This window comes from Nelumbo lutea, chromosome 4 (genome assembly GCF_056320005.1).
Source record: "Nelumbo lutea isolate HS-2025 chromosome 4, American lotus-T2T, whole genome shotgun sequence".
Classification (NCBI taxonomy): domain Eukaryota; kingdom Viridiplantae; phylum Streptophyta; class Magnoliopsida; order Proteales; family Nelumbonaceae; genus Nelumbo; species Nelumbo lutea.
This window is the reverse complement of record NC_142687.1, coordinates 89,720,915-89,773,021: the sequence shown is the minus strand read 5'-3', so window position 1 is coordinate 89,773,021 and position 52,107 is coordinate 89,720,915. Positions and strand designations below refer to the sequence as shown.

Genomic DNA, 52,107 nt, shown 5'->3' with positions numbered 1-52,107 from the left:
GATGAGGTCGCTCGGTGGGGGAATATGGAGCCCGGGGACCTCGCCACGTTCGCCTCTGCCCACTGCGTGGTGGTAAGTGACCTCTTTCCCTTTTCCTCTCTTGTTTTGCTCCTCTCTGTTGTCCTCTGATCTTCTCTTCTATCAGTAGGTGAATTCTACCATCCATGCCATGGCTCTCCGGATGCGCGTCCATCGTGTCGACACCCTCAACCTGCGGGCTGCTAACAAGAAGCTCCAGGGCGAGCTCAACCAGATCCGAGGTGAGCTCCATCACACCCGCAAGGGGAGCGAGTCTCAGGAGCTGCTCATCCACAACCAGGAAGCTCAAATCGTCGGCTTTCTGAAGAGAGTGCTCGTTACAGGGAGGAATCGTCGAGGATGGCGGCAGAGAGGGAGCTCCTTAGGCAGAAGGTGCAGGACTTAGAGTCCACTCTTCTAAATCGGACTCAAAACTTTGATCAGATGGTGGAGGCTGAACGAGAGAAAGCGGTCTGGGATTTTAAAGACTCCCAGGAATTCCACGACCTCCAGGCGGAGTACGGTTCGGGTTCATACCGCTCTGGGTTTAAGCTTTGCCGGTGGCTGGTTCAGAAGAAGTTCTCCGGACTCAACCTTGACAGCATTACCATGAAGGGTCTGTCTCCTGAGACGGTGGACCAAGCGGAGGAAGAGGAGCCTGACTCCCTAGAGGATGAGGAGGCAGATCCCTGAGGCGGTGTTTCTCTGGACTTCTGGTGGCTTCCGGGTGTCATAAACCTGATCTTTCACAAGTCTTTGGTTGGGTGGTTGTGCCCTATGATAGTTAGACTTTCCCGAGTTGTTTAGCTCAGTTGCCGCATTGTTATTTTACTTCTTTTTTTTTGAAGTGATAATGAAAGTTCTCCCTTTTTTATTTCAAGTATGATGTGCTCTCAGCTATTAGAGCTACATACCCGAAGTAGAACTCCTCGATAATTGTTGCCTTGAGCTGTTCCTTAAACCATTTAAGGCATCTTTATGGTGCACGACAAAGCGATTACCACGTGTGCCCGAACTATATGCTCGTTGGTTATTCTCTAATTCGATCATTGTATTAGAACAAGCTATTCTTGGTGGGGTTTGAGCCTGAGCTGCTTACACTTCTCACTTGAAGTCCGCCCATGTCATGAAGGCAACTGGGTCTGATTGCGCCAAGTTCATGTTAGCCCGACATCTTGGCCCTTAGGCTCTGGGAGTGATTTATAGTTCACTTTTAAAATCCGTCCGTGCCTCAAAGGCGATCGAGTTTTATTGTGCCGATATCGTGTTAGCTCAGTATTTTGGCCCTTAGGCTTTGGGAGTGGCTCGTGGCCTGCTCGGTTGTTACAGATAGTATTGTCTTAAGTTGACAATATTCCATGCCCGAGGTACTTGTTTTCTTTCGAGGGTCTCGAGCTCATACGTTCCTTCCTCGAGTACTCGTTTCACTTAGTAAGTTCCTTCCCAGTTAGACCCAAGCTTGCCAGTGTCGGGCTCAGGTACCATAGCCTGACATCTTTAGCCCGGTCCAGCCGTGCTTTCAATCCACGGAGGATGGCTCTGTTCGTGACTTCTGCCTGACCGTTTGCTTGAGGGTGTGCGACTGAAGTAAAATTCTGTTGGATTTCCATGTCTTGGCACTAGTCTTGGAATTTGATGTCCTCGAACTGCTTGTCGTTGTCAGAAATCAATACCCGAGGTAATCCGAAGCGGCACACGATGTTCTTCAAAAGAAGTTTTTGACATTCCGGGCTATGATTGTTACAAGGGGTTCAACTTCCACCCACTTGGTGAAGTAGTCCACTGCTACTACTAAGAACTTCCTCCCGCCCGTTGCTGGCGGGAATGGCCCGAGTAGATCGATCCCCCACTATGCAAAGGGCCACGGGTTGGTGAGGTACTTGAGATCGGCGGCAGGTTGGTGGTGAATATTGGCGTGCTTCTGGAATTTGTTGCATTTTTTAACAAGCTCAATAGCGTCAGCTTTCATTGTTGGCCAGTAATACCCCTGTCAAAGTGCCTTTAAGGCGAGGGCCCTGCCCCCCAAGTGTCCGCCGCACAATCTCTCATGAGTGTCACGGAGTACGAGCTCGGCTTTGGTAGGTCACAAACAACGCAGATAGGGGAGTGTGTAAGATCTCCGGTATAGCCGTTTGTCTATCATGACATATTTGGCTACTTGGCGTTGCACCCTTCTGGCTGCATTACGATTTACAGGGAGGGTCCCGTGTAGCAAGAAGCTCACGAGCGGGTCAATCCAGCTCGGCTCTGTTGAACAACGGGAGCAACCTCCTCTACCCCCCTGAGAATGCTAGGCCGAGGCAAGTCCTCTATGTACACGGTTCTCATGGTGATGTTGCTGGCACTAGCTAATCTGGATAGGGCATCGGCCTCAGTGTTCTCCAACCTTGGGATTTGCCTGACAAAGTGTGACTAGAAGTTGAGCAAGGCCTCTCTGACTTTGGCTAAGTAAGCTATCATGGTTGGCTCGTGAGCTTCATACTCGTCGGTGACCTGGTTGACCACGAGTTGGGAGTCGCTGCAGACAACGATGTGCTTTGCTTTTACTTCTTTGGCTAGGGCTAGTCCAACTATCAACGCCTCGTACTCCGCTTCATTGTTAGATGCCGCGAACTCGAAGTGTAGCGCGTACTCCAGTTTCGTGCCACTTGGGTCGTGCAAAACTATTCCGACTCCGCTACCCTGTTGGTTCGAGGAGCCATCTACGTGAAGGATCCAAGGCTCCTCATCCTAGCTCGCGGTTGGCCGAACTAGGAGAGATGCCACACTGGCTACTACCTCACAGGGTTCAGACTCGACTGGCTTGGGAGCTTCGGGCTCCCTCGAGCTGGGAACCTTGTGCTCAACCGGCCTGGGGGCTTCAGAGTTGAATGTGCATTCGGCTATGAAATCTGCTAAGGCTTGGGCCTTGATGGCAGTCCGCGGCTTGTACTGGAGGTCATACTCGCTGAGCTCAATGGCCCACTTTCTCAACCGACCAGAGACCTCGGTCTTAAGTAAGACTTGCCTCAAAGGTTTGTTAGTGAGGACGATAACAGTGTGAGCTTGAAAGTATGATCGGAGCTTCCGACCTGCAATTACTAGTGCGTGTACTAGCTTCTCTATCTCTGGATATCTCGTCTCTTCTCCCTGCAATACTTTACTAACATAATAGATGGGTCGCTAGACCTGATCTACTTCCTTTATTAGTACCGAACTGACCACTTCATCGCTCGCCGAGAGGTATAGTTCTAAAACATCACCCTCCTTGGGCCGGGTTAAGATTGGCATACTAGCGAGGTATTTCTTGAGCTCGTCAAATGCGAGCTAGCAGTCTTGGGTCCACTTGAACCCTTTGCTCTTAATTTCCTTAAAGAATGGCAGACAACGGTCCGTCGATTTGGACATGAAGCGGCTCAGGGCGGATATGCGGCTATTCAACCTTTGAACCTCCTTCAATTTTTGGGGTGGTCTCATATCTAAGATGACCTTAATTTTGTCCGGGTTGGCCTCAATGCCACGCCAGTTAACGATGTATCCTAGGAACTTGCCCGAGGTCACACCGAATACACACTTATTTGGGTTCAGCCTCATACTAAACTTACGCAAAATTTCAAAAACAGAATGCAAGTCTTGTATTAATTCATGTGAGAATTGAGTTTTGATGACCATGTCGTCTACATAGCACTCTACTTTTCTGCCAATTAGTGGCGCAAACAACTTATTTACAAGCCTTTGAAAGGTTGCCCCTACGTTTTTCAACCCGAAGGGCATAACCTTGTAACAGTATAGACTGAACTCCGTGATGAAGGCAGTCTTTTCTTCGTCTGCCATGTCCATCTTGATTTGGTTATAGCCCGAATAGGCGTCCAAGAAACTTAGCAACTTGTACCCTGAGGTCGCGTCCACCATGTGGTCAATTATGGGGAGTGGGAAGCAGTCTCTTGGGCAAAACCGGTTTAGGTCGGTGTAGTCAACGCACATGCACCACTTGCCGTTGGCCTTCTTTACCAGGACGGGGTTGGCTACCCAACTCGGGTAATTGACTTCTCTTATGAAGTCAGCTGCAAGGAGCTTTTCGACTTCCTTGTTGACTGCTTTCCACTGCTCCGGGGCTAGGTTGCGTTTCTTCTGTCTAACAGGCCTAACTATAGGATCATTATTCAGCTTGTGAGTTATAAGGTTAGGATCTATACCGGGCATCTCTACCGCGGACCATGCAAAAATATCCAAATTTTGAAGTAGGAAACTTACCAGTTCGGTTCGTAGAGGTTTCTAGACGGAAGTACCGATCTGAAGCATCCGAGCTGGGTCTGCCACTGAGGTCGAGACTGCGACTGTCTCTTCTATGGGCGCGGCTCATTCCTCACTTTGCTCCTTAGGCCGCTCTAGTTCGAGGTCGTTGGCCACCTTGGTCTTTCCCTTCAGGGCGGCGATAAAGCACTTACGGGACTCGAGCTGGTCGCCCCGCGCTACCCCCACGCCAAAGTCTGTTGGAAACTTCATTGCCAAATGGTAGGTGGAGACCACCGCCCGTAGGACATGGGTGATCGGTCGACCGATTATGGCATTGTAGGGGGAGGGGGTCGCGATTACCAGGAAGTTATGTTTGAATCTGACCATGCAAGGCCACATGCTGACTTCCACGGGTACTGTTATTTTCCCAAGGGGCCGGACTTCTTCTCCGCTGAAGCCCACCAAAGGAGTGTCCGCAGACTTCAGGTCACTTCTCTGCAGCTAAAGTTGGTCGAATGCAGCTTTAAAGAGGATGTCGGCCGAACTACCTAAGTCGACAAGTACGCGTCTGACCTCGAAGTTGTTGATCCTTAGATTTATCACAAGTGCGTCATTGTGGGGGTAGTGAACCCTCGTGCGTCATCTTCTGTGAAGAAAATTGGTTCTTCTGTCCTCGGCCGCTTTGAAGAGTTCTGCTCTTCTCAGGTGGCCTCACGAATTGATGTCCGAGCCGCTGCCGAAGTACAACTCGCAATGATTGAGCCTCCCACTATCATATGGATGGTCCCCCGAACCGGCCTCTCTTCCGTAGGCTGCCTCTGTGGCTGTTCGGCCGACCTACTGCTGGACTTGGGAGCATCCTTACCGTGCTCCCCTTGTCGACTTGCTTTATTATTACTATTACTATTATTATGTACAAAATTTCTTAAATACCTGCAACGGATGAGCTCCTCAATCTCGTCGCGGAGGTTTTTACAATTTTCGATACTATGACCGTGATCTCTATGAAAACTGCAGTACAAATTCTTGTTTCTTTCATTGGGATTCCCCTTCAAACGAGGTGGCCACTTCACGTATGGGGCATCCTTGATCGCCATCAGGATTTTGGCCCGCTTCGCGCTTAGTGGGGTGTAATCAGTTCGGTCCACCGCGGGAGCTCGGAACGACTGACCCAGCTTGGCCCCTCGACTTGCATCCTTTTTCTTTTGGCTGTCCCCTTGACTGGAAGGCTCCCCTTCCCTCTTCCTCTTTTCGAGCACGCTCTCGCCCTTCTGGTTGATCTCTTCCTCGGTGGCTATAAACTTGTTCGCGAGCTTAAAAAATTCGGTTATGGTCGTTGGTTGGTTGACGACCATGTGCCACTTGAACTCCTTATGCGTCACGCCTTTCTTGGCTGCTACAAGGCACACAACGAGGTCCAGGCACGGTATCTGCATACAAGCGTCGTTGAACCACTTGATGTAGCCCCGGATGGACTCTCCCTCTCTTTGCACCATGCTGAGGAGACTCTCTTCAGTTCGCGGACACTGCTTGTTAGTAACGAAGTGGGACGTGAAGGCTTAAGCGAACTGCGCCCAACTTCTTATTGACCCAGATGCCAGGTTCGGTACCACGTACGAGCTGCTCCTCTAAAAGTGGTGGAGAAGGCCACGCACATGCATGACTCGCTGGCTCTTGCCAGGTGCATCTGCGATTGGAAGGCATCTACGTGATCATTTGGGTCGAACGACCCGTTGTACTTGTCAAGAGGGGGGAGCTTAAAGTCTTTAGGCATTGGGACTTCCAGGAGCTCAAGAGATAGGGGGATTGAACTGAAAGGATGGGGGCCTTGGCTTCACCTGAGCTTACTTCTTCTTTGCCTCCGAGCTCGAACAGGTTGTGGGTGACAGACCGGCGAGCTCAGCGACATCGTCTTTGCTTCTTGGCGGGCTCAGCATTCGTGCTGCTCACTTCTGTATTGTCAGGAACGGTGTGTGCAGGAAGCAGCTCAGGCCGTTGGTGATGGCTACTGACAGAGGGCTCCTGCTTGGAGCTTGTGACCAAGATCTCTAACCGGTTCTCTAAGAATAGGGTATCAGGCTTGGAGGGCTGAGACGATGTGGGCTTGGCGAGCTGGGGTCCTTCTGACCTGACTTCCCGTGGTGAAGCCGGAGTGGCCGGCCTTTCCTGCCTGCAACGGGAGGAGGCCTGGCTCCTTGGGGGGTTCCAGGGGGCCTTTCCTTGGCGGGAAAGGTGCTCCTCTTGATGATGGGACCTAGCCTGCTATGAGGTTGGGTGCCGAGGAGGGAGTTGCGATTGCTGAAGCTGAGGTTGCGGTAGCAGGGGAAACTGCTGCTGATACTGGTACTGAGAGACCTGGTGTAGCACGTGCTGTTGATAGGTCTGAAACTGCTGAAACTACTGCATTTGAGTGCATGGCTCGCATGCACTGCACCAAATCTTCTAGCTGGTTCGGGCTGGCCGCTTGGGGCACAACCGAGGGTTCAGTGAAGGTTGTTTCGACTGTGGTAGGGAGCGGAGCAACGATGGGTGCCCCTGCAAGAGGCACGTTTAAACTAGGGATCCCGTCCACTGAGAGGGGGCGATGAACTGTCCGATACAGACAGTAGGGAGTTGGGGCTGTTCCGTGGAGTTATTCATCCCCGAGCTTCGTCCGATGTTGCTAGAGGAAGCCATGAGCGTTGAGTTTTTGGAGAGTAAGAAGATGTGAAAGTTTAGAGAAAGGCTTTTCGAAGCATTTCCCATAGACACGCTAAATGATGTAGCATGATCCGGTCACTCCTAGATGGAACTCACATGGCTCTTGGAAGGTACCTGAGATGAGGAAGAAGAAGAATCCCCGGGGAGTTTACTCAGTGGGGATACTCTGATGCTTAAGTTAGTACTATGAAGGAGACGAAGGCTAAGAGTGGAGATAGCGCGTTCTCACTATACTTGAAAGACTAGAGGTCTCTAGAAGAAACTTCTCTTCTGCCTTGAGGGCTTTTATAGGGACATTCACATCAGGTCGGGCATAAATGCCACTGAGCTCCTGCCACAGCCATTACCTACCAGGGCTGCACAGGTGGCCGTTGCGGCCTACATCTCGCCCGGGTGAGTGACACGTTTCCAAAGTGGCAGGCACGACTTTGCCTACTGAGAGTCGTGGACGTAGACTGCTGAAAGGACTGGGACTGCGCCATCAGTAAGGGATATGGCATAATCTGACCAGTATAGTCTGTCAGTCAGAAGCTTCCTGGAGAGCACTTGTGCGGCTCATTCGCGAGTTGTTTTGTAGTGAGCTTGGAACACTCCAGGATTACCCTTAGTGGAACTGGTCCTCGGAATGACTTGTCTGCTTGGGAGCTCGGACGAGCTAATAACCTTAGCTCACGAGCTAAGGTTGCCTCGGAGTATCTCTTCAAAGGTAGCTCGAGGAGCTTGGGGTTCGCATCGCTGCAAAATCCTTTCGCTGAGCCTGTCACTTGGTCGTACCACGTTGCAACGCTGAGCCATCGCTCGTGCTGATTCAATGTCCATGTGCCACTGTTTCATAGGTGGGGTCAAATCACCCTCCATCAACCTAAAAATACCTCCATGTTCTCATAATGAAGTAAGAAACCAACTAACACAACAAAAATCATTCGAATGATATACAAAAACAAGTTTCTTTAAGTTCTTGTTTCATTTCAATGTTATGAATGTCTCTTCATCTTAAAGTGTAAACTCATTTATCTAATAAATCAAGAAAAAAAAACAAATAAAATCTTAAATTTATATTACGAATGTCTCTTCATCTTAAAATATAAAAATTATCTATTCATTTCTCTAATAAATTAAGAAAAAAATCAAATAAAACCTTAAATTTATATCTATGCAAATAAACCTCTACCATTTCATTTGAATATTGAATCTAGTGCCATTAGAGCAACGAAGAACAAGAGGACTTCCAATATTATATTTAGAAAATTAATTGAATCATAAATCGTTCAAAGTAAGAAAAAGGATAATTTGGGGATATAAAAAAATTTAAATAATTTGGATGAGAATCTTGTTGACGGAAATCTAAGGAGGGGTATTTGTGCAAAGTGAAAGTTGAGGGGTATTTTTCGAAAATAAAAGTTAAGCGTAATAGTCACTGACCCCACAAATCCATAACGAAGGGGTCTCTGTAATTTACACTTTTTTTTTCTTATTCTCTCTCTATCGAAGCGAAAAGGAGAAGAAAGAAAAACTGAAGGAAATTCAGTAAATCAAAGCTTCTTCAGTATCAGCAGCAACCTAGAGGTAAAACAACTAATAAACTTCTATGTTCTTAATGGACGATTACATGTTGTCATGTAGGGCTGAGCTGCTGAAAATTTGGGGTGTGACTGCGTTCTTAAAATCTCAATTTATCTTTATAAAGTTAATCTAACCCAGTAAATGGGTTTCAAGTAGATTTTTGTTTTTTTACCTTATTTTTCTTTTAGCATGTTATCTGAACTCGGTTTTCCTGTAGCTTGGTTTCGTTAATAGAAGAAGCAAACACCTACTTACTCTCCTAGTTTGCTTGCCATTTTGATGAAAAAATTGCACTTTCGCCTGTTGCATTTCGAGGAACCGTAGTTCTCTTGGAACCCCTAGCTGCTAGCAGGTCAGCAGAAGGCGCATCCTCCTATTTTATCAATGTTCACCCACTTTTGGAAACCATTAACCATAATGGCAGGATTGCTTCCTCATCTTTCACTGAAGACTGCCAACGTCTCAACAGCTCTGGTTTAAAGACAACCTTGGATTCCATCTACTCATGAGCATCTCTCATTAACTTCTCATCCCAACTTACTCTCTTAACATAATTCTCACTAGTACCATGAAACCTGCCACTTTTAGTTGCCTATGCGGCCATGCTCCTTTCTTTTGTCCAGGACGCCCATTCTATTAAGGTCCCCAAAATGAGATTTAGGAAAGAAGCACTGTGCGTTTGGTTGGTCTGCTCATCCTTCTGGGGGAGGGCCTGGTTCTACCATGCTGATATCACCCAGACATGGATCAATATTAAGGGTATGGTGAAATATTTTTAAAACAAAATTCTCAATGGAATTGCTCTGGAGGATGGTCTTCTCTTAGGTACTTTCTACTTTGTGGAGTGTGGACAAAGACTTCTTATGATTCATTACTCCATCTTTGAAAATGAAGCTTTATGCAACTGATGACACATTGACAAATAATCAGTTTGGGTCGATGTAAGCTCATTATTCTTTTTCTATCCGTTATTTAGAAGGCCACATACATGTTTTCTATGGAACTACTAACACTTTCTCTCCAATTATATACAGATTACATTCTTATGTCACCGCTTTAGAAGGCAGTTAGTTGTACACCTCAAGGATGGATGAAGAAATAGTTTCTAGGGATCTACTGGGGTTTCTACCTGAACCATTTTTGGGGTCCTGGAGATGATCTAATTTACAACACTTATGAAAGAGCCCTTGCATTCTTTTCAACTATTTAGGTAAAAAATGCCAGGAATCACTAATATTTTTTTACAATTCTACAACAAAATAATATTGGTTGGTTATACACCAGATGGCCTAGCAGTCCTCTAAACTTTTATCCTTTAGAGGCTTGTAGAATACAGGTTCAAGGAACAGTTCTAAGTCTGCCAAACTCTACTTACCAATTACCAGTCTCATCTAGCCAATGATATTGAACCGTTCAAGGGGCAAATATACCTCTCTTTAGTCTATTGTTCTGTTTCTCTTCTTCTCCCACTCTGCTTCACTGCATGTGATCATTATCATGTTTTCGCTTTTTCCCCTTTAGGCTCAGTTTGGAAAGAGTACAAATACAAATATGCACAGTGCAAATACATACAAAATAATATAAAATACAGGTTTTTGCACTCTACATATTTGTATTTGTACATCCAAACTGAGCCTTAAGATTGCAGACTCATAGGTTCAATTAGGCCTTAATCAATAAATACCGAACCTATGATTCCTTTTTTAGGTGACTTTTCCCATGATGTTATAACTACCAAAATCATGATACATCTTTTTTTTTTAAAGTTTTCTTGATGTTCTGTTGGGTTTTATAATCTCGGTTCAGATTGTTGAAAGTTGAGTATTAGAGTTTAGAGATGCTGGAGTAGAAACTATGTAGTGGACTCAAATTCATATTCATTCTTTTCTGTATCATTCTCAATGTCTGAAATTTAGATTTCTTTTTCTGCAGCAGTTCATTTGAGCCTTTTGAGGTCTTTTCTTGATAATGACTTACACAGCAATTGATACTTTTTACTTGACGGATGAGCAATTGAAGAACTCACCTTCTAGGAAAGATGGCATAGATGAAGCAACTGAAACAACCCTTTGAATATATGGCTGTGATCTAATCCAGGAAAGCGGCATTTTACTCAAATTGTATCCTTTATTTATTTTTCTGCTGATTTCTTGAGTCTATGTTTTCTTTGTTTTTGTATCCCTTTTCCTATCTGCTTGTTTTTATTTCCTCAAAACTCATTCACAGGCCTCCAGCAGTAATGGCTACAGGGCAGGTTCTATTTCATTGTTTCTACTGTAAGAAGTCATTTGCCCGTTTCAAAGTGAAGGTCTAATCATCCGACTCTTATCCTAATATATAGTTTTGTCATTGTTGATGTTTTTTTTGTCCTTCCTTTTCGAAAAAAACCTTTTGTCTACAGAATATTTATCCAGTCTTTCCTCTTTGAGATTTCACCTTCTAGGATCTGATTTTACTTCCATGCAGAGGGTTGCTGCTAGCTGTGTTTGGCTTGCTTTAAAGCTGGAAGAAAGCCCTAGAAAAGCAAAGCAGGTTCTCATTGTATTCCATAGAATGGAGTGCAGGAGGGAGAATTTACCCATAGAACATTTGGAGATCTTTTCTAAGGTTAGGCTGAATAAACCTTGTAAGTTTTTGTTTATCTATTACTGATTAAAAAAAAATCTTCTGAACTACAGATACCTTTTTTGTATCTTTTGTTTTCTATATTCATAATTCTGTAACATATCTTTCCCTCCCCCTCTATCAGTATTGGTAACAATTCTGATTTCTGGCTATTAGTTTTTGTGCAGAATTTGGTTGATATTAATACTGCCATTGGCACTTATACTTGTGGGGTTCCTCTGATATGACTTCTTTGTAGAGTAAGTTATTTTTATCTGAATAATTTTTCTCCTTACAGAAATATTCAGAGTTGAAGATGGATTTGAACAGAACAGATGGGTTTCATGTGCCATGTTGAACACCCTCATAAGTTTATATCAAACTACCTTGCTACTCTTGAAACACCTCCAGAGTTGAGGCAAGAAGCTTGGAATCTAGCAAATGACAGGTGCTTATCTGGATGGGGCCCCCTCTTTTCTTTTTTATTAATCTAACTAGCAACCTTTAGTTGTTTACTCTGTGGTTATTAACTTAGTTCTAATACTTAGTTTAAGTTTTTAATTTGACATTTCTATATAGCATAATGATTTGTTTCTTGAAGTTCTTTGTGACTCGTGGAAGATAAGTGTGTTTGTCTTCCACTTGTAAATTTTCTACTGATGAATTAATGAAAGTGTTATTGATAAAAAAAAAAAATTATAATGATTTGAGAGCATGAAGTTTAGATACCATTTGCTATATTTTTTCTTGATGGTGCATAAATTGCATACCTTCTGAAATGCTTCTTGGTAATGAGAAACCTCTATGTTTACATGTACAACAACTTAAAAGGTCTTAGGAATGTGTAATAAATTTCTAATAATTGGGGAAGGGAAAAAAAAACTAAAAGGATGTGGCATTTTAGAACTTTTGTTTAGTATTATAGTGCATGGTTTTCACCTTTAGTATGATCTACTAAGGCTTTATGCTACTAGATGTTAAAGGACCATTTGCAAGATCTCTGTAGTCTGTACATGCAAATAGATAAGAGAGAAGCCATGTACCTGGATGCCTGGATGGCATGGTTTAAAACTCTGATATTCTCTTTCATGGAATTTTGGGATTTTATTATGGTTTTGAGGGTTACACAGTAAAATTTGAGTAGAATAATGGAGTTCTAATGAAATAGAGAACAAGAAAGAAGTTCGGAGTAGAATCAGGAATATGGGAATGAAATAATAGAGGTGAGCAGAAGAGAAGAAATAGGAAGACAGACAGAAAAGACTAGATAATAAACAAGAATAGAAAGTTCAAAAGAGGATTTAATTTAGCTCTATTTTGTTACAAAATTTGAAAGTTCTCGAAACTTTAGTGTAATTTTGGTTTATATTTTCAAACCAGGTAAAAACCTTAGCTTGAAACCAAAATTAAAACTTTTCTGGATAGGAATTCCTAGAGCCATCTGTTTGCACTTGTGTATGAATTGACACACAGAATATCTGAAGTTTTTGATGTCCCTTTACTTTCCAGTGACCCTGGGCTTTCCCATATAACGTGATCTATGAAAGAAGCATCTGTAAAATTGCATATCATACCATCATCCTTAAATCTTTGGGGTTCATACTACAAAGACATGTCTATGCCTTCTTAACATGCTGAATTTGATACATAAGGTACCTGACTATCCCCATCCTCTTCTCTTTCTCTTCTTTGGGTGTTTATGCAAGATGAACTTTACAGAAATGATCAAACAGATAGCCACAATCTCTTATTATATGATTTATCAAAAAAAAAAAAGAATCTCTTATTATATGGAGAACCCATTGGTTTTCTATGTGATACCATGATGGTGTTCTATGTTATACAATGAACCTGCATGGCTTGTTATCTCTGCTTATGTGAGGTAGGCCGTAGGCCTCTGTTACAGATGACAACATGGTGACAATATGGTTCTGTTTTGGAAGACTGAATTCCTGCCTCTGGTCTGTGAACTTTCTTGATTAGAGTTCATATGTTGGCATGGGAAAATTAAGCACTTCTTCATTTGATTTTGTCTTTTATTATTTTTCCCTCAGAAAAGTTGAGAAGGGATCAAGGATCCAAGCCTGCTATACTAAAAAGTTTAGAAATGAATATAGGTTTCTCAATGGAAACATGAATGCATGATACCATCTCTGTCAACTCCCATGTGCTTGCCTCAACTCAACTCAACAAAGTCATGTATCAGATATATGGAGTTGTTAGCTACATGGATCTTGTTCCACCATTCTGCTCTGTTCAGTTTCATATTGGTGTTAAAAGAGACCTGTTTTGTCTCTGCAATTATTCCTGTTCCTGCGAGATTGGCTGGTATCCATTATTCTTGTTGAGGATTTAGACAGCAAAATGTTTCCAGATTCTTAAAGTACAATGGCATGAGAGAAACAGATGGTATTTTTTTTTTGTTTTCTATTTTTGTTTTCTTGTTTTTTGTAGAAAGCACACTTACATGGTCTTGTTGTCCCCTTACTGATTAGCCTGTCTTGGTTTTCAATGTGTCTTTATCCTTGCTAATGGCTTCTCTGTACTTGCATTTTGAGAATCTGATTATTTCCATTCTTGTTATATCTTCTTTCATCTATTATCTTCGTCAATTGTTTTTGATATGTTTGATTAGTTTGCTACTTCTATTTTTGATTGATAACTGTTAAATTTTATTAGATACTGGAAAAATGGTATATGCAAAAACATGCCAAGCATCTCTTTTTAGGATGGCATTTGCCACAAAACCCATACTTTCTAACTACATCTCTTGTCTCACCAGTCCCCAGAATGGCTGATCACTATTTACCTCTTGTTTAGATAGTTGATCTGCCAAATTGTTTGCTGATCTGTGTTATTCCTGTTATCTTAATTATTTTATTGGTATATAGTAGCTTGTTTGCATTGTCAGTTCTTTGGTTAGTTATTTGTCATGGTGAAGTCGAGAGGTTTATGATCGGTTACTTGTCTAGAGTCTTTTGGAAGACACATTAATGTGGGTGCTGCTACATCTTTTTAGTTCTTATATATGTCTCATTTATTGTGCAGTTTGCGTATAACGTTGTGTGTTCGATTCAAAAGTGAGGTTGTGGCCTGTGGGGTTGTGTATGCAGCTGCTCGCAGGTTCCAGGTATCACTTCCTGAGAACCCACCATGGTGGAAAGCTTTTGATGCTGAGAAATCTGGGATTGATGAAGTCTGCAGAGTCTTGGCACACCTTTACAGCCTACCCAAGGCACAGTACATACCCGTATGCAAAGATGGAGACTCCTTCACAACCTCAAGTAAAACATGGGATCCACAAGCTCAACAAATTCCAAAGGTAAAATTTCTTTTATTACTGACTACCATAAAGGCACATTATATGCTATTTCCTTCTGAAATTATGTTTTTTTTTAAAAAGCTAATGGCACATCATCCAATTAACTAGTTTGTTAATGCTGCTTTGCTTAGGAAGGTACTCCAAATGGTGCAGCAGCTAATAATGACACTGCTATCCCCAAAGTGTCTGCAGCACCAAATGCAGACTCCAGTGGGTCCAAGGATGCTTTGATAAAAGTGGTCCTTGACAAACTAAAGGAGTCCAAGAAGAGTGATGATGATGGTAAGAGCATCCTAATTGAGGGAGAGGTTAGAGAAGAACCCCCTTCAAAGCCCAAGGCCGAATACAGACAAGAGGTGGGTGGAGAAAGGAACAGGGAGAGAGAGAGGGAAAGACAAAAGACCCGAGACCGTGATCGTGATAGGGGGAGGGACTCTGACAGGGAACGTGAACGAGAGAAGGATGTAGAGAGGGATAGGGATAAACTTAAGGAGAGAAGCCATCATTCCAAGGACAAAGGAAAAGACTCAGGTTTCTCTGCGGATGTCCTTTGTTTTTTTCTATATATTTATTATGAAAAAGATCTTATCATTTTCTGGAATTTTTTAGTTTTATTTCCTCCTGCATATCCTTGACTTGTTTCCTGTCATACATGGATGCAGGAGGGCATTGTGATAAATCAAGGAATTATTCATCTTGAGGTATGCATTCAAGTTCTTTCATTGTCTCTAAAGTGCATCATATATTCTTCCGGATGGTAAAAGAATGTCTAGCTTCTGAGATTGCTCCTTTTTCAGATCGTAGCCAGGAGAAGGATCGCCACAGACATCATCCATATGCATGAACCAGAAGTCTTGTGTGCATACTTTTGGTTAGGGACCATACCATATCTGTAATGTGGCATATTTATTACAGTATCAACAGACTGACAAGCTGGTTTTTCCTCTGTTTTGCTTATCTTAAATAAAAAATGCGATTTTGGTAATAAAGCCACAAACTGACTTGCCTTGGAAGGGGTTTTTGTCGGACTGTTTTGGTGAGATAGTTCTATATATGCCGTTTACATGCATTACTTATGGTCATATATAGTATGAACCGTAATTAGCTACTGAATCAAATTCCAACTCAATTCTCAGAACTTGGATTCAGTCCTCACAAATTGCCACTCACACCACCCTCACAGCCACTTGCAACCGTGTATTGGGAATATCTCTTACTTGTATGTTTTTATTCATGGGGAGATATTCCCAATCCACAGCTGCAAATGGCTATGGTGTGAGCACCATTTTGTGAGGACTGAATCCGATCTCAAGGCCGTGTTAATGCTACCAAAATGCGTCCAGAGATTGTGACCCTCTTTCCTGTATGTTCTTTGAACTAGTTACAATAGAAGCTAGTGTCTGTTGTCTGTATCAATGCATGTGAACCATGCGCTTGAATCTCATTATCATCTCTAGGATGTATCTTCAATCTGAGGGCAATTGCCTGATTATAAACTTCCTGGAAGATATTGTTCACCGATAAGGGGAGGCAGACAGAAGACACTTTCTTGGCCATGCCTCAACGAAGATGTGTTGGACATGTGCTACTCTGCTGATTCTGATCATCAAGTTAGGTTGGTCCTTGAGTTTGAGTATGGCTGTCTCCAGACATAGGCCTTTATAATGGTGGGTTGTGGCTCTATAAGAGAAACAGAACTTTGAGTGAAAGTTCTTATGGAATTTTAGGGTCTGTTTGGTTCCCAAGAAAATTAGGCTGGGAAAGGATGGGATGAGAAAGGATATGATGGTGTGTCATGGCGTTTGATTCATTTCCCAAATATGTGTGAAAATTAACTTTTCCCTTGTTTGTTTTTAAGAAAAATTTCAGAAAGTCATGAAAAAGCCTATTGTTGGCTTATTCTATTCCAAATTAATGTAACCTGTAAACATGGTGATGTACGTTTCAGCAATGGTGTCCAGACCACCATTATCTATATGAAGAAAACGAAGATGAGAAACACCACCACTCCCATTACCCTCCTTCAGACCCTCTTTCAAAGCTTTCTACTGTGCTATCTAAACATTCTTCTGCACCAAAAGTTTCAGAATAACCCGGACCCACCTCCTCTTCAGTGTTCACAGTAATTGCCAAACCAGAACCATAGGGGTCGGACCACTTAACTTGCTTCTGAATATTCCAACACGGCGTAAAAAATCTCTGCCTGGTCAAGGATTACCTTCCTCAAGTATTGTACTTCCCTGTCTTCAAAGGAAACAACTACATCAGTTTGTCCAATGTTAGCTTCGGTAACATGACCCTCAATTTTTATTACCCCCATTCAAGGATTGAAGTATCGGTATAGGGTATTATATCAGATAATTTGTTTGCGGATATGCTTAGGAAACGAATGGATACGAATGTAAAAATATGGAAGCGCTTGGATATCTTAAGAAAATGCACACAAATTCTCTAAATATATTAATAGCATTAAGTTTAATATCAAAACAACTATAAATAATATATAAATACATAGGATTTGTTTATTTAAATGATATATATATATATATATATATATATATATATATATACACACATATGAAGATATATATTATAATTAATATAGTAGGACATGTAAATATTATACAATTTTATTAATAATGCATCAATCAAGAATTCAAGACAAATATTATATAGATTTTTATAAATTGATATATGCAAAAAAACTAATATTATTTTATTATCTATTAAAGTGTAAGGCATAAAGCATATGCAACTATTATATTTGAATTATTATATCACTTTTCTGTTTTTCTATTTTTATTTTTTAACATTAACAAAAAATTCAATTAAAAAATAATTCTTAAATGTTTGATAAATAATATTTATATTTTTGTAAACAATAAATATGTTATTATAAAATGTAAATTAAAATATCAATTAATAATTTATAAAAATATACAATCTTAACTTAAAATATATCAAATTTATTAAAATTTTAAAAATGCATATCATATGAAAATTTATAAATTTTAATTACCAAAATAATTATTCCATTATTAATATTTTGTTTTTATAAAATTTCAAAGTTTAAAATTAAATTTTAAATATATAAAATGTAGATTAATGGATTTGATAGATTCAATTTATATTAGATTTTTAAATACTTTGTAAACAATACTTTTATTTTTGTAAATAACAAATACATTGTTATTTAATGTAAACTAAAATATTAATTAACAATTTATAAAAATTTAAGATATATACCATATGCAGATTTATAAAATTTAAGTATTAAAATAATTATTCTATTGCGAATATTTTATTTGTATAAATTTTTAAAATTAAAATTAATTTTTGATATATATATATATGTGTGTGTGTGTAGATTTTATAAATTATTTATTCCATTTATTTATAACATATTATTTATGAATATTGTTCTTTTTAATTTATAGTTGAAGTTTTTGAAAATAAGCATATGTTGTTTTTTTATTTGCATGTAAACATTAAGTTTAATAAAAATTATTTTATTACACTTAGTAACATGAAATAACAAATGGCTCTGATTGATGTGCGCTTGGGCATTGGGTGTGTATTGACCAATGTGGGTTTGAGTCATGATACTCTCTTATCAGCTGATACTATGTGATACACGTTGATATGGTGGCATATCAGACTAATATGCATGACTAGCAGGATACATCTACAGTCGTAGTGTATCCCACATTGGGCATATCGTATCGATATTTTAATCCTTACCCCCATTATTATTAATTAGGTTTCAACACAGGATATGGGTGGGCTTGTATTTATTCACACTTCAAGCCCAATGGGCTTTCATGTGAGGGGGCATGTTAGAAAATAAAACTTATTCAAAGACCTTACTTAATAGTTTAAGCTTTTAGGTTGAATGGTTCTTTGAGAGAGATGCATCTTTCAAGCTGACAACCACGCAAGCAGCATTAGGAGCCACATTAGGAGCCACATTAGGAGCCGCCTATGCTCCACTACAAAATACTGTTAACCCTTCCTCCTTGAGCTACAACAGCCTAAAGAATTGCAATGTTGAGCTTGAGTTTTGTTTTGTTTTGTTTTGTTTTTTTTTTGCTTTGTTTGTTTGTTTGTTTTTTTTTTTTTTTTTTTTTTTTTTTTTTTTTTTTTTTTTTTTTTTACTTGCAAGCTGAGAAAAGTCGCCTTAAAAGCCTCAGATTGTGCAAGGAAGAGATGATTTACAGTGACTTTGGAAAGGACCTCGATATCTTTCTCCATTACCACAATAATCGGTTCATTGATTAATCTTTGGATGTTTGCAATTGATATCGATGATCAGAGGATTCAAAACCATGTTGGAAACCAGCCATTTGTTGCCGGAATCCATGCCAACCAAGGTGGCCGTTCTTAACCCTCCTTGGCGGAAAATAGAGGGCAAATGATCGGAGGTTGCGAATTTTACCTTTGTTTGGCCTAAAACAGCGAAAATTGACATTCAAGATTCAATTGTTGGAGAAGGAAGTTGATGGTCTAATGCAGGAAGAAAGTAGAGCTTTGACAGGGCTTGATAAGCTGTCTCACCAGCAGTGGTAGAGTTAGGAATTTTTTTTTTGGGTGGGACCAAGTTAAACAAGAAAATGAGATAAGGAATAAAAGATGTAAGGTTTTGAAAAAAATGGCTTGAAAAGGTTTGAATCTATTACAGATTTTTTTTTTTCTTATAATTTTGGGAGTGGGAGGAAAATTAGAGAGTGATCTTTTGGATATTAGGACCCACTTTATTGCGTTTTTTATTCTGCCTCCACTTACTAAATATATAAATAATAGTTTTAACAAAATCTTTTTTTATTAGAGGGGAGGGCCCCACACCAATATACTTGGCTCCACCCCTGCTCACCAGTATCCCTCAATTTTCTTTCTTCTACTAAGTCATACTCATACCATGTTGGTGTGGTGCCACATCTTCCATTTTGGGATTCAAAATCCCCCTCTTTCTCGTATATTACTGCAAAACAAACAGAACAAAAATGAATATTGAGAAATATTCTCCTTTTCTCGTCTCATTCTTAGTAACCAAATGGACCCTAATCAAATTTATTAAGAATTTTTCTTCAACTTTCTGTTCTGTTTTTCTTTTATTTATTATACTACATACATAAAAGAGATCTACAAAGTACTTCATATAATCTTGTCTGTATCATTCATCTTAAAGTTTAAATATACTATGAGATTTCTCAATAAATTAGACTCTAATCTACAACCAATCGAACAATGGTATTAGTTAGGGATGGCAATCGAACAATGGTATTGAGGTCCCCACACCGCCCTGACCTTGATTATATTTATATATCAAAGCGTATTTAAAATTTAAAATTTAAAATTTTTATTTATTTTAAATAAATTTATTTTTAAAAAAACTGTTATTTAAAAAAATTTCGGGGATTTGGGCCCCCCCGCATGGAACCCATCCCTATTGGGGATTGGGGATCGAGGACAAAGTTTATCCCCAATGGGGATCGAGGATGGGGGTTAATTTCAGAATCGGGGTCGGGGATGGGGAATATGACCCCCACCCCATTGCCATTCCTAGTATTGGCCTGGACCACCCAGTTTAGGGGTGTAAGTCGGATGGGTTGGGCTGGGTTTATGGTCAACCTGGGCTCGACCATAAAATGTTTGCTTAAGGCCCAAGCTCAAGCTCGATCTTCCCAATCCAATCCAAGCCTGGCCTGCATTGTAATTTGATGCACTTGGTTTGGGCTCGGGCTTAGGTTGGTCAATGAACCCACTCTATACATGTATATATGCACTTATGCAAATATGTATATAAATATTTATGTATATATGTAAATATGTATGAAAAATTTACATATATACATATTTATGTATGAATGCGAATAGTTGGGCCGGGTTTGGATTGCCTAAGAACTAGGCCCGAGCCTGACCCAAAAAATAAAAAAGCCTGAATTCTTGGGCCCAAACCCAGCCCAAGGACCGAAAATCCAAGCCCAACCAGTGTAAAATTTCGGGCTAAGCTGGTTCAAGCTTGGGCTGGGCCCGTACAAGTTTCACCCCTATGCCTGGTTCCTAATACTTTTGTGGAGTCTAACCGTAAAATTTGGGCTCATTTGGCTTGTAGGAATAGGGGTCTGGAATAATTGGACGGAATCGAAATCCCATTCCTGTTACTGGTGGAATGGCATTCTTCCATTTGAGGGTATAGTCATTCCCTTCCCCGAGAATGAAATTCTATTACAGCTGATTCCAATTCTCATTCTAATTTTGTCTGAATTAAAGAGATTATGGGCGATTCCAATTGTAAATCAAATGGGCCCTCAGGCTGGACTCCAGACGATCCAAATCTGTGAAGTTGCATGCACAAGAAACCATGAATCGTGAAAATAGGACTACGCAGTAAGCAATAACACAGTCATACACATCCTGCCGCTCGGGAACATTGGTTGTACTTTATATCACTGATATTCTCAATGTACAACTGGATGCGCGTGGCCAGTCAAATCTGGACTCCCTTGGAACTCAGTTGCACCAGACTCTTGTCCCTCTAATTTTAGAGGAGATGGACAACTGTAAACCTTGTTGCATGGAATGGAATTAGCTTGAGGTCTTTCCAATTTAAAATATAGTACATAAAAACATGATCTTATTTATTAATATAGCAATTGATTCTCCTCCTCGTTAGCTTGTGTAATAATTTTTCGCAGAGTAAATATTACATGTAATGCTAATAAAATTTATAACATTTTTCCATCTCTATTCACTCTAAATCCCAAGTTTCAATTTCCTTCTACCATTTTGTGATAATAAGTATTTATAAATTAATTAATAGATTTTCAAAAATCAGCAAAAGATTAAGATTATGAAACTCTTTATCAGCCTTGCATGTGGAGGGCTTAACTATAGTATATAGTTCAAAGGAATAATAATATAAGCTGACAGGTGGAAAGAAATTAAACCATCTTATTCAACGTTGACACATGGATAACTAAACCATACATCCAACGAACTCAAACACCCACTCATCCAAAACGATAGAGAAAGTAATCAAGAGGTCTAGTTGACAGCATTACATTTCTTTCTGATCTCTCCATTAGTACCAGTAAGGACTTCAATGGCTCCCATCTTGTTAATTGACTGGGCGAATTCCGTAAAGAACTTTCTTGAGTTGATCAATTCATTCACAATATTGCTTGAGATCTTTGTGGTGAGGAGGGCAGCATCAGATTGGAAGAGACCCTTGTGTTGTTTCAAGCTTACAAAGTAGTGGTTGTCGAAAGATTCATCACTCTGGGGGTCCATGGCTACCTTGGTTGTGTTATCTGCAAGGCTACGACATTGTGTTCTCAAGAAGGCAGCATAGCTTGGGTCTAAAGAAGGGTCTGCATCCCCTTTGCCTGTGAAGTTGTAGAGCCTGTTGCTGAACAGATTGCAGTGTCCTTGTCCAATGGTATGAGCCCCTAAACAAAACCCATATGGGATGCATTAATTATATAAGGAACATGGTTTTCGAACCGTAGTTGACCCGGGTGGTCGGATCGTTTGGCTTGAAAACAGTTTGGAGAATCGGTTCTGTTTCACCCCTTGAATCGATTCCTTGTCAAAAAACTATTGATCGATTTGGTCAGCAACCTGTTAACCTGAGTGGTCGAACTATTAACCCATTCGACTCAGATGGTCAAACTGCTGACCCGGAAACTGATAGCTAAAGTGGTTTTAGTTCGAGTTGGTTTTTCAATGTGTGGCCCCCACTTTTATGGTGAGGGCTGAGGTGAACTCCATTAATTTTAATCAAACTGCCATTACAAGGTAATTAATTAACTGATTGCTTAGACATATATATACAGACCTGATAAGACCACAAGGTCATGGATAGTGAGCCCTTTGGCAGCAAAATTTTGCTTAAGAGTGGTGAAGTTGGAGAAGGGTGAAGGAATGTTGGCGTCAGCGTCAGATTTTCTTGACACCCTCCCATCTCTTCTACCGGTAAGCACCTCCCACAGAGGCTTCTTGAACTGCAAATTGGTTAACATGAGAAAGCAACATGGATCATTCCCCACGCCATCGATCGCATCAGTTGATGTAGAATTACAGAAGGAATTAAAGAGGATGAATGCATGGGTGTTGAGTAGTCAATCAATAACTCACTTGGAATGCAACAGCATCTCTAGCAGCCAAAGCAAGTATATCAGCACAAGAAACAACTCCAGGGCAGAGTTTCTCAACTGCAGCCTTCACCTCATCAATAACATCGAAACCTTCCAAAGTTAGGTTTGGAATTGAGTCTTTCTCAGCTGTCTTATTCGGGGAATCCAATAACACTGAACCATCGCAACCCTGCATGCAGCAGCAACAGTTAGTTCTAAAGCAGCCAACTCTACTCAGAAGAAAGAAGCAATTAAGCAAAACTGAGGTTTGGCTACTCGTAATTAGTAGTATTACGTACCCTAACAAAGCAATCGTGGAAATGCATCCTGAGGAGGTCTGCAGGCAGACCAGAATCAGCAGCAACATTCTTCCAAATGATGTTCTTAATGGTGTCCTCTGCACCGGGGCAGCTATGCTTGTAGAAGCTTTTCCTTAGGCCACCGCCTTGACAAACTCCAGAAACACAGAAAATTATTGTTAGACAGACCAAGAGAAGGAAGTTGGTCCTCATCTTTCTTAAGCCCACAACCCACTTCTCCCTTTCTCTTCTCAAGTAAGATAACCGAAGGTCGTTTTCAGCCTCAGCTACAATGATAATTAACATGACCAGACCCAGTGCTCCTTATATAGAAAATCTCATGCATGGTTCCCTTTCCCTGGTAGAAGGGTATCATGATTCATGAGAGAGAGAGAGAGGAAGTTTCATTTATTTATTTTTAATATTTCCATCTATCCGCCATATAACCATTTAATATTTTCTTTTGGTGGGGCTGTCAGATCTCTCCAATGATCAGAATGGTTTTGTTTGGATCTGTAAAATACACGTAGAGATCTTCCCTTTGCATGTTGAGAATTGAGCATTTTATTGTATGTCTATGGAAGGGCATCTATCAACTGTCTGCAATCTATTCCTGAGATTTCAAGGCCGATCGACTTGGGCAAACCTCAGACACTACTTGCTTCGCTTCTCATCAGCCTCTCTGCTTTATTTAGAAGTGTGCACATGTCTAGGAGTCGCTTCAATTTGAGGAATTAATGCGTAGCCTTCTGTTTCATATCATCAACCTGAGAAATAAACAAGATTAAATAACATTTCTGCACAATCTAATAAGATTACATTTTAACTGAAAATTTACAGTTAATAATCTAATCTATCTCATCATCCTCTCTCTTCTTCTGCTTCATGTCTTAATTTACTTCATTTGTACTGCAATCAAACAAAATGAGTTAAAATTTAAAACAAAAATAAGTCAGAATTTACACTCAAACCGTTTGCACTGTCATGGTTTTACATCAGTGCAAATTTATTTGCAATCCAACCAAACACGGCCTAAAGAATAAGTTGTTAACTGCATATTTTTTAAGAGGTTAATCATCTTATTAGTATCAAATTAAAGGATAGGGTAGACATGCTGCACATATATCAAGACAACCCACACATAAGAAGTAACTTAAGCTAGAAGGCCATACAACTGTCCATATGATGCATTGGATGCTGAAATGGCTCCCAAAAATTAGCATCATCACATGGCACCCTTCCACTGCTTTAGTTCTGGTTCTTGTTTGTTTATTAACATTTCCTAGTTTTCTTGTATTTATTATATTTTATATCTAAAATGATAAATTTGATAAATAATATATATAACATATCTTTAGTTAAAAACGTTTGATTTATTAACAGATAATTAATTTACTATTTTACCCATGATTTTGAAAACCAGACCAGACATGAAATTATTTTGACCATTGATTCCCAGATTAACCGGTCCGACCATTCGGTCTGATTTAGTTTTCAAAACCATGATTTTATCATCATTTTTATTAAAATTATATCGTCAAAAATCAAATATTTGAGTCATTATTCATATAAATAATTATAGCGACGAGTATAATCGTGTCTATCAAGTCAAACCTCCAATTATCCTTATTATTAATGGGCAGTTATGGATCTTTGATTTTGTCCCGATTAATAATACAACACAATGACAACCCTAATTAGTTGGAATTGAGTTGAATTTTAAGTCAATAAAATTAATTACTTATCATCTAATTCAAGGATACATCCATCTAATATATATAATTCAAGTTGACATCTTATGCTGGGATATGTAATTAATTCAATTCATACCGCCTTATCTTAATATATCTTCTAATGTAATTATTGGAAGCCACTGGTCAGAGCTCACTTTTAAATGGCCTCCTTGCTTTTATATATGTATGTTTTTTTTTTCTTTTTTATTAATAAAAATTTCAGTGACAGACCTCTCAAAAGTCTAAGCTGGCATGACCAATCCAAACAAGAGACTAAAACATGATCTCCATTAATTAAATATGGTATATACCCTAAGATCTCTCTATCCACGGATACACAACTTCTGTCGGTGATTCTGAAATTAAGAGAGAGAGAGAGAGCTGAGAAGGGAAGGAAGGAGTCTCTCAGAGTGTAAGTGTTTTCTGGATCCAAATCTCAATCCAAGGTTTTTAAAATCGGATCTGACAGAAAACCGTTTTGAGTTCGGTTTTTAGGTTAAATAGCCCGATTGTTTGGTCTGAATGGACGATTTATTTTAATAAAAAAAAAAACTCAAAAAGGTCAAAAATCATTCTCGGGTCGAATGGCTTGATTGTCTGGATTAACAATTTGCTAACCAAATCAATGATTTTTGGTTAAATAACGATTTTGGGGTAAAACAAAACCAATCGGATAATTGATTCCCGATTTTTCTGGTACAACCGTCCCATCCAGTCCAGTTTTCAAAACATTAGATAAATCAGTCTGGAAAGAGTTAATTAAAAAGTTATAATCAGTACACTTAATTAAAGGTTTGAGGATTACAAAATTGACTAAACAAATATGCTTAAGTTATGAATGGTTGATCTGGTTCTCGTTCAAGGAAATTATAATATTCAACCTACGGGGTTTGTCAATTCCATGAGTCTCGGATTTTATTATTGTTCAGAGAAACGCGGAAAAGCCCATGAATTCTGAATTTTAATTAGCACAGAAGAAGAAATCTCAATTCCCTCAGAAGCTTTGCTGTATGGACCGCTGTTGGCTCCAAGCCCAAGCAAGTTTTCCTTAATCCTTAGGCATGGAAAACAGAACAAATGAGTTTCTAACAGGATAATTTGAAATGGGTATAATGGAAACCCTATAAATTCCACCTCACAAGTCATAATGCTACTCCAAAATTCTTTCTTGATCTGTCTTGATGTCGAATTGTCCTTGTTGTTGCTCCTTGCCGAGCTTCATTAGTTTCAATTATCTCCAGCTATAGCTATTACTGATCAATCACACCCATGCAATACATGAACCATATAATATCCATGACAAGTGGAGATATATGTAATGTATATGCGTGTGTATGTTTATATGTATCATAAAAGACTGATCGATGAAAAGTATTCAAATACCCATGAAGAGATATGTATATATACATATGTACATACATACATACATATGTATTAGAGTGATTGTGTTAGGAAGACAAATAACTGACAACATTTAGGTTACCCATGAAATGATGAACACATTGAAAAGAAAGAAAGGCGAACAACAACTTATGCTTGCAAAATAAATATGGAGAAAGCATATGATAGGTTGGAATAGAAATTTATTGAAGAAACCTAAATTGGACTTCCATGATAAGTGGGTTAACTGAGTCATGTAGTGTATAACTACAGTCTCATACCAGACCCTAAATAAATGGATACCCAATTAAATCCTTCAAGCCTAGTAGCCTAGTAGGGGTATTAGGCAAGGGAACCCTTTGTCGCCATACATTTTTGTGCTTTGTAGTGAAGTCATATGTAGAATGATCTGCAAAAGGGATACTAGAAATAAAGAAATCCTAAGATTTAAAGTCTCGAGAGATGGGCCCACAATCCCAATTCTACAATTTGCATATATGTATGTATGTATGTATATAAGTGAAACAAGAATTCGTATCATAGAAAAATGCATTGAAACTTGAAAGGAAGGCCACATTTGTATGATCAATTTATTTGATATAGATAAACATACATCATCAGACGCCCCTATATCTGACTTGTACATTTCTTCAATCAGAAAGGGAGCAAGTAACAAACACTTGATGTGCTGTGCTGATAATAACAACACATTTCACTCTACGCTTAGTTCACAGCATTACACTTGTTCCTGATCTCTCCCGCAGTTCCAGTAAGCACTCCAATGGATCCCAACTTTTGAATCGCAATTCCAAACTCTGTGAAGAAAGCATTTGAGTTGAGCAACACATTGACGATATTTTGGGATACCGGGTTGGTGAGAAGGGCGGCATCAGATTGGAAGAGACCCTTGTTTTGCTTCAGATTGGCGAAGTAGTGATTATCGAAGGTTGTGTCGCTCTGGGGATCCATGGGTACCGTGGTTGTGGTGTCGGAGAGGCTCTGGCATTGGCTTCTCAGGTAGTCGGCATAGGTTGAGTCTAGAGAGGGATCTACGTCTCCCTTCCCTGTGAAGTTGTATAATCTGTTGCTGAAATCCTTGCAGTGTCCGTGTCCAATCGTGTGCGCACCTGATGAACGACAAATCCCTTTACATCGTTAACACATTTTCAAGTGTTTGGGCATTGGGCCCAGACCACCCTGCACTGGATCTGAATTTTTATATTGGTCGGGTTTGGATCTTCGGTCCTTGGGTAGTCCGGGCTCCGGCCCTGCCTAATACTTATTATAGTAATGCCCCCTAGTCTTGTCTCGCCCGGCCCAAACATGGTCCAACTACATGCAAGCAAATATTTCTATCTGAGAGTTACTGATGTTAGATAGATTTAAAGATTTCTTTGGTGCCTTGGACCCAATTGGCCTGCTTGAGCCCAACCAATCAATCAAAGATCGGCATTGGTTCAAACCCAATCCAAGTATGTCAAATTTTGTTCCATATGGGCCTGAATTGAAAGATTGGTCTTAACCTTAGGTTCAGGCCTTATGCCCATGGCTTGTCATGGGAGTGTTGACAACAAGCGGGAGTTGGGGGTGTAGCTCTGCTGAGTCTGGATCTACTTCTCACAGAACATTCCTCACACTGGCCTCACAACATGTCCTGATCGTACATTGAAAACAACTGATGTATTTATACTTATATTTATTATTCATGGGGAGATATTCCCCAGGTTGGTGCGATGAACAGATCCCAAATCAGTTTGGCCTAGGTTTAATGTTGTGAACGGCCTAGCCGAAGCCAAGCTAGAGTGAGGACAAAGATGGACTGAGCTGGCCAAAACATCTAAATACCCTAATTTTGTGGTTGTAACTTGTGACGGCTTGCTTACTTTTCCATAATCCAGTCCGGATGAACCGGAGACAAAAGCATATACACCCAGTTGAACTACCTATCACGGTTGTGTTCATTGTGGGCCTCATCTGAGACCCAACTGTACTGAACACCGACCTGTTCAACTGTGATAGATAGTTCAGTGGGGTGTGTATGATTATGTCTCCAGCTAATTCGCTCCCTCCACAGTCCACATCCATGACGTGACGTGGGAACAAGAACAATTAATAATGGTCGATCCATTCAGTCGGCATGCAAGAGAGTCTTGGCTGAGCCAAGGCCGCCCACCTTAGGGCCAGGCTGGGACTATATGTCCGGTCACTATTTGGACGGGCCCGAATTAGTCTTACTCTCTTTCTCCTTATGCTTGCTTACATCCAAACATGTCCTACTTAAGGTGATGTTAGACCACTAATTAAACCTTTTGATATTCAGATATCTTTGGATTGGGTCGGGCCAACCAGATAACAGGTCCTATAACTTGGGGCCTATTTGATTCACACCAATAGGAATAGGGGTGTAGAATTGGAATTGGAATGGCAATTCCAATTATTTGGTTGGGTGGAATTGAAATATCATTTTTATTCTTGGTGCAATTAATGGTCATTCCCTCAAACTCTCCCTCCCTTGTGAATAAAATCCAATTCCAACTATGAAAATAGGCCATTCCGGCTCCAATTCTGACAAATTTTCAGTCCAGACTCTGGTTCTGATTATAAATCAGACGAACTCTTAGTAAAAATTAGAATCTTCAATAAATCATAAATGATCAGTAGCTAGTAGAAAAAAAGGTCATTGGCTGCACTTGATGGCTGTGCTAGGGGCTGCTTAACCAATAATAACTTCCCAAGTCGGCCATAAATACCCCAGGTCAGATTATGTCTGATCTGGAATCCAAACGCCAACCTCTTATTTGGCATTCCTGGATGATGTGGGGCGTTATTATTGGTTCAACAGCCCCAAGCACAGATATCAAATGCAGGTAATATAATTATTCACATACGTGCATGGTAGAAGCATATATCATATTATATGTCCAACCATAAACAATACACACACATTCACACACCTGATAGCACCACAAGGTCGCGGACTGTGAGGCCTTTGGCAGCAAACCTTTGTCTAAGAGTGTCGAAGTTGAAGGAAGGTAAAGGGATGTTGGCGTCAGCTTCAAATTTAAGTGAAACCCTCCCATCTCTTCTGCCTGTGAACACATCCCACACTGATCTCTTGAACTGCATGCATGCACATGTATCATTCAAACGTCAGAATATATATATCAAACCTGCATCCATTGATCTAGTGGACTAACTTATTCATTTTTTCTCTATATCTACTGATGAATGAGTGCATATGGAGCGATTTGATTTTGTCTGTTTAGCTATTTTAACGATTTTTCAAAGAACCATTCAACCTAAAAACTTATGCTTTTATATAGAAGTCTATTGGGCTTGAAGTATGGATAAACACACTCCCAATTATATCTTGTGCTGAAACTTAATTAATTATAATGGGTGGGATGAAGATGAAACACTATTAGACCACTTGATCAAAATGGCTTTGATACCATATATATCAAATAACCATTCAACCTAAAATCTTAATCTCTTAAGTGAGATCCCTAAATAGTCTTTTATTCGCTAACACCATCCAACTTACTTGGAAAGAAACTGCATCCCTAGCAGCCAAGGCGATGATATCCGCACAAGAAACAACTCCTGGGCAGATTTTCTCAACTTCAGTCTTGACCTCATCAATAACATCGAAACCTTCCAGAGTTAGGTTTGGAGATGAGTCTTTCTCTGCTGTATTATCTGCAGAGTCCAGTAACAGTGATCCATCACAACCCTGTAGTGCAGAGAGAGAGAGAGGAGGAGGAAGACCAGCCAAGTTTACGTAAAATATCAACTTCCATGCATTGAATTTTGTACAGAGATAAATTATATGGCATCATATATATATATATATATATATATATATATATATATATATATATATATATATATATATATATATATTCTTACCCTAATAAAGCAATCATGGAAATGCATCCTGAGGAGGTCTGCAACCAACCCAGAATCGGCAGCCACATTTTTCCAGGTGACGTTCCTAATGGTCTCCTCGGCTTTAGGACAGCTAGTTTGATAGAAGTTCTTCCTTAGGGCTCCGCCTTGGCAAACCCCACAAATACAGAAGACTGCTAGAGAGACCAGAAGAAGCAAGTTAGTCCTCATATTGGATCCCCCCCACTTCCTTTCTCAAGCAAAGAAATGTGGTTTAATTTCAATCAGCCTCTGCTACAACGATGGACAGAATGATCAGATCACAGCCACTGCTCCTTATATAGAAATTTGATGATACTCTTTTCCGCGTAAAGATGAAATATACACAAAAATCATGTGTTGACTCTTTTGAGAGAGAGAGATTAGATAACGTGTAAAGATAAACTACTTAAAAATCATACAAGACAGTGAACCAAAAGTAGTAGAGAGAGTTTTCAGAGTGGTTGAGAGTTAGGCCCAACATCTGTTTATTAGAAACAAACAAAATAAATTACTTTTTTTTCTTCTTTCTAACAAGGAAAAGTCAGACCATTGATCATCAGATAGAGGAGCATTGCCTCAATGCTCACTCCAAGTCACCTGGTTTGGTTAAACTGTGTTTACAGTTCGGATCTGGCAGTTCAATGAGCAATTAGAAATTCTTTTACACCTGTTTGTGAAAATACCCCCACCCTAACCTTAAAAAAGATTAAAAAAATCTTTTTGACAGTTGTTAAAATATTTACAGAAAAGTAGGGACAAGTTTAATATAGATTTCTGAATTCCACTGCAGAACTATAAACATTTAAAAAGTCAACAATTCCCATTTTATACATCAATGCCCATCTGTGAATTGGCATCAATTCCGAGCTAGCACCCATCCATCATTCTCCCTATTTACTAAAGCAAATGCTCACTGAACATGATTATTATGTTGTATCTACCTTATCTGGTCCCTTATATATGTTTATGGTATTTATTAAAATATTGTTAAAAGCATGGCTTTTAATCGTCAATAACTCGATGTTGGTTCTATTTTACCCTTTTGAACCATTATTTTGTTAAAAACCATTGACCCGAGCAATTAAACTGTTGATTTATTCGATTCAGACATGATCTTTGGACGTTTTTATTTATTTTAATTTTTATTTCTGATTCTACGTCGTTTTTTAAAAAGATTGATCAAAAACAATAGTTTTTTTTTTTTTTTTTTTGCCAAAATGGAGGAATCTCTTTGTGTTACTATCTGATTAGTCAACATTTACGTGCAGGACTCGTACTCAGTACCCACCTTTGCGAAGTCAGCAATGAACAGACTTGGATGAGCATGTGTGGAATCCCCCTCCACCGGAAATTGCAAATTGGATATTATTTGTATTAATTACTTTTGACGACATGATTGGGAGAGGGTCAAACTCAGAAACTCCATATATATATATATATATATATATATATATATATATATATATATCAATAAGAATACTTGCAGAGAAGGAGACAAGGAATCTAGATTCTAGACAAGTAGACAGAGATATAAGGTTTTTTCCAAGTGAGACAAGCCGGTTTTCATACAGTTTAGCAAAACAAAGATTGTTTATAATTAGAAGAAATTGTCTAGTACTGTTATTTTCTTCTTTTTGTTCAATTTATCTTCCTCCCATTTAGTGTCTGGCAATATTTTAAAAACTGATGCAGAGGCCATCAAACCATTTTTGTCTCTGGCTCGCAGGCCATTGGTTCAATCATTTGGATCGAACGGGTCACACAATGTCATGTGTTAGCAATATGTATATCTTTGTATATAGGTATATATAAACATGTATTTTATCAATAAATAATACATAATTATATTTATATGTGATATATGCATTATTTTATATATAATTTATGTTTTTTATTTTAATTTTTAATATTTTATTTGTAAAAAATATTAAAATTTGTGATTTTAGGCCAAAAAAGGGGTTTTCTCACGAAATTAGCGGGGTGAGGTGCTATCAACTCCTTGGGACATATAATCTCTAAAAGTTACACAAAATAAAGAAAGATCACCACAATTGAACATATCAAAATGTATAGCCTCCGAAAATTATCATACACGTATAGTATGCAATTCATACATAATCACTGGATTGAATGGATCAATGATCCAACCCCCTAAATTGGATGGTTTTTGATGAGGTCAATGGATTTTGATCAATTTTTGGAAAGATGCACAGGTTAACATTTATTTTATTTTACTATCATTTAGGTTGGCAGTCAATACCGTTTTTTATTAAGATATATAAGAGTTAAGAGTAGTCGTGATGTAGGTTAGGTTGCTAAGGAACCTAATTCTGAAACCTGACTGGCCTTTGCTTTGTCAGCGATCTCATCTCTGTCTTGGAGGAGCCCCTTGTTTTCTATCCCTCACTACTCGCTTGAAAATTCAAAACGTAGACTATGAATAAATGCATGAGTTCATAAGATTGAGCATGTAGACGTGGGACCCTTGTCTACAAATATTTAGGGGTGGCATGTTTGACCGCTTTGATTATATTCTAAGCCTCAGTCGCGTCTCTCTTCGCTTGGGGCCTACTTTTTCATTTTTTAGCATATTTTAGTTAGTACTTAGTAGTGATGAATAATGAGTCCCAACATTTAATTTCTAGATGGTACATTTCCAAAATCTAACTCATGTTCACATTTGTTTCTTTGTCAACCGTTACAGTGTACAAACAATATAATATATTTATATTCTAAATATGTATTTCTTTGTAAGAAGATCGATGTACAGTTTTTCTGCCTCTTTTATAATAAAAACATTAATTTTCACCTCTCTTAATTAGTTTTTAAATACCAAGGTGTTAGAGTATAAAAACTTAAAAACCTATTTAAAAACAGTTCTTAAGTTGAATGTTTGATTGAGATAGCATCAGTTTGATCAAGTGGTTTAGCGTTTAGTCTTCCTCTCTCCTAAAAATTAAAATCATATTCAAGCAAAACAACAATGTAACCGAAATATAATTGACCCAGAAAATACTTTAGTTCTTGGGGACATTTTTACTTCTTAAGAGTTGAGAGTGGGAATAAATAATCTATTTTTTTGGAAGAATAATGGATATACATACTCTATGAGAAAGCTTAATTGCTGAAGATTTGTCAATCTTCACTGCTAGCTTCTTGTTTGTTTTCTTTTTGGTAGGAACCTCATTATTGCTAGTTTGTCACAATCATGAATCACCACTTGTCTTCATCAGTCACTCTGTTACACTACCCAAGGGAAGATAAAGTCGCCAATGTGTTGTCTCCGTGTTCCCTTTACGCGCAATCGAAGTTGAATCAACTCCCGCACCCTCCAGTTTTTCCTTATCTTGTGTTTGTGCCTACCAAACTTTGAGTATTGTTTGTCGTGCTATTCACGTATGTTTACACTTCTTACTGACTTTTTTTAGTCAATCATAATATATATATTCTCCTCCTGCTCCATGCCCTTTGTTTTAGCCACGTGGATAAATGATCTGACAAATTCATTTCGTTCATGTGGATAATCGATGATCGCATTTTCTTCATGATTTGGCAAAGTTAAACCATCTACGTAAGCAATACCTAAAAAGATGAAATAAAGTTCATTCTGTAAAGTTTCGGTCACAACTTTGGCTCAATAATTCTTCTTAGCGGAAAAAAAATGAACAGCTGGCAATTAGGAAATAAGAATTAATTTATTGGTTTATTAAATTATTACCATATTAATATAATATTGATTTATTAGATTATACTATATGTAAAATTTTTTTTTATGTCTACATCAGATGGCTGGGCTTGGGGTCAGGCCTGGACACTTAAGGAGGCAAAGCCTGGCACGGGCCAGGCCGTGAACAAGTCTATTGCCAATGGCTTTCTATTATTTTAACTCTAGAACTTAGTTATTAGGGTTGAAATTTAGACATGCATGGATATATGATTCTTCCAAATATTTGTTTTGGGAAATTAACTGATAAAACCCCCTTCAAACTGCGTTGTACTTCACAAGTTCTACTACTCTACAAGACAAGAGTTCTTTGCTTTTTATGGTTTCACTACATGTATTAGAGTCATTTTCTCCAAGACATTTCTGTCATGTTTCTCCTTCACTTTTTCTTATTTGGATGAGCGTTTTCAAACCGTTTCAAGTAAACATTGAATGCTTTTTATTCTGTGAGAGCAAATTTTGGAGACACTGTTTCACATTTTTATGACACCTAATGGCACTTAATTCATACCAAATAACAATATAAAATATATAACCCACACCAAATAACAATATAAAAAAAAAAATGGATTTTTAGACTGTACTTCACCTCAGAGTTCTGATTTGAATTATAGACCTATAATAATTCAAAATTATAAACAGCTCCACCTACAACATATATATCCACCCGTGAATTAACATCAATTCCAATCTAGCAATTGCCCCACCTGGTGGAGCTAGGATTTCTGGAGGTGGACTGAATAGTAAAAACTCCTATAAAATATACATAAAATTTGAAGTTACTTTACCAAATTCCGTAACAATGATAACAAATATCCCCTGCGTTTTTTTTTTTTTTTTTAAGGTGAGTGAATTGGACACATCAAATGGACACACACCCTCATCTCTACGGAACAAAGTGCCGTTTGATAACAACTAGAATTGACTCAACTCAATGACTTCTTATTTTGTGGTTTAATGGATAAAATAATTAAATAATAAAATATTCAAACTTATAATGACCTACCCAACTTCAGCCCATTAATTAAGGCCCTGTTTGGTGTGTCTTTCTACTTGGTCTTTCGAATATTTATAAGCTGGGCAAATCATACCGTGGTCTTTTTTCATTTGATTTGTAACAGATTTAATCGTCAAAAGCTAATGTATCAAAAAGACATGAAAAGCGCAAAATGAACAGATTTCGGGAAGTTTCAAGTAGAGCTTTTCGTGTTTTTCTCGATTTATTGTCACGCAGAAAGACATAGAAATGCATGCGGTAGCCAAACCAGCTTAAGGTTGCTCAGATGTTAATACAAAAACTCATTGCATCTTTTGACATGGACATGTGCCATAATGAAAAACGAGATGTGCCCTGATCAAAGTTACACTATGCATTATTATACACGTGTGGGATGATACATCTGTGTCTTGACACATGTGAATTCTAATATACTGAGCTGGGGTAAGAAAAAACAAGTTGACTCAAAAATGTTTAAAATTTTGTATAAAAGAGTTTATACTGGCCAAAACGGAAGTTAGCACTACAAAATAAACCTAAAATTTGGGCTTCGAATCGGCGTTTATTTTCAGAAATAAGCAGGTTCAAATAATTTAAATAATTTGAATACCCAGATCAACAGTTTGTTGATTAAATCAACGGTTTTTGATGAAATAACAGTTCTGGAGTAAAACATAACCAATCACTTAACTAGCAAAATAACAGAGATCCAACCGTCCAGTTTTGAAATGCATGAGTAAAACTTTATAGAAGAGAAACCATTTTTTGAGGCAAAAACTTTTCAATCTTTGTTTAAAACTTCATACAAGTTATTTGATTAAGAGAAAAAAACGTATTGAACATGGTTCAAACATTTGCTCTCAATAGTGCATTGAGAGAGAGAGGGTCGCAGCCGCTATGATTGAATTCTGAAGAGACATTATATCCAAATTTCTCGTTGAAATGTTTGCTTTACTATCTTCTATTAGTTTGCATGCATGGTCCTACTCCTGCTGTCTCCCTACTATCTCCGTCTCTGGTGAAATAAAATGACACTAAATTCCCATGTTTCTTAATTATAGTATGACAAAATTTCATGAATCATGAATTACAGTACACAACCACAGTAGCTCTCCCCCCAACCCTCGTTAATCAAGGCGTGATTCGATCCCAAGTTAATAATAAGTCATTCAGTTGATCCAATTCAGCCACGTCGAGAGGTCCAGATGATCCCTACGCAATTCCTTGCATAGTTGTATCATTGAAGTGGGAACATCATTGGGTTGGGTTAAAAAATCAAGTGTAGGCTGTAGTGGACTGTTTTAGGCCCGTATTGGCTGATACAGAGTCGAAACAGCTCAATACGGGCCTGTATCAGTGGGGAATATACGAAAAGAAAAGGAATGAATATTTTGTACACATTCTGCGTATTAGGCTTTTATCGGAAAGATATGCATCAGCCGATACAATCCAATACATTGTGAAATACCCAATTTCATTTCCATCCTCATCTTAATGTATTAGTTGAATGGTTGTTTTCACAGTGGGTCTATTCCTTATGGTAAAATTAATTAATTAATTAATAGCTTATTTGGTTCATTTGAATAGGACATAGGCCATTTTGATTCCAACTGTTTGATTGGACGAAATTAGAATCCCGAAGAGAATGACCATTTACTCTTCCTTTTTTTAGAATGAAATGCTATTCCAGCTGATTCTAATTCCTTTCTGAACCAAACAGCTATAGGAATAGACGACTCTGATTCCAATTTCAAGGAATTGTAATTCGATTCCAATTATAAACCGATCCTAAATTAAATCCTGGCCCTGGAAGGAGCCGTCAGTCACCCATGAGGAGCCACCCGGTCGCTGTCTCCATAAAGGGCAGCACCGCAGGCTCTGATATATCTGGTGACTGTATAGATTGCTGACATGTTAATTCCTGATTGGGTTTCATAGCCCGTTGTACATGTGTACAATCCATAGTTTTCCTGAAGCCCAAACAGCACTAATTAAGGTCATAAATAGTCTTAGCCCAATCCAAACTCGGTTTGGGTGGACCAAATTTGGTCCCGGGCAATACTTTTTACAATTCGTCAAAAGTGTTAAGACATTATGTCCATTTATTAAGTCTATGTTTGGTTTGAAGGAAAAGGCAGAGAAAGAAAGGGGAAGACAGGAAAATCAATACAAAATTTGTAAAAGTTTTCTTACCTTTCTCTTTTTTTACCTACATTTTCCTTCAAACCAAACATGGCCTAAAAGAATATTGGCTGAACTAATTTTTTAATTGTATAAAACATACATGGGCTGGGCTTGACACATGCATCCCAATTGTGTATAAACATACATGGGCTTGGTAGGTGTCCTTGCATCCTTGATCCTGTGATTTCAACTGGCACATACATCCCAATTGTGTTCAATTATTCAATTTAAGATTGAATTTTTACTTTCAGCAACTATTAACATCAAATTGCTAATTCCAACTGAATTATACGGGTGCAAAGACTGAGCGTTTTCCTTCTCTCCTACCATGGTCAGATGAATACATCTAACAACATCTTTGATTTTCATCTTTAAACCCTAAATCCAAAATTCATAAATTCTAACCTAAACCTTAAAATGATTCATACGCCTGCGTTTGAGAACGATACAAATATGTAGAGTAGATTCTGTTCGTTGTAATGGATGTAAATACAAATCCCGATATAGAAATATATATTTTGTAACATCAACCATGTTGAATGCAAATTTACTTCTTTTTTGATATAAAATTATCTCTAATTTTAGGTGTAACTATACCTTGGAAATTGTGTTTTTGGTCATTATCAATACACAAATGCTTTATTGTCTAACTTCAGCAAAATGAAACCAGAGCGCATATTTGCATTGAATCGGTCTTTACACCCTATTTGCACCATTTCCAAACGTAGCCTAAAATGAAGTTGGTAAGATGCATGTCCTCCCTCCAATTGAGTAGTTCCTACTTTGACGAATCACAAATCTCAATGAATTTTGGTGTCCGGTATCATGTCTTTTCGCCCTCATACAAGAGCCCTTTTATTAAAGACAAGTATGTCATGGGTGCTATTCACAAGAGGGAGCCCCAAGGACCTAGTATATATTTGGCATAGATGTTGTAGAACAATACCGTGCTGCTGATGTGTGGGTTGGAAGCATTGTTTTTTGAGAAAACAGTGTCTTTTTATTTTTATTCGTTTGGAAATGCTGCTGCCAGGTAAGACATTTTTTGGAGCAACAACAACGTTTTCTGTTTAGTACTAATTCTCCAGAAAATGTTTTCAGCACTGGTACCTATTATCCAGTGCCACGTCATGTCCCTATGGCTGCCACTTCATATCCCTAATGAGCAACAAGCTGCAGCTTTAGGAAACACCAAATTCAGTGTTGCTCCAAACCACATCTTCTCGATTTTCAAGACATGACTTAAATCACCATTTTTTATAGAAAAACGGTTCCAAACAAATAAGCATTTTCTGAAATACCGTTTTTCGATGTGGTACTGATGTGTCATCGTTTTCTGGAGCAATGACAACAATGCCAAACAGACGCCTAGAGAATAGCATCCCCCTAGGGGCCTAGGGTATGTTTTGGTTTGCCACATCGACTCTCCACGTGGCAAAGAGAAACCCTTTAGTTGAGAAACGCCACTAATTAGGATGATGATCATTAGATTCATGAATTGCAACCCAAAGAGGAAAATAAATAAATAAATAGAAATTGTAAAAAACAATAAAATTTCAAACAAGACGGAGCTTTTCTTAACGTACCAAACTCAACTCAACAAGAATAATCACATTACATCCAAATCATCAAACATTCATCACAGACAAAAACACAACCATCAAATAGAAGACACCAGACATGAAAATACATTTAATCACCCTTCCGCTTAAACTCCTCTGTAACTTCATGAACCAGCTGAATCAATTAATGTAATATATCCTATTAGATCGATAACCTCTTAAGAGTTGACAACATTACATTTTTTCCTGATCTCTCCAGCGCTTCCGGTAAGGACTCCGATGGCTCCCATCCTCTTCATTGATTGCCCAAATTCGGTGAAGAATTTACTTGAAACGAGCATCTCATCGACAATATTACCCGAGCTCTTGTCGGTCAAGAGAGCAGCGTCAGACTGGAAGAGACCTTGATTTATCTTCAAGTTGACGAAGTAATGGTTGTCAAAGGTCAGAGAACTCTGGGGGTCCATCTCTACTGTAGTGGTGTTGTCTGCCAGGCTTTTGCATTTGGTTCTCAGGAAAGCCGCATAGGTTGAGTTCAAGGATGGGTCAGCGTCTCCTTTCCCACTGAAATTGTAAAGCCTGTTGCTGAAGAGATTGCAATGCCCCACGCCAATAGTATGTGCACCTGGCATAGATAGAGACCATCATGATTCAGGCAAGGTTCAAAAAATGTTACGTATTGACCCGTACCGACCAATACATATTGTATCGGGCCCTTTCTGGTATGTCCCTATAGGGGTTGTATCGGGTCAGGGCCTGGTTCAGAAGATTGGTCGGTATCGATACTTTGAACCTTGGATTCAGGCTTTCATGGATCCCTAAAATGGCTAAGTAATTAGTTCTTCCATGTCCCTAACCAAGAACCATAATATCGATACGATACATGTGCGGTGTATTATATCAATACCAATGACCATGGAGATGCATAGATATACATCGATATAAACATGGTTTTTAAGGGGGAGTTCATTTTCCAATAAATGGGGATGGGTAAGTTGGTGGATCCCATGGAAAAGAAATAAAGAAACTCGTGTTTGTGTTTTGGTATTAATGGGTCCTACCTAAAAGAATGATTCCTTAATTGTTCATTTACCTAGGTAAGTAATACCCTTCTAAGGTTTTGATAAATAATTTGGAAAATTGTTAAAGTATGATGGAACAATATTATTCCTTCAATAATAATTATTTTATAGATAAAATGATCATTATATAACTTTACTTCGAAAATAAAATAATACAAGTAAGTGCATTTATCCATATAATTAGTATTTCCCAATTAAAGATAAATACATTTGTCCAGATAAATGCTTTTATTCAAATAAATGATTTATCGAAAAACAAATGGCCTGAAAGCTCAAAGGTTGGGGATGGTAGAAGACACCTAATAAAAAATAAATTAAGAAAAAGAATGAGTATCAATCATATCGATACATATTGATACCCACTTGTTAGTATTAGGTATCCATATTTTGATCCTTGTCCGCAAGAATTGATCAGCTAATTACCTGATAAAACTACGAGATCATGTTCAGTAAGGGCTTTGCTAGCAAAGTTTTGTTTAAGAGTGGTGAAGTTGGAGAAGGGAGATGGTATGTTGGAGAGGGCCTCTGAAGCATTCGAGATCTTGCCATCTCTTCTGCCGGTCAATACTTCCCACATAGATGTATTAAACTGCAAGAAATGACCAAAGACTACAAATTAGACGTGAGAATTGATGCCAAAAAGGACGGTCGATCTCAAATTAACAAAGATATATTAAACATATTCATATTTATTAATAAAATAATTGTTTATCCTCTTAATTCGTTTCCCCTTCTACAGCATATGACCATATATGATTGAGTGTGTAATTTTTTCAAAATTAAAAGAAGAAGAAGAAGAAAGAGGGGAAGTTACTCAATGTGATTTTGATTTTCATTGATGTTATTTTGTGAGATTTATGTAAGGTCTATGAAAATTTTATTTTCCTTAGATATTCACTTAACCTGAAAGTAGGGGTGTCAATTGGACTGGATTTCGATCCAGTCCAATGTGAATCTATTATAAATGGACCGAGTCCAATCCAATCCAATGAATGTTTTGGACCAATTTGGACCGGCCCAATTCAATGTCTGGACCATCTAATTTGTTCAAATTCATTTTGATTTTGATTGATTTCAACCCAAACCCGATCGATTGGCACATATATTCTTATCTTATATCAATGGACCATATATTGGCTTACTCCAACCCAATCCAATATAAATTTATTACAGACGGACCGGATTCAATCCAATCTAATAATTATTTTTGACCAAATTGGTCAAATCCAATATGTTTTGTTGGTCCATTCAATCCATTCAAATTGATTTTGGAATAGACGATGTCCAATTCAAAACTAGTCCATTGACACTCTTACCTGAAACTGATACCCATCTAAGTGATGACTAAATAACTTTTTCATTTGAAAATAAGTTGCCAGACGGCAAAATTTTTCCTTTCAATAATGACTTAATTTTTGGTTAAAATGATCATATTTACCTAAGAAATCATAAAAGCATAAATTAATGCACTTATCCAGTTACCCACGTAATTAATTTACGGAAAAAGCAAAGAAAGCCTAAATATACATCCCAATTTCAAATTAATCAACTTATAAATAGATAGAAGCTAAGAGAGCTCTCTCTAGTCTATCTCTATGCATGCAACTGGAGTCTCGTAAAGTTGAATAATCAATCTTAATTACCTGAAAAGAAACAGAGTCTCTAGCAGCCAAAGCAACGATATCTGCGCAAGAAACAACTCCGGGACAGGTATTCTCGAGTTGGGTCTTCACCTCATCTATCACATCAAAACCTGCCAGAGATAGGTTTGGAGCTGCGCTCTTCTCAGCTGTGTTATTTGCTGTCGAATCTATCAACACCGACGCATCACAACCCTGATAAAGCCCAACCAACCAAACCAACTCCTTATTCAATAAGCATATGTATCATACATATGGACTACAACAACTACCCATAATTAATTAATTTATCTATTTTTGCTTAATTAGACTAGCCAGCATATACATGGTGGGGACCAGTGAGAATGGAATTGAAATCAGCACCCACAAGATAGTTTTCCACAATGTCTCACGGTACATCTTAACCGTGTATTAGAAACATCTTCCAATGATATCTTATCATTTCTGGCACTTATCATCGAACAATATTTCTAATACACGGTGAAAATATGCTCTGAGACATTATGAAAATTATATTGTGAGGGGCTGATTTGAACTTGTGAGAATGAATCCAAAACATTAGAACAACAAGTGGTTTTGGTTTTGGTTCATCCCCTACATGGTCAATCAACCTAGTTTAGTTTTCTAAAAAGTAAAAGGAATAGTCCAACCATTCCAAAAAATCCGAGTCATGATGGATTCACCCATTTACAACCTGGGTCGAATCTATATATATAATTACCCTAACAAAACAATCGTGGAAATGCATCCTCAGCAACTTGGCCGGCAATTCAGAATTGCTGGCTACATGTTTCCAGGTGATGCTCTGAACAATTTCCTCAGCAAGCGGACAACTATCCTTGTAGAAATTCTTCCTCAACCCTCCTCCCTGACAGACTCCTACTACTGCAGACACTGCCACGCAAACTGAGAAGAGAATAAAGCTTGCTCTCATCTTTAAAACCCTAAACCTCTCTCTCTCTCTGAACGCACTCAGACGATGTTGCAAAGTTCAGAAGTTCATCCTTCTATATATACAGATCTAACGGACTGTTTTCCTTGTGTAAACCTCTAACGTAAAAAAAAGGGTAAGCAACCTTTTTTTAAGGTCATCATCAAATCATCTTATACGATAAAAATAAAATAGACCATCGTCTTGAGTGAGGAAGATAATTTTCCGACTCAGTTGACCATTTTTAATATATTTCTTCCTATTGTGTGTAGGTCCTGATAAGCTTTTATCAACTAGTTTTAGTAGAAGATGGGAATTAATGATTGATGGTTCTCACTGATTTTCTGCTAGCATGTCAAGATTTTTCCTAAATATTATTTTAGTTTGCATGTATCTCTTTCTTTATATGATAATAAAATTAGGTTGGTCAGCGGCTCAGCTCGTAACCAAACAAACCTGCCTACCATGCAAAATAAATAAATAATTTTGACAAGCATGTGGAGTGCAAGAAACACAATTGAAGATGAATTAGGGGGGTTTTAATAAAAGGAAAAAAAAAAAGAAAAATGCGAGCTTTAATTTTGCCCCACCCAGCAACATGCCCCGCTTATCCTCCTGGCTTCAGGCCGCATTATGGAGTCCCCCCCCCCTCCAAAAGCACCTTTTGAAATGAGTTTTTTGAAAAAGTATTTTTATTTAGATGGTCATTGGATTTTTTCTTGGTCCAAAATTGCTTGTTGTAAATGTAAAAAGTTAAATGGAGCTTTTTTTTTTTCTGATTTGTTATAGAAAAAGCCCATTTTGAGTTTTTCATCAAATAATTTGAAGCCATTTGGCAAGTCTTTTGGAGAAGATCTTCTGGTAGATCTTGACAGTCTGAAGATCGTTTGATTCAGGCATGTCTTTTTGGGTGAAGATGAATCGAAAAAATATTGAAAAGCTCCATTTAGAGTTTCCCGAAATCAGCCCAAAACAGGCTTTGCATGTCTTTTTAGGACATGATCTTTTGATAGCTAAATCTACTGTGAACGAAACGGGAAAAGAGCGAATCGCAATCTGCTAGGCTTGTAAATAGCCGACAGACCATGCAGAAAGACATGCTAAATAGAGCACTTTTATTGATTTTTATTCTCTAATGTAAAAAGCCTAAAAAAGCCATTGGAAAATCACTCCCAAATGCAACCTTAGTTTTAAAAACCCCATGGAATTGGGTGCATTGAGAATAGGGGGTGTAAGCGAGTCGAGCTTATTTGCAAGCTACTCGGGCTTGGCTTGCTAAATACTCAAACGCGACTTGCATGTAAAGATCAAATTCAAGTTGATTAATTAGTCAAGCCGAGTTTGATGTTCACAATATCTGACTTGAGTGACTCACGACCAAATCAAGCTTATAATAAAGTATTATTTTTTTAATATATGGGTAAAATAAAAAAACTTCCCCTGAAGTTTTTGACAATCATAAAAACCTCCCCTATAATTTCATTTTAACAAATACGTCCTCTGAACTTTGGAGAAACTCGACAAAAACCTCCCTTTCATCACCTTCCCAGATGGAAAACGTTAGACTAATGTAGCAATTTCTTCCAAATACTCATTCTACCCTTTTATAAATTATTTTACATACAAAATTACTGAATAACCATGTTTTAATTCAACAAAAAACATTAGAAGATGATCGTTAAAAGGAGATTTTTGTCAAGTAAAAAAACAGGGTTATTTCAATAATTTTATATGCAAAAAAATTTATAAAAGGGTAGAATAGGTATTTAGAAGAAATAGGTGCATCAGTCTAATGTTTTCCCTCTAAAAAAGTGACAGGAGGGAGGCTTTTGTCAATGTTTTCAAAAATTCAGGGGAGGTATTTGTTAAAATTAAACTAGAAGGGAGGTTTTTATGATTGCCATAAACTTTTTAGGGAAGGTTTTTATATTTTACCCTTAATATATTTATATTTATAATATAAATAAACAATAATTTTTAACATTTACTTATTTATAATATAAATATATTTATAATTGATTTTCATAATATATTTTTATTTTACAAAATAAAATAAATTAATTAATAAATTAATATCGAAAGGAAAATATAACAACCAACCCAAACTAGAGCCTCTTTATATTCACTAACAATGCAATAAATCGTTTAATTCAGCCACTTCAGTTTTTATCAAACGTCTAGACAAAAATGAACTCGATCATCTTGATTCCACACGATGATCATCTTTTATTTTTAACTTGGACTTAGAAAAATTTCTCTGGTTGGACGTACCATGTGGAGTGGTGGGACCCAGATTCCGTGACATAAGCCAAGATTCATGTATCAATGTAGCTAAGAAATCATCATAATAAATTAATACTACTAATTCTTATCCTGTAAAGTGTACACCTTAGGAAAATAATTCAGGATTATGACATATCTGGTGCTGTGCCTATCCTCAAGGCCTTAATTTAGTGAGGTTTATTCAAATCATCTAATTAATTCTTCTAAATTACAGAGCCCAGATCTGCTCTTGCACCATCATAGGGTTTTGTAATCAATTACAAGTTAACATATCAGTGTTCAAAACAGATCTTCTCATTAAAGTCATGTTTGACTTCATTAACAATCTTCACTTGACTTTGAGCTTCTCTTTTATTTTTAAATTTTAATTAACTAAACCAAATACAATCTAAGAGAATCTCCCACAAAGCACGCCTTAGAGTATTTAAAGAGGAAGGGACAAGAACCAAATGAATGAATAATAGTCATCCCCAACGAGTCCGAATCACCTGCCAACACCCTATCAACAAAATCTGATATGAAACATCTCATATATGATGAATCTCACCTTTATGATGGACCCCAATCTTATAGCGAGATGCACGGGGTTAGATCAAGTTGGTAGGGTGTTAGAATTTGTTCTGTTGGTAGGAGTCAGATTAAGAGTTGTGGGATCAAACATAAAAGATTTTGACTTTCACACCCAAGTTGACAGCACAGAGAAGCCAAGGGTCAAGATCGGGGGACTCGATTCATGGATTGAGTAGTTGTATTGTTTGGATATCTACTCTCAATATCTATTCTCCACCAAGATTCTTCTTTGCACATGGTTGGAGATGGAGAGAGATCAATACCTACTCTCACCAATTATTTTCATTAATTTGTAAGATTTTGCATTAACGAGTCAGCATGCATTTAGAGATAAGATTAAGAAATCGTTCATGCCATGGGAAAAGGAATACTCCACATGTTCTTCACTCCATCTTTTGTTCAACGTCTAAGTTTCAACCCGACAGCCCCCACAATGTGGCGAGACAAAAGCCTTAAAAAAAGTTAACATTTCTGTGTTATTGGAGTATACAAGTTACAGCAGTTGGGGTGATGATCTGAGGATGGTCTGAATTGGGGGTGTCAATCGAATGGGATTTGGTCCAGTCCAATCCGGTTCAATATGAGTCTATTATAGATGGATGAGGTCCAATCTAATCCGATGAATATTCTGGACCAATGTTTAAAAAAACAGCATAGAATCATAATCGATTTGGCCATTAGTTTTTTGGTTGATAGTTTGACCATCCGGTTTGAACGGACAGTTCATTCTGATAAAAAAAATTAAAAATAATAATTAAAATAAAAAATGTCCAAAAACCCTTGAATGGGTCAATGGTTCGACTGCCCGGTTCAACGGGTTGTTGACCAATTCAACGGTTTTTGGTCAGGGATCAAGTTTGGGGTAAAACTGAACCAATTGCCTAGACAATTCCCGAGACAAACAGTCTGATTGTTCGGGTCAACGACAGTTCTAAAACACTGTTCTGGACTATTTTTGGATCAACCCAATTCAATGCCTAGACCGTCTAATCTGTTCAAATTGGTTTTAATTTAAAATGGCTTCAACTTCCAACCCAAATTAATCTAGTGCATTAACACCTGTATATCTTATTGGTCTGTCTATACGAAATGGAGAGGGAAGCCATGGAAGAAAATCAAAGTCATACGTTATTAAAAACCTTCTGCTTCTGCTCTTGTTTTCCCAGTACAAGTTATAATATTATCTTAAACTTTTGTGGGAGATTGATATCTAAAGTTGACTTGCATGCTCATAATCCTATCTTAAACTTTTGAGGACATATATTCACTCTCTCTAGATCTCTCCATCCTTTTATTCATATGGGTTGAGTTTCAACCCAATGGCCCCCACAATGTAGGAGAGATAATAAAAAAAGCTAGCCTTCTCTTCTAACTAGGCGCTCTCAATTGAAATGTTGAAGTTCTATCTAGTTGGATATGATATGATTGAAAGGAACCGGAGAAGTGAATATGTAGCAGCTATAGATAGTTCAGAGGGTTATTGTGTGGAGGTGATTCAGCTAGGTCGATAAGCCGCTTAAAACTCTTGTTTCTCTTAATCGTGTAGACCTGTTTATGGTTGGGTTTAGGTTTAGCTTTTGTCAAAATTTGAATGGACTCAACCCAAAACCTAAGCATGAAGTAGTGTAAAGCCGAGCCCAAAATGACGAAACCTAGCCCATGAATTGGTCTAGTGGTGTGGTTATTGTTTACTGCTATTGTCAAGCCACCATCAACTGTAGAGAATTATTTATTAGTCAGTATTAGCTGAGTTAGTTAGGTTGTTAAAACAACTCATAACAAACTTTGTTGAGCTAGATTAGTTTGTTACTCTTCTCTCTTTTCTTTCTCTTTCCCACTCTTACATGTATATAATGTAGCTTTAGTTGTTGTATTCGATTAGTTACTTGTAATAAAGAATTTCTTCTTCTTCTTCAACATTTTCTCTGGTTTTCTTGCTTTCTGTTCATGGTATCAGAGCCACACTAGATCTTGGGCTCTTTTTTTGATCAAGTTGATAATTGAAGAACGATGGAGGTTGATCTTGTTGTTTCGGTGACAAGAGCAAGAGAAACACCAAACAATAATGGTGGAAATGTTATCAATGGCATTGATATGAGAAAAAAAGCTAATACTGGAAGTAATAATGGAGATCTTCTGTTTTTACAGAATTCAGATCATCTAGGCATGATATTGGTGTCTAGTCCACTAACTGGAAACAACTATTTGACATGAAGCAGATCAATGAAGATCGCGCTTGGATCTAAGGTAAAATTAGGTTTCATCAGTGGAACTTGCAAAGCACCAGAACCTGATTTACCTACTTTTGAGCAATGGACAAGAGTGGACTGTATGGTAACTTCTTGGATACTTAAACTCTATTTCTAAGGACATTGTTGATGCTTTTATATACTCTACATCTGCTAGAGATCTTTGGCTAGAATTGGAAGAAAGGTTTGGAGATTCAAGTGGACCTTTACAGTATCATTTGCAACGAGATATTAGTATAATTAGTCAAGGAAATCCAACTGTGGCACGGTATTATACCAAACTGAAGAAACTTTGGGATGAATTGACATGTATCATGCCACTTCCTCAATGTACTTATCAATGTACTTGTGGTGCAGCTTAGAGAATGGTAACATTACTTCTTCCAATAGGCTGATGTAGTTTTTAATGGGACTAAATGATTCTTTTGATCATATTAAGAATCAGATCCTACTAATGGATCCCTTGCCTACTGTTAACAAGGCATATTCATTGGTGCTTAGGGTGGAAAAACAAAGAGATGTTCATATTGCTTTTGCTGAAACTGTTGATGGAAATGCTATGCTTGCTAGATCACAGAATTACAGGAAAGATGGAATAGAAAGATGTGCTACTAGGAAACCACCAGGTTATGGTAGATCCGAATTATAGAAGCAAGATTATAAGAAAAAAAAATATAGACACTGTAATCATTACAAGAGAGAGTCATACAAAGGAAATTTGTTTCAAGATTCATGGGTACCCCAATTGGTACAAGGAGCTGAGAGAACAAAAGGGAAACACTCAAGGAAGAGGTAAATGAGGCTTTTTAGTAAGATACAGGGCCAATAATGCTTATCAAGCTGATACTCCTCTGGATGTAGATACTGATTTACCAGCTGACCAAAATCAAGATCAAACACATCATCTCAGCAACATGATTCGACAAGAGCTCATGAAGATTGTCAAAGGGAAAATGACTGTTGATAGCAACCATGTCAATTTTGCTCACCTGAATACTTATGCAGGTATGAAAGTTCAATATGCTTTTAACTCTAAGGATAGTACACTTGCTGTGTTAGATGAAGGAACCTGGATAGTTGATACTGGTGTTTCAAACCACATGTGCACTGATTTAAAATTACTTTCTCAACCTAAACCAGTAACTCAAATCATACCTATACATTTACATGATGGAACTATAAAATTTGTTCAACATATTAGCCATGTGAAACTTAGTCCTGATCTGATTTTGACAAATACTTTACACATTCCCTCTTTTAAATTCAATTTGTTATCCGTTAGTAAATTAGCCATTATAAACAACATTAAATGCACTTTTTACCCCGCCTATTGCTTGTTGCAGGACCTATAGAATGAAAAGATATTAATAGTTGGTAAAATGATAAAGAATTTGTACATTTTGGACAAGTCATCCTTTTCTGCTGATAGAATATAATCATTTGTTTGTAATAAGGAGTTTGCACACTGTGTTATGACTCAGAATGTTTGTAATAGAACCTTTCAAGCTGCTACATGTAATAAGTCTCATTTCTTCAATAAAACTTCTATTCCTGGATTAGTTCTTTGGCATAACAGATTATGACATGCATCTGTTACAGCCTTACCACACCTTGATTTTTTTCTCACCAATGCATCATTACCTATTTGTGAAATCTGTCATTTGGCTAAACAACAGAGATTGCCTTTTCTAGTTAGTAAAATTCACTCAGAGAGCATTTTGACTTGATGCGCTTGGACTTATGGGGCCCTTATAAACATCCTTCAATTACTGGTGCACATTATATGTTTACACTTGTTGATGATTTCAACAGAAGTACTTGGATATTTTTACTTAACCATAAAAGCATGATTGTATCTTCATTCATTACATTTTTCAAAATTATTGAAGCTCAATTTCATAAGAAAATTAATGTATCCATTCAGACAATGGCACGGAATTTCTCAATAATGATTTTCAAAGTTTTCTTTCTGACCAAGGTATTTTGCACCAAAAAAGTCGTGTTTATTCTTCACAACAAAATGGTGTTGTGGAAAGAAAACACAAACACCTTCTTCAAATTGTAAGGTCTTTGATGTTTCAAGTAAACTTACCAAAAATATTTTGGGGACATGCTTTACTAATGGCCACACATATTATAAATGTTTTACCTATTGCTATTTTACATTGGAAAACACTTATTGAAATTTTTTATAAAAGGAAACCTGACTATGAATATCTAAGGCCGTTTAGTTGTCTTTGTTTGGCTACAAACACTCAGCCCCATAAGGACAAGTTTGCACCAAGAGCTCTTAAATGCATTTTTCTAGGTTATAACTTAGTGCAGAAAGCTTATACACTCTATGACCTCAATGACAGAAAACTTTTTACCTCTAGGGATGTTATATTTCATGAAGACATTTTTCCATATCGTTCTTTTTCAGCCAAACCTTCTACTTGTCCCTTACCAATTGTAGATCCAATTTCCGATTCTGATTTTCCTATTTCATCTACAATTCCTATTCCAACTACTCCTGTTGATTATGTTCCCCAAATTGAATTTGATTCTGTTTTGTCTACTCCTATTGATTTTACTCCTATTGATACTTCTCCAACTCCTGTTTTGTCTCCTTCTACTCATTCAACTAATCCTTCTTCACTTACACTTCTTACATTACCTCATTTGAGACAAAGCACAAAAATAAAAAACAAAATTGTTTGGCTCAAGGACTTTGTTACAAATTTGTCAATTTCTGATCATTTACCTACTGCTAATACGGTCTCATTACCCACTACTAGTTCCAATTACACACCTCCTACTTTTCCTTATACATAATCTCCATTTTTTGACAGTGCATATTTGAGTTTTTTAGCAAATGTATCAACTATTCCAGAACCTAAGTTTTACACTTAAGCTAGTACTCATCTAGAGTGGGTTAAAGCTATGAACAAAGAGCTAGAAGCTCTAGAACAAAATCAAACTTGGGAATTGATTGCTTTGCCTAAAAGGAAGAAATCTATAGGCTCAAAATGGGTTTTTAAGGTTAAGTTGAATCCTGATGGTACCGTTGAAAGGTACAAAGCAAGGCTTGTGGCTAAAGGTTATCATCAAGTAGCTGTCATTGATTATTTTGATAGTTTTAGTCATGTTGCAAAGCTTGTTACTGTTAGAATTTTTCTAGTAGTTGCTATTGTTAAGAATTGGCCAATACATCGGTTTGATATAAACATTGCCTTTCTCCATGGTTATTTGGATGATGAAGTTTATATGCTTCTACCAAAAGGCTATCAGAAGGCATAGAAAGGAGAGGTTTGTAAGCTAAAAAGATCACTTTATGGCCTTAAATAGGCTTCCAGGCAGTGGAATTATGAATTTTGCAATAAGCTTCAACAGTTTGGTTTTTTGCAATCCAAACATGACCACTGTCTCTTTGTCAAGCATACCCCTAACTCATTTTTAGTTCTCCTTGTATATGTTGATGATGTGCTTGTGATAGGTACAAGTGAGAGCGAAATTATCTTAGTAAAACAATTTCTTAATTCTGCCTTCACAATCAAAGACCTTGGCTATGCAAAATACTTCATCGAACTTGAAACTGCAAGGAGCACTGCTGGTACTTATATTAACCAACGGAAGTATGCCTTGGATATACTCAAAGATGTAGGTTTATTAGGGGTTAAACCTACTCAAACTTCTCTTCCTAAAGGACTAAAGTTTTCTGATAATAGTCCTGCACTACCTGACCCTGATAGGTATAGGAGAATAATTGGCAGATTGTTGTATTTAAATCTCACCAGGCCTGATTTTTCTTATGCCACCCAACATTTGAGTCAATTTGTCAGTTCCCCAACTCAAGATCATTGGGATGCAACTGTTCACTTGCTCAAATACCTTAAGGGTTGTCCCAGCAAAGGCTTGTTTTTCTCCTCTTCTAGCATGTTTGATCTCCAAGCTTACTGTGATGTAGATTGGGCATCTTGTCCACAACCAGAAAGTCACTTACAGGCTACTGCGTGTACTTGGGCTCTTCACTTATTTCTTGGAAGACTAAGAAGAAACCAACTGTATCAAGGTCCTCAGCCGAAGCTGAATACAGAAGTCTTGTCACTACAGTCTGCGAAGTGCAGTGGATATCCTACATTCTTGTAGATTTTCGAATCCCTCTATAGCTTCCCATCCCTCTTTGGTGTGATAACCAAGCTACATTACACATCACAACAAGCCCAGTCTTCCATGAGCGCACAAAACATCTGGAAATCAACTACCATTTGGTGAGGGACAAGTTCAAACAGGGCTTTGTTAAGCCTCAATACATTTCTACACATGCTCAAATCACAAACATCTTTACAAAGTCACTGGCATGTCCTCAGTTTCTTTCCTTGCTTTCCAAGTTGAGCTTGATCGATCTTCATCAAGCTCCAACTTGAGGGGGGGGGGGGATGTAGAGAATTATTTATTACTTAGTATTAATAGTCTGTATTAGTTGAGTTAGTTAGGTTGTTAAAACAGCTCATAACAAACTTTGCTGAGCTGGATTAGTTTGTTACTCTTTTCTCTCTTCTTTCTCTTTCCCACTCTTACATGTATATAATGTAGCTTTAGTTGTTGTATTCGATTAGTTACTTGTAATAAAGAATTTCTTCTTCTTATTCTTCTTCTTCAATAGTTTCTCTGATTTTCTTGCTTTCTGTTCATCAACCATGCTGATGCCAATGCCCCATGGAGAAGATCCTTGCAATGCTGCTGCCAATGATGGGCTAACGAATTTGGATTAGCTGAACGCTTTGGTTGTTCACTGGGCTATGGAACCAATGATGAGGTTCTATGTTAATAATAAATTCATGGGCCATGCCGTAAAAGGTGCGGGTCCCATATATTTTATTACTAGCATAGAACCTTATCATTGGTCCCACAACTTGCTGAACAATGAAAGTGGTAAGCTAAACCTTGTTTATAGGGCATTATTATTTGTTAAAACAGCCACTGATACAGCCATCAAGTGCAGCT

The 52,107-nt window shown here is 38.0% G+C and overlaps 2 protein-coding genes and 1 pseudogene across 3 annotated transcripts; 1 reads left to right on the top strand and 2 right to left on the bottom strand.

Moving 5' to 3' along the window:
- Window positions 1-8,385: 8,385 nt before the first annotated feature.
- LOC148861689 (cyclin-L1-1-like) lies at window positions 8,386-15,419 on the top strand (annotated as a pseudogene). Its single transcript, XR_016095022.1, has 9 exons — window positions 8,386-8,499; window positions 10,432-10,616; window positions 10,723-10,804; window positions 10,963-11,103; window positions 11,399-11,548; window positions 14,149-14,422; window positions 14,554-14,953; window positions 15,085-15,123; window positions 15,220-15,419. The product of XR_016095022.1 is annotated as a cyclin-L1-1-like (transcript).
- Window positions 15,420-21,347: 5,928 nt separating this feature from the next.
- LOC148861688 (peroxidase 27-like) lies at window positions 21,348-23,162 on the bottom strand. Its single transcript, XM_088941123.1, has 4 exons — window positions 22,857-23,162; window positions 22,559-22,747; window positions 22,260-22,425; window positions 21,348-21,870 (listed from the first exon to the last, which is right to left on the bottom strand). The coding sequence occupies exons 1-4, from the start codon at window positions 23,160-23,162 to the stop codon at window positions 21,467-21,469; spliced, it is 1,065 nt and encodes a 354-aa protein (XP_088797249.1). The 3' UTR covers window positions 21,348-21,466.
- Window positions 23,163-26,524: 3,362 nt separating this feature from the next.
- On the bottom strand, window positions 26,525-42,022 carry LOC148861687 (uncharacterized). The gene is made up of 8 exons (XM_088985064.1): window positions 41,810-42,022; window positions 41,092-41,283; window positions 39,872-40,037; window positions 38,592-38,991; window positions 29,879-30,107; window positions 29,514-29,702; window positions 28,924-29,089; window positions 26,525-27,096 (listed from the first exon to the last, which is right to left on the bottom strand). Exons 1-8 carry the CDS (start codon window positions 42,020-42,022, stop codon window positions 26,693-26,695), a joined length of 1,959 nt encoding a protein of 652 aa, XP_088841190.1. The 3' UTR covers window positions 26,525-26,692.
- Window positions 42,023-52,107: the final 10,085 nt, after the last annotated feature.

Coding starts and splice junctions, on each gene's coding strand:
- LOC148861688 (XM_088941123.1), bottom strand. CDS start 23,162: ATGTTAATTATCATTGTAGCTGAGGCTGAAAACGACCTTCGGTTATCT. Junction 22,748..22,856: donor TCCACGATTGCTTTGTTAGG/GTACGTAATACT, acceptor TGCTGCATGCAG/GGTTGCGATGGTTCAGTGTT. Junction 22,426..22,558: donor GAGATGCTGTTGCATTCCAA/GTGAGTTATTGA, acceptor ACCAATTTGCAG/TTCAAGAAGCCTCTGTGGGA.
- LOC148861687 (XM_088985064.1), bottom strand. CDS start 42,022: ATGAGAGCAAGCTTTATTCTCTTCTCAGTTTGCGTGGCAGTGTCTGCA. Junction 30,108..38,591: donor AAAAAATGTAATGTTGTCAA/CTCTTAAGAGGT, acceptor TGCTTGAGAAAG/GAAGTGGGGGGGATCCAATA. Junction 29,090..29,513: donor GGGATGCAGTTTCTTTCCAA/GTAAGTTGGATG, acceptor GCATGCATGCAG/TTCAAGAGATCAGTGTGGGA.